This window comes from Palaemon carinicauda, chromosome 15 (genome assembly GCF_036898095.1).
Source record: "Palaemon carinicauda isolate YSFRI2023 chromosome 15, ASM3689809v2, whole genome shotgun sequence".
In the NCBI taxonomy this organism is placed as follows: Eukaryota; Metazoa; Arthropoda; class Malacostraca; order Decapoda; family Palaemonidae; genus Palaemon; species Palaemon carinicauda.
This window is the reverse complement of record NC_090739.1, coordinates 123,758,923-123,822,992: the sequence shown is the minus strand read 5'-3', so window position 1 is coordinate 123,822,992 and position 64,070 is coordinate 123,758,923. Positions and strand designations below refer to the sequence as shown.

Here is a 64,070-nt window from a genome sequence, read left to right as displayed (position 1 = left end):
ACAGACATTCCCTGAATTTCAATCAAGCACAAGCCTATTTTCCTGTTATTTGTATGTTTTAAACATACATTTCCTGAATTTCAATCAAGCACAAGCCTATTTTCCTGTTATTTGTATGTTTTAAACAGACATTCCCTGAATTTCAATCAAGCACAAGCCTATTTTCCTGTTATTTGTATGTTTTAAACAGACATTTCCTGAATTTCAATCAAGCATAAGGTTACCTGTTATTTGTATGTTTTAAACAGACATTTCCTGAATTTCAATCAAGCATAAGCAAATTTTCCTGTTATTTATATGTTTTAAATAAACATTTCCTATACCTGTTTAAGGAGACGTATCCTCTTTTGCTTCTGTTCTTCTTTTGGAGTTTCTGGGTCATGATGTCTGCTCTCATGTTCTTCCCCAAGGTCATCACTCTGATATCCTTCGTTGGTTTTTGTTGCTGTGTCATCGTCCTTTATTGCATCCATTTTTATACCTTTCCTTTCAGAAGATTTAGTCTTTAACTATCCACTTGTCAATTCAAATTAACTTCTTTTCCTCTTTTTTTTTCTTTTTATTTTCTTTTTTTTTCAAATTCAAGGAACAATGACCGTCTTCACTTCCTGATCTCTGTAATTCTGCTTGATGTTAATCTTTTGCTTAAATTATATATCTGTATCCTTACGTACGTACTTCGATGATCTTATTTTTTTTCTAAATACATGAACATTTCAATCGTGAATGTTGAATACACCAGTTCACTAATTACAGTATAATTAGTTCACAATTTTATGCATTTTCTAATATCATATGCTGCTTATTTCTCACAGAGAGGATCATGAATGATCCAATGCTCACAATTCAAGATACTGTATTCATCTTTCACAACGATGTATATGATGTATAATTTTCATTCACTTGGCAACGATTATTCAAGATACTGTATTCATTTTTCACTGCAATGTATGTTATATATGATTTTCATTCACTTGGCAACGATTACCGCAGTAACTTCATCAGAGGAATTATTCAAACCTATGTAGAAGACAGGTTAGATCCAATTATCTGAGTGAAAATAACTACACACGATAATAAATAGATAAGAAAAATTATCTAATAGATTTTATGTGGGTAAATAAATCCTTTGATAACTAGATGAATAACTTATCTCGTGTAGTTATAGGCTGGAAGTATAACCAATTGAATATATTTTAAGGTTTCTTAAACAATAATATTTAAACAGAATTCCAAGCAATAAATATGCCTGATTGATCCATAAATTGATGGCCTTATATTGGATTCAATACCAGTGGAATTATTTATATAAACACATCACTTTGGAGCAATTGAATAAAAAAAGAAATTTACCAAATGTAAACAGATTTCCACGCAATGAATATGCTTGATGAATCCATAGATTGATGGCCATATATTAGATCCAATACCAGTGAAATTATTTGTATAGACACATCACTTTGGAGCAATTAAATAAAAAAAGAAATTTACCAAATGTAAACAGAATTCCACGCAATGAATATGCTTGATGAATCCATAGATTGATGGCCATATATTAGATCCAATACCAGTGAAATTATTTATATAGACACATCACTTTAGAGCAATTAAATAAAAAAAGAAATTTACCAAATGTAAACAGAATTCCACGCAATGAATATGCTTGATGAATCCATAGATTGATGGCCATATATTAGATCCAATACCAGTGAAATTATTTGTATAGACACATCACTTTGGAGCAATTAAATAAAAAAAGAAATTTACCAAATGTAAACAGAATTCCACGCAATGAATATGCTTGATGAATCCATAGATTGATGGCCATATATTAGATCCAATACCAGTGAAATTATTTATATAGACACATCACTTTGGAGCAATTAAATAAAAAAAGAAATTTACCAAATGTAAACAGAATTCCACGCAATGAATATGCTTGATGAATCCATAGATTGATGGCCATATATTAGATCCAATACCAGTGAAATTATTTGTATAGACACATCACTTTGGAGCAATTAAATAAAAAAAGAAATTTACCAAATGTAAACAGAATTCCACGCAATGAATATGCTTGATGAATCCATAGATTGATGGCCATATATTAGATCCAATACCAGTGAAATTATTTATATAGACACATCACTTTGGAGCAATTAAATAAAAAAAGAAATTTACCAAATGTAAACAGAATTCCACGCAATGAATATGCTTGATGAATCCATAGATTGATGGCCATATATTAGATCCAATACCAGTGAAATTATTTGTATAGACACATCACTTTGGAGCAATTAAATAAAAAAAGAAATTTACCAAATGTAAACAGAATTCCACGCAATGAATATGCTTGATGAATCCATAGATTGATGGCCATATATTAGATCCAATACCAGTGAAATTATTTGTATAGACACATCACTTTGGAGCAATTAAATAAAAAAAGAAATTTACCAAATGTAAACAGAATTCCACGCAATGAATATGCTTGATGAATCCATAGATTGATGGCCATATATTAGATCCAATACCAGTGAAATTATTTATATAGACACATCACTTTGGAGCAATTAAATAAAAAAAGAAATTTACCAAATGTAAACAGAATTCCACGCAATGAATATGCTTGATGAATCCATAGATTGATGGCCATATATTAGATCCAATACCAGTGAAATTATTTATATAAACGCACCAATTTTGAGCAATTGAAGATAAAAAGAAATTTACCAAAAATTGCGTTCAGTCTCTCGAAAACTCCATTAGGAACACTAGAAGTGAAATGATTCGAAGCTTCTCTTCTCACTTGTCAAAATTCAACCACTGATTTTGATTAGATATAGATTAGTTAATGAAAAGTATTCTAATTGAAAATATCAGAGCAGGAGAATAATAGATAAGGGTAGAATACTCTGGCCTATTCTTTACAGATTCTCCTCTGTCCTCATATACCTGACAACACTGAGATTTCAAAACAATTCTTCTTCACCCAAGGGGTTAACTGCTGCACTGTAATACTCCAGTGGCTACTTTCCTCTTGGTAAGGGTAGAAGAGACTCTTTAGCTATGGTAAGCAGCTCTTCTTGGAGAAGGACACTCCAAAATCAAACCTTTGTTCTCTAGTCATGAGCAGTGCCATAGCCTCTGTACCATAGTCTTCCACTGTCTGGGGTTAGAGTTCTCTTGCTTGAGGGTACTCTCAGGCACACTATTCTATCTAATTTCTCTTCCTCTTGTTTTGTTAAAGTTTTTTATGGTTTATATATAAAATATTTATTTTAATGTCACTGTTCTTAAAATATTTTATTTTTCCTTGTTTCCTTTCTTCACTGGGCTATTTTCCCTGTTGGGGCTTTTCCAACTAGGGTTGAAGCTTAACAAGTAATAATAATAATAATAATAATAATAATAATAACATTATTGATAATAATAATAATAATAATAATAATAATAATAATAACAACAACAACAAGTAATAATAATAATAATAATAATAATAATAACATTATTGATAATAATAATAATAATAATAATAATAATAATAATAACAACAACAATAATAATAATAATAATAATAATAATAATAATAATAATAATAATAATAATAATAATAATAATAATAATAATAATAATAATAATGACCTTGCTTATAAGGTTACATGAATCTAAAATGATATATACCAATAAGTTATCTCTCGTATATAACAGATAAGAGGCAAAAGATTATGTGGATTGAAGTTTTGTGTGATATAGCGTTATCATGGTACGCCCAGCCTTATCTGGCCATGTCTGTTTTTCCACGTAATTCAAACAGAACGCAATTATTACGCTTGATCGTTCTTCTTCTTCTTCTTTGTCTGCATCTTTTCCCACCTTGATGTGGGGTCGATGTTTCTGGCCAGCTTTCTCCATCTACCTCTGTCCCACACTCCATCACCGGTTAATCCCTTTGATCGAAGGTCATCCTTGATACAGTCCACCCACCTTCGCTTTGGTCTCCCTCTCCTTCTCGTTCCCTGTACCTGCCTTTCCATCACTCTCCTCCAAATCATTGGTTACTATATTTCTATTTTCCTAACCACTTCTCTTATATCTTTGGAGTGAACTATTTTTTTTGTAGGTCCTACATCACCATTGTTATTAGATGTTCAAATTACATTGTAGATATTTGCAATGTATATATTTTTCGATTACATGATCTAAAATTATGATAAATATTAGTTACTGAAATTAATATACTTCAATATATTGCCTCATGATCTTGGCGAAGCTGTTTTTTACCTTGGTCAACAACAGCTGTTTCAAATGAGGTTTGATTTATCTAGACATTGAAACATGATTAGCCTATGTGGGAATAATGACGTCATAGTGCTATAGTTAATTCTTTTTAGTGAGGCAGGTTTGCACCGACTCGCAGCGGTGCCCCTTTTAGCTCAGAATAGTTTCCTGATCGCTGATTGGTTGAACAAGATAATTTTAACCAATCAGCGATCAAGAAACTTTTCCGAGCTAAAATGGCACCGCTGCTAGTCGGTGCCAATATGCCTCGCTAAAAGAAATGGACTATAGTTCATGTAATCGATATTTTGCTAGCGGGCATTCCCAATATATTTTTTTATTATTATTATTATTTACCATAAGGCAATATGGATTTTTTGTACTAATGATAGAATGATTTTCCCTTGAAGATAGACGCATTGAAATATCAATCCTTGAAAAACCAAATTTTAAAAATGTGACCAGTTAAGGGGAATAATCAGGGAACTACATTACGCAGCGCTAAGTGTGCTCTCTCTCTCTCTCTCTCTCTCTCTCTCTCTCTCTCTCTCTCTCTCTCTCTCTCTCTCTCTCTCTCTCTCTCTCTCTGGCACATACTAAAGATATGCACTGTTAAAAATTTGCATTAAAAAGTGGTAAAAGTCTGGCAACATTTATTGCAGGATTTTTACCGTTTTAAAAACGGATATATTGACATAAGGAGTGATACAACAGTCACCAACCCGTAAAAAATAAAAAAAAATAAAAATAAAAAAAACTAAGGTAAAATTACGGTTGCCTGTATTCTACTAAAATACGGTTGAGAACATTATAGTTTTACGGAGAATATCCGATTGAAATTACGTTTTTTTTTTTTTCTTCTAACAGTGTGTGGTGAAAACGAAAAATAGCTAGGTATAAAATAATCATGACAGTGCAAAGATAATCACTTATTATACGACACAAATTGAACTAGAAATATGCGGGTACTTTCATAGCATTTACGTGAGAATGAAAATGATTAGAATTACGTCATAAGTAGGCCAGCCTCCCTAATCTTGGTTCTGGCTCGAGGAATATCAGTCTTCTAAAACAGCTTCGTCACCAGCAGATAGGTTCGACTGTAACATTGATAAGTAGCAAAAGCGTCCTTGGCAGGATGATGTAATGGGAACATTCAAATTGGCTGATTTTTCGATGAATTTTCTTATTCTCTGGCTCTCTCCTTACCTGCCACATTAATTAGGATGTTATGTGAATCCTTGTAATTAAAGGATATGGTCTTGATGGCGTACGTGACGGTCATCTCTCTCTCTCTCTCTCTCTCTCTCTCTCTCTCTCTCTCTCTCTCTCTCTCTCTCTCTCTCTCCAGTACAGACATTAATCAAGCATATTTATTAACTACTTCATAACACACTCTTTTACAATTCCAGCTTCACCGCACGTAAATATATATATATATATATATATATATATATATATATATATATATATATATATATATATATATATATATATATATATGCGTGTGTGTGGTGTGTGCGCGCGTGTGTATGTAGTACTAGCAGTAGACTCTATCAATGTTATATTTGTAAATCATTTTCTCTACCTGTCTCTTAATCTCTCTCAAGGATGATCGAAGTAATTTCAGTGGTGTGTCAATAAGATTAAATAAATCTCTTGTAGATAGAAATAGATTACGTACTGATAACCTTCAAGTACATGAGATCGGTTATTTCCTATAAATAATCATTTTAAAAGAATTACTTCGTCATTATTACTATCGTCAGTCGTGACAGATGTTGTAATGTGTCTCATGATGATAACTCTTTCTCCAGTAAACTTGTCATGATTTAATCTCTACATCAACAACTAGGACGTCATTGGGACTCTGACATTACAAAAAAAAAAAAAAAAAAAAAAAAAATCCGAATATTGAGACTATTTAAATGAAAATTCCTTTTGAAGTGGTTACTGGACCGATAATCACATTCTTATGTATTCGTGAAGAGTGTTAAAAAAAACCGTAATTTTGATAAGAAATTCTCCTTACATACATACTGCTCTAAGCCGCATTTCAGTCAAATACTGGCTCTCTCTCTCTCTCTCTCTCTCTCTCTCTCTCTCTCTCTCTCTCTCTCTCTCCTCTCTCTCTCTCTCTCTCTCTCTCTCTCTCTGAATAAAAAACAAAGAATTGGTCACGCTGACGATGATGTGATGGGGATTATAAGACGAACAGAATGCCATGGTTTTTAGTCGTCTGCGGTCTGTGGCTGATATAGGTATTCGCTCTCTCAGGATGGAAGGTAAGAAGTTATCTTTATATACATGCATGTATGGTATCCTTATTTATAGAATATGTTTATATATATATATATATATATATATATATATATATATATATATATATATATATATATATATATATATATATATATATGTATAGTATCCTTATTCATATTATATATATACACCCATATATATATATATATATATATATATATATATATATATATATATACATATATATATATATATGTGTGTGTGTGTGTGTGTATAATGTATATATGTACTGGATATAGCTTATTTATAAATACATATATATATATATACTGTATATACAGTATATATATATATATATATATATATATATATATATATATATATATATATATATATATATATATATATATATATATATAACATTACATATATACATTATGCATATATAGATGTACATATATATATATATATATATATATATATATATATATATATATATATATATATATATATATATATGTATATATATATATATATATATATATATATATATATATATATATATATATATATATATATATGACGTTCACCAAGCTTAAAGGTTGAAAGGCCGCTCATAAATGGCAGAGGCAAGGGACAGTGACATTATTCTAGCAAGCAGGACAGTGCCCTAGAGACTGACCATATATCATACACCCAAGCTAAGACCAGGGAGGACTAGATAATGGCTACTGATGACTGAACAGATAGACCTACAGGCTCCCCCAAACCCCTCAACCTTAGCTCACAAGGATGGTAAGGTTGCAGACACTAATGGCACTAACGAGTTTGAGTAGGACTCGAACCCCCGTCTAGTGATCACAGGCCAGAGACGTTACCAATCAGGCCAGGTCATAATGCAATTGTCAAGCACTTGGGTCAGGGCTAATCTACTCGCACCTATTATCTAAAACCAAGATAAACTTTTTATTAAAAGGTTGATAAAGTAATGATAAGGCTTTTTTTTTTTTTTTGAGACCAGTGGTTATTAAAGTGTAGTCCCCAGACCCGCATGGGTCCTTGGAGTGTTGCAAGTGGTCCGCAGGATTATTTGGGCATCGGTATCAGAAAAATTATAGGCCAAAACGCGGCTCAAAGGAATCTGTTGTCAAAGACCGTCCCCAGAAAGTCAGGTCTCTCTCTCTCTCTCTCTCTCTCTCTCTCCTCTCTCTCTCTCTCTCAGATAATGAACGAATGAATGAGTACGAAATAAAGACGAATGGGGCCTGTCGGTCTCTGAGGGAAGGAAGAAGGATTATAAAAAATCAGAATTGATATGAAGGAAGAAGGAAAGGAAGAACAAAGGGAGAGTGAACAAACACATATGATAATGATATGGAATAAACAATTAATCAAACATTGTGAATGAAACATTAACTGTACATACAGAGAGAGAGAGAGAGAGAGAGAGAGAGAGAGAGAGAGAGAGAGAGAGAGAGAGAGAGAGAGAGTTTGGGCTACGTGACAGAAAAAATTGATGGTACTAGAAATTGAATAATTTCAACAGTTTGCTTTAAGATATTACGTTTTTCTACAAAGATAAGGAACGAGGCAAATCTTTTGTGCTTTGATAGGTACATTTACTGTTGGAAAGTACATAATGTATTTTTTTGTCTTTCTCTTCCAACAAAACAGCAATAAAGGCTATAAATCTTTATTATAATTGTTGATTTTACTGTCCAAACAAACTAAATTGATCACAAAGTGCTTGCATCTGCAAAAAACGGTGTAATTGCGATAATTGGTAGATTAGCCTAGTAAGCTTAGTGCAACATACTTGTAAATGCAATTCGTTGCATTGATCGCCAGTAAATTGCTGTGAAAAAAATATGCCTACCTGTCTGAAAACATCTCAGCATGAGGCATTGAAAATTACTATTTCTATCATAAGTAAAGGTCTAAATACCTGCTTATTTACAGCTCAATGTAATGAGCTCTATCATACAGAGGCTCGCTGGCTGACACGGAAAAAAAAAAAAAAAAAAAAAAAAAAAAAAAAAAAAAGTTCTTTTCCATTTCTTTGAACTTTGTGACGAAGTGCAAATTTTCTTGCATGAATGTCATGACCTCTATAATCGAACGCATGACACACAGTGGCTCAATAAAACTGTTATCAGCAAGACAAAATAGAAGCAACACGAATAAAGCTGGACTTGATGTATGACCGTCTTGACTGCAAAGATTTTGAGTCTTTTTGTTCCTTAGCAGACTTCCTTTTTACTGCCAAAGAAGAGCTTCACTCAGTGTTGGGATGATATTTTGAAGAACCTAATCATTAAGTGGATCAAAAATCCATTTGTTACAGGCATAGCAGGGATAGAAATGATGACTGTCAGCCTATCATCAGTGGAGGTTGATAATCATATTGAGAATGCTACGAATGGGACACTTTAAGACTATTCAGAGAAAAGAGAAGGAAGTTTGGCCTACTTTTGGCCTCTACAGCAGTCCAGACAGAGTACCCTAGAGCTTTAGCAATTGCTTTAAAATAAAATTGGACACTTTAAGACTATTCAGAGAACAGAGAAGGAAGTTTGGCCTACTTTTGGCCTCTACAGCAGTCCAGACAGAGTACCCTAGAGCTTTAGCAATTGCTTTAAAATAAAATTGGACACTTTAAGACTATTCAGAGAACAGAGAAGGAAGTTTGGCCTACTTTTGGCCTCTACAGCAGTCCAGACAGAGTACCCTAGAGCTTTAGCAATTGCTTTAAAATAAAATTGGACACTTTAAGACTATTCAGAGAACAGAGAAGGAAGTTTGGCCTACTTTTGGCCTCTACAGCAGTCCAGACAGAGTACCCTAGAGCTTTAGCAATTGCTTTAAAATAAAATTGGACACTTTAAGACTATTCAGAGAACAGAGAAGGAAGTTTGGCCTACTTTTGGCCTCTACGGCAGTCCAGACAGAGTACCCTAGAGCTTTAGCAATTGCTTTAAAATAAAATTGGACACTTTAAGACTATTCAGAGAACAGAGAAGGAAGTTTGGCCTACTTTTGGCCTCCACGGCCGTCCAGACAGAGTACCCTAGAGCCGTAACAATTGCTTCAAAACACTTGATACCGTTCTCAACAGCATATAACTTCGAAATAGGATTTTCTACACTGGTTAATTTTAGAACTAAGAAGCGAAACTGAATCAATGTCAAACTCTAAACACGACTGAAGCTCAGCAGATTGGAGACAGATATTCAAAGAGAAATGAATCGGCAAAAAAACAGTGCCATTCATTACATTAAGTACGGCTCGAAATGTGAGGAGGGAGCGTTACTCTTTTCACGAAAGTTTCTGTGCAAAATAGAAAAATTTTTAATGTGAGATTATGTTAATGAAATTATGTTATGTAAAATGTGAACATTTAATAGATAATTCAGTAGGAATTTTAGTGTATTGCAGACTAAAAAATACACTTTTAAACCCTAAAGATAAAATTTTAATAACAGAGTCCCCTGCGCACTAAAGTTTAAGAAACATCTGTTTAGAGACCGGACAAATAAGGACAAGTATCCATGATACGTGATATTTTCAGGCTAATCGGATTATTATTTTTCTCTTTGAGATGCTAATGCTTCAAACTTTCACGCGGTTTACGTGTTTATCTCTCTCTCTCTCTCTCTCTCTCTCTCTCTCTCTCTTGTATATATATACATATATATATATATATATATATACACACACAAACACACACACACACACACACACATATATATATATATATATATATGTATGTATATATATATATATATATGTATGTATATATATATATATATATATGTATATATATATACATTAATGTATATATAAATATATATATATATATGTGTGTGTGTGTGTGTGTGTTTGTGTTTGTGTTTTTGTGTGTATACATATACATATATAGTCTCTCTCTCTCTCTCTCTCTCTCTCTCTCTCTCTCTCTCTATATATATATATATATATATACATTATATAAAGATTTCTGGCTTTTCACGAAATGACTGAAATTTTGTAAATCTTATTATACAGTTCAACTGATAGAACCCAGGCAAACTGTAAATCTGGTATTTGTTCGCAAACAGCACTTTTATGCGGTTTTTCAAGTATATATGAGTGTTATCATGGATTCTTATTCACTGAAAGTTGGTTTTGAATGTTTATATTATAATTTTTCTTTATTCCTGTATATCTGTTAAACAGTTCTATATAATTTCCATACATTTCATTTTCATATAATTTGTAGCCAGAATTGTTCAATCTAAATTTGAATACCATTTTTTTTAAATGGCTTATTTCTTTGATACCTTTTAACTACGTTAGCAGTTGATTCACTAATTATCTTTTTAACTATATGAGCAGGTAATTAACTATAGACAATTCTTTTTAGTGAGGCAGATTTACACCGACTCGCAGGGGTGCCCTTTTAGCTCGGAAAAGTTTCCTGATCGCTGATTGGTTGGACGAAATCATTCTAACCAATCAGTGATCATTAAACTTTTCTGAGGTAAAAGGACACCCCCGCTAGACGGTGCAAATGCGCCTCATTAAAAGAAATTGACTATAGTCACCAGTAATTGGGGATGTGTGTTTTCTGACAGAAATCCAATTGAGTCGTTACGATACTCAACCCTTTCACTACGTTAAGGTATCCCTACGCTGAAAGGGATATATATATATATATATATATATAAAATTTCTACCTGATACTTGGGATCGAACCCTAGCCCCTTTTAATGAAAGGCCAGGTCGCTACCATCCATGCCACTAGAGGCTTGACCTGGCCTTTCATTAGAAGGGGCTAGGGTTCGATCCCAAGTATCAGGTAGAAATTTATTTCTATTTGAGCACGATATTGTGTTGATATCTATCCACACACACACACACACACACATATATATATATATATATATATGTATGTATATATATATATATATATATATATATCAGAATATATATATCAGAATATAAGAATTGCAGTAAATCGTATCAATCAATAAATAGGAGATAAGAAAGCAAGCAATGAAGACAAATTAATATCTGTACCAGAATACGATCTGTTGGTCACATGGCGCTGTGGCTTAAGAGGTTCTATAAGGTTCAGATTAAGTTACATTCGATCCCTTTTATCTGAGTCACGCAGCTAAGGCTTTTGATTCTCATCTCTGGGGTTTTTGTGGTTTGTCTGTAGCTCTTTTTACCATTCAGTTCTCTTGGAATTACGTAGAATTGCGAAAGCATCTAGACAGTTCACGATGTTTTACTGTTGAGTGAATTGTAAAAGAATTAAATTAAAAGAACGGTAAATGCCTGGCAGCATTTATTCTATGATTTTTTTACGGTTTTAAAAACGGATATATTGGCGTAATGGAGTGATATTAAGGTCAAACTGTAAAAAAATTTAATTAAAAGAACAGTAAATGCCTGGCAGCATTTATTCTATGTTTTTTTACGGTTTTAAAAACGGATATATTGGCGTAATGAAGTGATATTAAGGTCAAACTGTAAAAAAAATTTAATTAAAAGAACGGTAAATGCCTGGCAGCATTTATTCTATGATTTTTTACGGTTTTAAAAACGGACATATTGACGTGAAGGAGTGATATTACGGTCACCAACCCGTAAAAGATGAAAACAGAATATGGTACAGTTACGGTCGCCTGTATTTTACTGGAATACGGCTGAGAACAGTAGATTTTTACAAAGAATTTCCGATTAAAATTACTGTTTTTTTTTTTTTTTAACAGTGTAGGTCTTTTTTCTAACAATAATTAATTGCATCTAGCTACTAAATAGAATACTGAAATTATTATCCCAGTCAGTGGTATTTCTGTCTTATCTACATAATTCAAATGTAAACGTCTTGAGAAAATCTCATGAGAAAAAAAAATTCATATTGCCTTATTATTATTATTATTATTATTATTATTATTATTATTATTATTATTATTATTATTATTATTACTTGCTAAGCTACAACCCTAGTTGGGAAAAGCAGGATGCTATAAGCCCAGGGGCTCCAACAGGGAAAATAGCCCAGTGAGGAAAGTAAAAAGTGAAAAACATAACATTTTAAGAAGAGTAACATCATTGAAATAAATATCTCCTATATAAACTATATAAACTTTAACAAAACAAGACGAAGAGAAATTATCGAATGATCTTATGAACTATCAATGATCCTGACACTTGCTGAAAAGAAAAAACTTGTCTGACAAATTTGATTTCTACTAAGCAAATAAAAATAACTAACTTTAAAAAGTATATACATATATATTTAAATACATGCATATATATTTGAAAGTATATTGATATATTTAGTTGTATGCACATCAAAAAAGAAAATAAATATTAAAATACACACCACAACACACAGACCCATACATAAACACACAGACACTCACAGACACATCCACACAGTCTCATATTTATTTATATATATATATATATATATATATATAAATTATATATATATATAAATATATATATATATATATATATGCGTGTGGGTATATGTATATATATTGTATACATACATATATACATATAAGCATATATGTGTATATATATAAATATATACATATATATATATATATATATATACAATATATATATATATATCAATTTATTGTCTTTCAGACTGGGCATTAGAGTATATATATATATATATATATAACATATATATATATATATATACATATACATATATACTTATATATGAATTAATTGTCTTTCAGACTGGGCATTGGATCGCGTAGCGCTGGTAACAGGAGGCGCCCGTAGAGTGGGTAAGGCCATTGCCACCTCTCTCCACAAGACTGGATACAAGGTCATCATTCACTGCAATGCCTCCAGGGATGCTGCCAATGAATTTGCTCAGGAGCTTAATTGGTGAGGCAATCCTTTCTCATTGCTTGATGAATTGGTTCATTGAGTGACCCGATGCAATTTGATTATGAATCATAGGTGTAGATAGATGAAATCAATACGTGTTAAAATCTTAAATTGGATATATAGATGGAGATTAAAAGAGAGAGAGAGAGAGAGAGAGAGAGAGAGAGAGAGATGAGAATCATACTTGTTGGAAAATGAAGTCAGTAAATGTTAAAAACTTTAGTTTGGATATAGAAATGAAGAGAGAGAGAGAGAGAGAGAGAGAGAGAGAGAGAGATCATACTTGTGGGAAAATGAAGTAAGTAAATGTTAAAAACTTAAGTTTGGATATATGAATGGAGAGAGAGAGAGAGAGAGAGAGAGAGAGAGAGAGAGATCATACTTGTGGGAAAATGAAGTAAGTAAATGTTAAAAACTTAAGTTTGGATATATGAATGGAGAGAGAGAGAGAGAGAGAGAGAGAGAGAGAGAGAATCATACTTGTGGGAAAATGAAGTAAGTAAATGTTAAAAACTTAAGTTTGGATATATGAATGGAGAGAGAGAGAGAGAGAGAGAGAGAGAGAGAGAAAGAGAGAGAGAGAGAGAGAGAGAGAGAGAGAGAATCATACTTGGTGAAAAATGAAGTCAGTAAATGTTAAAAACTTAAGTTTGGATATATAAATGAAGAGAGAGAGAGAGAGAGAGAGAGAGAGAGAGAGAGAGTCATACCTGGTGCTAAATCATTTCAGTAAATTTTAAAAACTTAAGTTGGCTATATAAATGAAGAGAGAGAGAGAGAGAGAGAGAGAGAGAGAGAGAGAGAACCTGGTCAAATTAGCAATCAGCATCTTTCCTATTTATCCTTACATCACTATACTCATTTGTTTTTAATGAGGCGCATTTGCACCGACTCGCAGCGGTGCCCTTTTAGCTTGGGAAAGTTTCTTGCTATCTGATTGGTTAGAATGATCTTGTCCAACCAATCAGCGAGCAGGAAACTTCTCCGAGCTAAAAGGGCACCCCTGCGAGTCGGTGCAAATCTGCCTCACTGAAAAGAATTGACTTATAGCCAGCGTCCCGAGACGGCATTCGTGATCAGCGGAGACTTATCCAAGGACGTCGTCGAAACCTGCCGGAGGCTGGTGAAGGAGGCGACGGAGAAGTGGGGACGTCTTGACCTCCTCGTGAACAACGCATCTTTATTCTTCCTGACGCCCCTCGACACGGCGACAGATCATCAGTGGATTCAATTGATGGACACTAACGTCAAAGCGCCTTATTTCTTAGCACAAGTCAGTATTTTTATTTTTTTTTATTTTTTTTTTTCTTTTTTAAATTTTATTCACATGCTAAGTTTTATTGTTGACTAGCATATCATACATTTCTTTTCTTTCAAAATTGTTAAATTTCCTATAATCAGTCATTTTGCTAAGTTTTGTGGCTATGTTATGGTAAATAATATATTCTACTAAAGAATTGAGAATCACAATCGAACAGTTTTAATATTGCTAATTTATATAGTCAAATCAGCGAGAAAAAATTATACGACTTTACCAAAAAGTGAAAACTAAACTATCAATGAATATTTACCATATGGGTATGATGAATTAGTATGAAGACTCAACGCATAGAGCTTCAGAGGTATGATATACAAAATAGAAAAAAAAAAACATCCAAAATCAGAAAGGATGGATTGACAAGCAAAGAAAGTTTCCAACCAATTAAAGAAAACAGAGTATGACAGCCCATTATGCATGGCATTAATAAACTATGAGAAAGCTTTTGATTCTATCAAGACTTCAGCAGTATTGAAATCACTTCACTTACGAGGAATAAGTGAATATTAATAATCCATTCAAAAGTCAAAAGGATGGATTGACGAGCAAAGAAAGTTTCCTGCCAATTAGAAAAAAAAAAACCGAGTATGACAAACCATTATGCATGGCATTAATAAACAATGAGAAAGCTTTTGATTCTATCAAAACTTCAGCAGTATTGAAATCACTTCACTTACGAGGAATAAGTGAATATTAATAATCCATTCAAAAGTCAAAAGGATGGATTGACGAGCAAAGAAAGTTTCCAGCCAATTAGAAAAAAAAACCGAGTATGACAAACCATTATGCATGGCATTAATAAACAATGAGAAAGCTTTTGATTCTATCAAAACTTCAGCAGTAATGAAATCACTTCACTTACGAGGAATAAGTGAATATTAAAAATCCATTCAAAAGTCAAAAGGATGGATTGACGAGCAAAGAAAGTTTCCTGCCAATTAGAAAAAAAAAACCGAGTATGACAAACCATTATGCATGGCATTAATAAACAATGAGAAAGCTTTTGATTCTATCAAAACTTCAGCAGTATTGAAATCACTTCACTTACGAGGAATAAGTGAATATTAAAAATCCATTCAAAAGTCAAAAGGATGGATTGACGAGCAAAGAAAGTTTCCAGCCAATTAAAAAAAAAGAAAACAGAGTATGACAAACCATTATGCATTGCATTAATAAACAATGAGAAAGCTTTTGATTCTATCAAAACTTCAGCAGTAATGAAATCACTTCACATACGAGGAATAAGTGAATCCAATGTTATCTTCTCCCTCAGGCAGCATCTACTCATCTACACCAAACGAAAGGGAGCATCGTTAACATGTGTGACATCATCGGAGAGCAGGCATCACCACCTCTAACTATTTATGGCATTAGTAAAGCTGCTCTGATCATGGCCACTAAGAACTTGGCCATTGAATTGGGGCCAGATGTAAGGATATACGCATACATTTCTTTTCTTTTACAATCATTTTTGTAAGACTAAATACATTATTATTATTATTATTATTATTATTATTATTATTATTATTATTATTAGTATATATATACAGTATATATTATTATTATTATTATTATCATTAGTATAAATATTATTATTATTATCATTATTATTATTTTATTTATCATTATTATTATTATAATTATTATTATTATCATCATTATTATATTTATTATTATTATTATTATTATTATAAATTCATACTAGAATATCCTGGAATAACAGTAATGATAATAATGGCAATGCAAATATTGTTTATTATTATTATCAATGTTACAGTAATGATGATAATAACATCAATATATCATTATTTTATATATGTGACTTAACAGTATTTCAGATAATGATATAAATAGGGAAATGAGTAATTTACAACCTATATAATAACGTTAAAATATATTATCAAATCACTAGGTCATTTCAAATAGTTGTGACTTCAAATTAATATATACCTAAATGTTGAAATTATTGTAATAAATTTCTCAACAACCACATATAAATAGAAATCAATGAATACATAAATGTTGAATTTATTGTAATAAATTTCTTAACAACCACATATAGATAAAAAAAAACAGTAATATCAAGAGTATTAGTTCTAAAAACTATTGTAAATAATCTTGATTATTCATTTTCATTAAGGTTCGGGTGAATTACATCTGCCCAGGAGCTGTGATGTGGCCGGAGGTGGAGAAAGAACATCACGACGTGTCTTTTAGAGAGGTGAGTCATTATGAAATTTTTTTTAAGACATAACGACATGCAGTAGTTCAGACATATATATAGCCAGGCCTTCTCCATCATAAGACTCAATACTAAGCAGTACTCTAGAAGTTTTATTCCAGCTGTGACCAAGTTGTGGAATGATCTTCCTAATCGGGTTGTTGAATCGGTAGAACTTCAAAAGTTCAAAGTTGGAGCAAATGCTTTTTTGTTGACCAGGCGGACATGAGTCTTTTTATAGTTTATATATGACATATTTGTTTTTGACGTTGTTAATAGTTTATATATGACATATCTCTTTAGACATAACTTTTTTTAGAATGATTTATTGTTAATTTGTTCTCTTCAGTTATTTATTTCCTTATTTCCTTTCCTCACTGGGCTATTTTTCCCTATTGGAGCCCCTGGGCTTATAGCATCTTGCTTTTCCAATTAGGGTTGTAGCTTGGATAGTAATAATATATATACATATATATATATATATATATATATTTATATATATATATATGTATATATATATACTGTATATGTTTGTGTGTATGTATGTATGAACGTATGTATATGTACAATGTCTTTGAGTGATTTTGCCTCGAGACTCTGATCCCGAGGTCGGTAAGAGAATCCAGACATTCATGTATTATACTATATGGCTTATTTGAAATATGAAAAAACAGGTTTAAATGTGCAAAATTTATCATCTCTCTCTCTCTCTCTCTCTCTCTCTCTCTCTCTATATATATATATATATATATATATTTATATATATGTATATATATATATATATATATATATAACCTATCTTAGATATAGGAATTTCCAATTGATCTACCCAGTAATTCTAAAATCAAATAAACGTTTTTGCTTTCTCTTTCCAAAGGAATGGCTCTCGAGAACGCCTCTGAATGCCATCGGAACGGGAGAGAACGTAGCGGACGCCGTTCTGTTCCTGGCTTCGCCTTCATCATCCTACATGACAGGATCCTGCATCAGGATATGTGGAGGACGTTCGCTGAAGCTCTGATGGGATCTAATGGATCATCTGCATTTACCTACTGGCGTCAACGTTGTTAATAATTATTCTTTGCGGACAGAGAGTTATTTAACCTTTTCCTGATGATCAACGCCTTTATATATATATATATATACATATGTATATATATAATATATATATGCATATATATATATATATATATATGTATGTATATATGCATATATATACACACACACACACACATATATATATATATATATATAAATATATACATTTATACATATATATATATACCAATATATAGATATACATATAAAACACACACACACACACACACACACATATATATATATATATATATATTTACATATACCAATATATTGATATATATAAAACACGCATACATATAAACATATATATAACAGTAATAACAAATATACATGATAAAATGAAATAGAAACCGAAGTAAATAAATCAAATCTATATATTACCTTACATAAATAAAAGGATTTTAAATCGTACCTGTTTTTTTTTTTTTTTTCTTTTTTTTTTTTTTGTCATAATCATCCTACACTTTTTGACTAATATAGCTATACTTCTGGAAATTGAAATATATAATTCTGAACTGATAAATAACCTCTATTCCAATACATATAGTACAATTCTTTTTAGTGAGGCAGATTTGCACCGACTCGCAGGGGTGCCCTTTTAGCTCGGAAAAGTTTCCTGATCGCTGATTGGTTGGACAAAGATAATTCTAACCAATCAGATAGCAGGAAACTTTTTCGAGCAAAAAGGGCACCGCTGCGAGCCGGTGCAAATGCGTCTCATCAAAAAAAAAAAAAAAAAAAAAAATTCATAGTCCAAATATTAGTCTTACAATATAGCATTGGGGGGGATGAATATTATATTATGACATACGCTTTGTTATCAAAGAGTTAATAAGAATAGTCATATCTTTATCGAGGTTATCGACTTCTCTATTACAGATTGATTACGAATAAAAAATTCCGGGTCTTCCCTTATCATCTTTTATATTTTTTTTTCGGATCCATTAACAGCATAACCTTATCAAAATCCAATTACATTTGACTTCTTATCAAAGAGATTAAAACGAATAGCAAGTCATCAGTAGGAAGAAACAGTTTACTTCTTTATTTGTGTGAAATCATCATATATATCATAAATTTCTTATATATTCCTCCGCCCTTAAAAGGACAAAAACTTAATTCATGTAAGTAGAATGTACTTAGAAAAGATTTATTATATAAAAAAAAAAAAATGTAGTTATTTCTAATAAATAATGCATGATGTTTAAGATTCTGATAGATAAGATCCAAGAAAGTAGACTGAGGTGGTATGGTCATGTCATGAGAAGAGATGAACAGTATATTGGGAGGAGAGTGATGGAAATGGAGGTACAGGGAACGAGAAGGAGAGGGAGACCAAAGCGAAGGTGGATGGACTGTATCAAGGATGACCTTCGATCAAAGGGATTAACCGGTGATGAAGTGTGGGACAGAGGTAGATGGAGAACGCTGGCCAGAAACATCGACCCCACATACAAGTGGGAAAAGATGTAGACAAAGAAGAAGAAGAAGAAGAAGTTTAAGATTCTCATAATCGTAATTATCCTGTCAACATTTGTTTAAACCCTTTTGCCGTATGTGTTATGCAGCAATGAGAGAAATGTTATATATATATATATATATATATATTTATATATATATATATATATATATTTATATATATATATATATATATATGTATATATATATATATATATATACAGTATATATATATATATATATACATATACATATATATACATATATATATATGTATATATATATACATACATATATAGGCCTATATATATATATATATATATCGCTTTCTGAGCGAAGATTCCTTAACGTTGTGAAAGAGTTAGTGTATCGCCTTGACCCGCAAAACTGTATTATAAAACATATTGATATTGATACACATTTTAAATTCCTTCTCTCAAAATTACAGAAGTTATTACAGAGAGGGATTACAGCCATTGACTGACTGTATGGAAGGTTCAGAATATGTATTGGAAGAACCAACCACCTCGTTGGCTTGTTTACCAAGGTCTTTCAATTTTTTTTTCTTTTTTTTCTTTTGACGTTTCATTATAAATCTAAATTCTGCTTTTTAACAAATTTCTAGTTTGGTATATTAGTTCATATATTTATTATTAGTCAAAGATATTGTTTGATATGACACTCTTCGCAAGATAATTCGTTGTGGTAATACCGTAAGTCTTTCATTTGCACATGCGCAGAAGCGTTAAATGCGCAGTAGCCAATTGCAAGTAGGGCAAAACTGCGCATTTCCACTTATGTAAAAGTTGGAAATGTTTGGAATGCCAAGTTTGTGTTTTGTTAATAAGATTGACAAGTAACTTTTTTCATTTGCGTCAATAATAATAATAATAATAATAATAATAATAATAATAATAATAATAATATATCAGTTCCTTCTCCCACGCCTATTGACACAAAGGGCCTCGGTTAGATTTCCCCAGTCGTCTCTATCTTGCGCTTTTAATTCAATACTTCTCCATTCTTCATCTCCAACTTCGGGCTTCATAATCCTCAGCCATGTAGGCCTGAGTCTTCCAACTCTAGTGTCATTAATAGTAATTGAACTCTAAAAGTATGATTTTTCTATATTAAGAGTTTGAATATTTATTCATCAATAATATATAAACGATAAGAATATTATAAATGAATTAATTTAGTTTAAAACTTCCATTAAAGGTTTAAAGGTTTTTAAAGACTGCCCATGAATGGCAAAAGCAAGGGGCAGTGACATTGCCCTATCAAGCAGGACAATGCCCTAGAGGCTGACCATATTACATATGATTAGCACCCAAACCTCCTCTCCACCCAAACAAGGACCAAGGAGGGCTAGGCAATGGCTGCTGATGACTCAGAAGATAGACCTATAGGCTTCCCAAACCTTCCATCCCTAGCTCACAAGGATGGTGAGGTTACAGCGAACAAAGGAACTAACAATTATGAGCAGGACTCGAACCCCAGTCTGACGATCACCAGGCAAGGATGCTACCACCAGGCCATCACAATATACTATTTTTTAGATATTCTAAAACCAAATTTAGAACTGGCCACATTCGCCTAATACGGTCAGCGCGAATTTTAGAATTTCCGAGAAATGAATCAAAATTTGAGAGATGACCCATTAATCTCCTCCGCTCATCTCCCGAGACCAGGACTTGTCGGAGATGAAAGAGCATCTGGCTGGGCAAGGATTCGAACCTACGCCCTTAGCAAAACCAATGCCCACTTGATTGGTAAAGTCGTCCCTTAGGCAATGTTTCGGCTCATTGCATAGGTTCGAATTCTTGCCCCAGTCAGAAGCATTTATCATGAATGAATTTCCTGTGGTTATACATTCCCAAAGGTAGAATTCGGTATTAAATGCCATTGTGGGCGATATTTACATTGATTAAAATCACGAGTGTTAGTGTTAGCAGGCAGTGGATGATGATGTAGGTGCAGAAAACTTCCACAATATTAACTTTCACACGATCTTCAGCAACTTGTCAACCCATCTACATACAGCGCACAATCCATTCTCTCTCTCTCTCTCTCTCTCTCTCTCTCTCTCTCTCTCTCTCTCTCATTAAGGTTTTTTAAATAGTAATTCTATAGAAATATTTGGTCTTTTTCAGTATTTTCTTTAAAGGTGACATCAAAAGATCTCAAAAAGTTACAAATTTCATGAAAATGCCGGTTCATTCCTGAAAATTTTTATAAGTATGTGAATCATAAGTCCAATCTACATAATAAATATAATTGCCTATAACTGCAGTTCTTTTCATCACAAATGAGAGGAAATATTAACTGTTTATTCGGTTAACTGAAAGATAACCTCGTAAATTATCAAGGAGACCAGTAGTTCGGAAACTAAGCAGTAGATGGCGACACTTTCAAATCAAGGACACTAAAGTGGAAGTAACAGTTCTAGATATCTGTTTCGGATTTTGTTATCCTTGTTCTGTCAGTGTTGAAGCGAAGACTAAGGAATTTTTCCGTGAAATTCAGTGTTCTTTATCAGTGGTGGTGTAGTGACTTCAAAATTTTATGTTGGTGAGTAAATAGGTTTTATTTTATGTGGTGGTGTCATATTTTGGGTTATATAAAAAAAGTCGATTAATCCTTTACGTTATTAAATTTGATATTAATACCACTGTGGTTATGGACACTGGATTCCATTATTGGAAGGTTTTGAAAAGGAGTTGCAACTTTGTACGGTGCAAATCTTAAACAGCTTCGCTTAAAACTCCCAAGTTAGTACATTCTCCCTTTAATTTTGGTTTTAATTATGGGAGGCAAGTTAGCCTTTGTGTATGTAAACAGTGATTCGAACAGTGCAATGAAATCCAAGTATATTTTACTGTATCTCCTAGTGTTGATTATGCTAACAGTGTTATTGGATTATCAGTGCTATACCAAGTTATTCAGATATGTCAAGATTATTAAGTGCTTTATCCTTATTTATTTGCCAGTGTGAATGGCTTTAATGCATAGTATAAAGGATTAGTGGAGTCATTTTTTTTAATAAGTTACTTTTGCTCTGACCAACCAATCAGCGAACAGGAAACTTTTTAGAGCTTATAGGGCACCCCTGCTAGTCCGTGCAAATCTGCCTCGCTACAAATAATTGACTATAGTCATGCAACCTTACATTGTTTTAATAAGTCAGTGTGTGATCATTCTATATTTCAAAATTTCCCGTAAAGACTAAAAACGCTGGAATAAATATTGCCTGCCATTTGGTTTTATAAATGGATATATTTACATTAAGGAGTTGTATTACTGTCACCAACTCGAAGATACCTAAGTAAAGTTACGGTCGCCTGTATTTTACTGATATACGGTTGAGAACAGTAATTTTACGGATAATTTGATTAAAAATTCCGTAATTTTGTGTATAGTTTTATAACTTTGAAATAATTTCCTAAATTTCTAATTTCCTAAATTTCACTACTGGAATATACTGTGAACCTCTATTTAAAACTGTTTAAAAAGTTTATAAAAAGTCTTGTGTTCATTAAAGATTCTTTTAAAAACAATTTTTACTTATGATTAGTTTAATCTTCATAATCTCCCATTGACGTAAATGGCCTCTGTTAGATTTCGCCACCAATCTTAATATCTTGATATAATTAGATACTTCTCCAGTCTTACTTCACACTTCAGTCCTCAGCCATGTAGGCCTGGGTCTTCCAACTCTTCTGTGGCGTTATGGAGCCTAGTTGAAAGCTTATATCTCATATATTATCTAAATAAATATCTCATATAGAATGCAGTTGCTAAGTTAAGAGATGTGGGAAATCAATTTGCCTCGGTGTAATCTAAATCAATTTGTATGTAGAATTTACTCTTGGTCATTTTAAACCTTCAATTCCTTTAAAGCTCCGAATTAGCAAATAGAAATGGCAATGAGTTTTGGTGCGTTTAATGAGATTAAGAGTCGAGTGAAAATTTAACTTAAATTTTAGAGCAACAAACATATGTTAATTATCATAATTTCAGTTGGTTACATGAAGGCAATGAGGACTCAGATTGTTTTCCCACAGGTGTAATTGAATTACTCTTAAGTGTTAAACATTAAAGTACACAAAATTAAGATAGATTTAAAGGTGAATAGTTCGGTATTAATCAGAGCTGAAGTGTGGTTTGGGCCACTTAACTTATAGATTAATATCTGTAGAATTTAGGAGAAAATTTATCCTCGATGGAGTCTGTTACAGAGGCTGTAGTGTATAGTTCTTCTATTAGCCGATAACTTTGAGCACTAGTGTGGATTATAGTATCATATCAAACAGTGATTATGAAAATCATAACAGGTTGATCGTTCGTATCATGAGTTCGAGAATTTGAAATTTTAAGATGTCAGCGTCAACAAAAACAAGAAACTATGCCAGGAAGAAAGTGCCTGTGTGTCTGTCATGCTATGTCATGCCTTCTTTGTCATATTTTGTCATGCTTTGTCATGCTTAGTCATGCATTCTACTCTTTCTCTAGTGATTTAGTTTCAAATTTATCCTAATGCTAAGCACACATAAAATTAAAGTTAGCAAGTTGCTAAAGACTAAGAGTTCCCAGAAATTTGTTTACTGTAGTTTGTGTATCACTGGTTTAAGAATTTTTTGTAACTCTTTTTAACTTTCTTTTTTAAATTCATAGATCTGACACACCTTAACCACTGCATTCTCTCAGGTGCTGGTGGTCCTCAGTTTGGTGTTGATTTGGACATTTATTTGAAACTCTTTGATAACTTATCTTGGACAGCTTTCTCCATAATCATTGTAAGTATTTAAAAATTCTCGCTTTTGCTCACCTGTCTCTATTTTGGATTTGTATTCCTTATATTATACTGAATTTTATGCTTTGCCGACTTATTTCATTGAAGTTCAGTAATAATTATTAAATTTTTAATCGTATGACCTTTTAGTTCTTTTGATAAAAAAGTTCATTGAAGTTAAGTAACTTTTGAAATGCCATTATTTTTACATTTTAGTTTTTAATATAAATCACTGAAGTTCAGGCTAACTATTGAATTTTTTTTTAATTTGTACGACCTTTTAGTTTGTTACATTGTAATTCAAACTTATATAATTTTTATTCGTTTACCCTTTAAGTGCCTATAAAAGTTAGTTAAAGTAAGTTCTAAAAGTTTCTTAGCAGAGATATTAAAACTTCAAGTTTCTTCCAGGTGGTGTCTGGTGTGGAGCAGAGCTACCAACCTGGAATTATTGTTTAGCCTCTGGATAAATGGAAGTTTTCCAGAGTCAAACTCCTGTGAAGACCTTTAACAACAAACATCAAATATAGCAACTTCAAGTAGACATCTGTGAAATCTTTCGTTAGGAGGCACTGGGCCTACCAAGCACTGTAGAGTGTTGACTTGCCAAGCTGGTTATTGAAGCTTTTAACTCTGCAAATGTTAAAGGTTTCTAGTTTGTTTCAGGTTAATCTGGCAAATGTTAAAAATGCCTAGTTTCAGTTTACTATGGCAAATGTTAAGTGCCTAGTTTGAGTTGCAGTTGCAGTTTAATCTGGCAAATGTTAAAAGGTGGCTAGTTAAAGAGTTCCAGTTGCAGTTTAATCTAGCAAATGTTAAAAGGTGGCTAGTGGAGTTCCAGTTGCAGTTTAATCTAGCAAATGTTAAAAGGTGGCTAGTTAGAGTTCAAGTTGCAGTTTAATCTGGCAAATGTTAAAAGGTGGCTAGTTAAGAGTTCCAGTTGCAGTTTAATCTGGCAAATGTTAAAAGTGCCAATTTGAGTTCCAGTTGCAGTTTAATCTGGCAAATGTTAAAAGTGCCTAGTTAGAGTTCCAGTTGCAGTTTAATCTGGCAAATGTTAAATGGTGGCTAGTTTAAGAGTTCCAGTTGCAGTTTAATCTAGCAAATGTTAAAAGGTGGCTAGTTAAAGAGTTCCAGTTGCAGTTTAATCTGGCAAATGTTAAAAGGTGTCTAGTTTAAGAGTTCCAGTCGCAGTTTAATCTAGCAAACGTTAAAAGGTGGCTAGTTTAAGAGTTCCAGTTGCAGTTTAATCTGGAAAATGTTAAAAGGTGCCTAGTTCCAGTTCCAGACTAATCTGTAGGTGCCCTCAGTCAGCCGTAACCTTAACAGTAAACAGTGTAAGCTCACTGTCCAAGGCTTGCTTAATCTGCTGCTATACAAATGAAAAGATAACTCTGTACCATTGAATTAACCAGAAATCTGAATAGTACAAATAGACTTGTTGTATATCGCCAAAATTACTCTAAAAGACCCGAAAGTTTTGTATATTTTAAAGTAGCTTTTTTTAACTGATAATGATCAAATTGATTTAATAAATAAATTTCAAGCTTGCTTCAGATACTGTAGAATGTATCAAAAGACTCTGTAGTTCAGGCCTTAGACCTGAAAGTTTTGTATATTTTAATTCAGCTTTTTTAACTGATAATAATCAAATTAATTTAAGTAAATTTTAAATTCACTCTACTGTAGAACATGTATTGAAGTCTTTGTAGATCAAGACTTTAATTTTGGCTTTTCGGTCCATATTAAGATCTGTAGAATTGTATCTTTAAATGCAATTTTAATGGAACTATTTATAGTTCAAAAATATCTTTCTATCACAAATTGTCTAAATTATAAAACTTGGTTTTAATTTAGAGCTTGTTATATTTTTCTTCTAATAAAATTTCAAAATTTTATATTTTAAGATTCCTAATACTTTAATATATATTAAGGTTTTCTTGTTCTAAGACTTTTTTATTGGTATTTTTCCTTTGAAATGTCTCATTATTGGTAATATTCCTTTAATAAAATGTCAAAATTTGATATCTTGAAGTCGTAATACATAATTATTGAACTTTTTCTTGTTCTAAGACTTTTTTGTCCTTATTTTAATTCCATTGAATATTTTTGAAAATTTACCTTTTGGTATAATGGTTTTAAATAAAGGTTTTCCTAACTTCAGCTAAATAAATAGTTTAATGTGCTTAAGCTAAATTGTGGTAAATTTATAGTATTGTTAATGTTTAAAAGGCTTAAGATTTTGTATAGTCCAATGGTTATCTATATTTCTTTTTGTATGTGTGAACAAAAGTTTGTTGCAAGATTTAATTTAATTTTATTACGCTGATTTATAGAAACTGGTTACTTTTGCTATATAAAAAGCACTGGTCTTGCCCGTTCGTGTACAAATTAAACCCATTTTGAAAGCTTGTCGGGTTCCTTATAAAATATGTTTTGAAGTTGTGGTAGCTATTACCAAAAGTTAATATTTCATAACTATATCCAAAGGGAAAGTTCTAAAATGCATCTCAAACTGAAGGTAAGTTATTGTAAGGAAAGGATACAGAGTTTACAGAGATGGTTATCCAAAGTTAGTTCCGAAAGGAAAGCCCTCGAAAGTTATTCAGTATTGGTTTCCTGTGAGTAAAGATTTATCATTGTACTTTAAAGTGATCTTATTTTTAACGGGCTATGGGGCACAATAAACGAAGCACTAGTCTAGTTTTTCCCTGGAGAAAAAAAAAATTAACAAATAAATTTCTGGAAGTTTCAGCCAAACCCATTATCCTTATTACTATTACTAGCAAAGCTACAACCCTAGTTGGAAAAGAGATGCTAGAAGCCCAAGGGCTCCACCAGGGAAAATAGCCCAGTGAGGAAAGGAAAACGAAATGAACAGAAATTTAACATTCTAAAAACAGTAACGTCAAAACAGAAATGTGATAAATAAACTATAAAAAGACTTGTCAGCCTCTGAACAAAAAAAAAAAAAAAATTGTAAAAGTGAACTTGGGAATTTCTTCAGATTAAACTACCCTATTAGGAAAATCATTCCACAACTTGGTCACAGCTGGAATAAAAATTCACTCCTAGTAACTCTTAGAGTCCACTTGACCGGAAAATGTCTTCTTTAGAAGAACTGTCAATCTGACGAACGAGAGTAAGCTTGAGTTTTTTTTCTCGACGCTACCTGATTTAAAACTGGCTATGATGCCAGTGCAATGATCTTTTATTTTCGTAAAATATATTCCTCTGAAGGTACGGCAATGCTAAAAGTTAGACATTGGAGAATCTTTGCCCATCCCAAAGCATTTTATCATAAATGAATTAACAGTGCATATACATCAGATGTTAAATGCCATTGTAGGTGATATTTGCATTAATTAAAATCACGTGGATTAGCGATGTTTATGTAAATCTTATTCAACCAAGAATGATGCCAAACTTTGTTTTAAAACCGTAGCTTAGACAGTGTTCCATGCTACGATAAGCTGTGTATTTATTTAAAAACACAGAGCAGAGAGAAAAGTCTATTAGTGTCATATTAGATGTATGGATCTGAATTAATGTATAATGTAGATCCTTATAAGAAACTTAAAAAAATAAATTGCATGAAGAATTAGTTTACATTAATCTAAGAAAAACAAATCTCCTTTTTTTTTCTCTAGCATGTTTACTGTGGTCTGTCTTTTAAAATATTTCAGGCATAATGTAGCCTAGTCTGGGTTTTGATGACACTTAGATAAAGAATGGTTCAAATTATCTACAAAACATACATCGTTACAATACTTGTGTACCATTATTTATATGAATGAAATTTTATAAAGAATTCAGGCTTTTAATTCCTACCATTGACTATGACTTTAATATACATTGCATTAGGAACAGAATTATTGATAACTTTAATAATCTAATTAAATTAATGATCATAGGTTCTATAAAGAATGCAATATATAAACAATTATTCCTGGTATATAAAATAAACTTAATTCGTAACACACTAGGCAAGGGCTGATAAGAATACAAGTAGAGCTAGAACATATTACTCTCCTTACGGAGCTATTGCCAATGGTACACCTCTGATGGCATGCAGTATGTATTCAAATGACACCCTTGGTTGCATCTTGACTCTGAATGGCCTCCCAGCGCTGTGTTATATGACCCAAATCCGAAAAAGGAAAAAAATCAATCCAAGTAGGCTATATGAAATCGTTTGTCGATATTTTCCTTTTATTCTGAGTTAATTCTAGTTAAAATCATATCTTAAAGCTTTATAAATATATCAAAATAATATTTCTAAAGAAATAGATTAAAAATACTTGCTAAGATAATCGTAAAATTGAATTGTCTTGCGATAATCATTGTATTAAGTATATATCTATGTCTCCCATTTAAAATGTATCGTTTTCTTTTAACATACATAATAACGTTTTCTTCTTTTTAGAGTATAAACTAATGTAAGCATAACTTTGTCAGTTGTGTTCATGAAGTGACGTTTGGCAACGTAAAAACATTTGTTTCTATCCTATACCTATACTTTTGAGAATGCTTTATTAAATACCTTGAGTCCAACCAACCAATGGGAGATCTTTTTACAAAGCTGGTAGCTGAAAACGCCAATGAAAAGAGGTGATACAATTGTTAGGTGTGGTGGAGGTCTCTGGTTGGTTGAAGGACTTCTTTGCTTGAGCTACCGAAGAGTCATTGAGGCTAAAGACACCATTTCGAGAAGACGTGTTTTGTAGCTAGTACCTATTTGAAGAAGAAACATTTAAGGTAATTACCGGTTATTTGAAGTTTGGTATTCTTACAATCTCGGGGATACAATTTTAATTCAAAAGTCAAGTTTGATATCTTAAAAGCATTTAATTGTGTTGTTTCGAAAAGCTTACGTATCGAGCTATATATTCCAAGATACTTTACGTTTACTTTAATGGCTGCTTTTCTGGTCCTATACAGCAGGGGAAGCCTACACTTTGAAGGTTTTCTGGGTGTGTCTTTATTCATTATAATTTACGAAGACGTTGTTCAGTGTGATTTGAATTTTGAATAGAATCTCAATACATTATAATGCCCGTTATTACTATAGTCATTTATATCTCAAAATTTTATAGGTTTTTCAGTTGGTATATTGCCTTTAATCACCCGTTTTAACCTAAATATAAAAAAGGTAAATCCTATATTGATGAAAATGTTAGCTAGCTAAATTTTAATCCGAAGTTATACCGTTATATGTCGTTTACTTGACTTACTTTAAGGGCTGCTTCTCTGGTCCTATACAGTAGAGGAACCTTACTCTCTACCTAACCTTCATAGTCATTTTATCATATGCATACCAAGGCATTCAGCATTTCACACCGTATATCACTCGTTTATTGTCAAATCTAAACCATCGAAGCACTTAGAGAACAAGAAAGTCTTCAGTTTCCTCTTGAAAGCCTTAATATATTCCGTCTGTCAGATGACTAGTGGAAGCTTATTGTATAGTCTTCGGGGCCTACAGTAGACATATATCCATGTTCTAATAATTGGAACCAATTGTAACTATTCTCGTGTTAACAAGATTTGTTGGCTGCACAATATGTAGTAATTCTCTTAGATATGTTGGTTGTCCGGTTTTGATAACTTGATGGATTATTGTACATATTTTAAACTCGATTCTTACTTAAATAGGCAGTCAGTGTAAATAAATGAGTGTATGGGTGATCCTTTCTTTAGGTGGGGCACCTTTTATCAGTCTTGCTCCACTGTCTATGTTTTGTAACTTCTTAGTTGAACTTCTGGTAAATTGTGGTGTCTACATCATGAAGGGTCTTCCATCAAAGATTCGATTACGTGAATGTGGTTTTATTTCTGTGCCCATGTAGCATATTACTTTACTTTAAAGGCTGCTTTCCTGGTCCTATCACACAGGGGAACCCTACTCACTACAGGACCTACTACATCAGTTTGTCGTATATATTCTTAGGTATTTTACGTATCACACTGCCTAGTTTGTGTTTATTGTTAAATCAATATTATTTTATTGAGGATATTGGCTGTATTTTTAATTCCTGGAAGATTTATCGACGTCATTTTATCATATAATGTTTCGAATTAGTTTTTTTTTTTACATTTTGCATTTTACAACATCTCCAGTGGTTTATACAGGTAAAATATATCAAAAGACTTGATCCCACAATGTGAAAAGTAGACAGAATCCCACGTTGCATTATATCATGTAATATAGTTGGTTAGATATATTCTATCTTGACATAGAAATTTTTTAATAAGAAGTCACACTGGACCAGATATACGCCACTCTACCCATTACTAGGAGAGGTGACTTCAGCGTGGTATGGAATAGAAGTCAGAGGAAATTGTTCAACTTCAACCGTCGCCATGGAGGTCACTGCCAGTGACGAGGGTGGCCAGAAGATTTATACCAAGAAGAATACCATTTGTATTCGCAATGACCATTGCAAGGGTAGTCTGGAAACTTCCATTAGTATAGACAATCTTGAAGTTGGAACAATACACAATCGTGATCCCAATCCAGCCTCTATAAAAGTTGTCAAAGACAATGTGAACATAGAGCACATCAAGGAAGCAACACTCAACGCCCAGGATTTGATTGGACAGACACCCTCAGAAACGCATTCTTTGGGAATACAGAGAACTTTAGACTTGCTTCCACACACTCTTCCCAAGGACTTCCTGTCTAAGGTTGTGCAAAGCATCGTTGGCAGCCCATGAACTGGCAGGAAGAATAGTTCGACTTTTTGTAGTGCAAGATCATGAAAAGAGTGAACAAAAGCAATAATAATAATAATAATAACAATAATAATAATAATAATAATAATAATAATAATAATAATAATAATAATAATAATAATAATAATAATAATAATAATAATAATAATAATGTTCTAGTCATCAAATAAGGATAAAATAACTGGAATAAATTATGTAAAGGGCAGACAGGTTGAGCATATCATGTCAACATGAAGTGACTCATTAATAGGAACTGTTAAATTATAAATGAATAAGATACTAAAAACATTACCTTGCCCTACCGTATGATATTTTCTTCTTTTCCCATTGTGGGATTGTGCCCTGTGGTATTGTATCTTGTGGGAATTTGTCCGTGGGAATTATGTCCTGTAGGATTTTGTCCAGATACTGGTGTGTGGGCATTGTTGATGGTGGGGAGGGAGTGAGGAGGGCTTGGGAGGAGTCTGTTATGGGGAGAAGATCAAGAGGGAGGAGAGGATTAGATGGGGTGATAAGGTGAAGAATGATATGGAGAGAAAAGGTTTCGTAGAGTAGGATGCCTTTGATGGAAGGCATTGGAGAAGGCGCATCTGACAACCGACCTTTCAATGTATGGATAATGGTGGAAAAAAAGAATAGGTATCATTATTCTTTAAATTTTTATTCTAAGATATCCTTTCTTACCATTTTAGTCATTAAAAGTGACAGAGTATCGAAATTAAAAGAAATGAGAAACAAAAACAAAAAGCAAACTCGGATATACAAGTATACTCTAGCACACTATTCTATCCGTTTCCTAATTTCCTTTCCTCATAGGACTATTTTCCCTGTTGGATCCCTTGGGGTTATAGCATCCTTCTTTTCCAATTAAGGATGTAGTTTAGCCAGTAATGATGATAATAATAGTAAATCAGTAATTTTGCAGTTGGCATTTGAAATAGTGTCTTCTCCATTAGAAAGGCCGTTCCTCTTATATTTTCAGTTGTAGTTTATGGCTTTCTCGAATAAATAACTATATTTCCTAGCTTTCATTGATTGAAATAATAGAAATATAGCCCTTTTTTTTAATAAATTTCTTTTATTTATTCTGTCTGCATTCCACAGCTTCGAAAATCTTTATATTTGTATTGTCCGCCCTTTTGTTTTACCAATAATATTTACCCCAAACCCTATCAAAAGTCATTATTTTCTAGTTAAATCGAGTATTAAATTCAATAAAATTTTGTTTATTTTGTTAGATATATAAGTTATTTCGACTTTGCAGAAGTTTATTGATTTTTAAAGTTTTAATTGAAATTATAACAATAGTTTTATTTTAAAATAAACTTCCTAACTACGTTGCTAGTAAAGGTTTTTAACTAGATTATTTTTATCAGTTTTAGCTGATATTGGCAACTACTCTTATGTGGAAATTATATATAGATTTATCTTCTTTCTTTTGATACATTCAAACTATAAAAATATCCACAATTTGGTTAGATTTTTCGATTTCCTTCATTGTTTACATTTAAAGTTTTCAGTTAATACTTTTCTAATGATAATTTAGTTATTTTATCAGCCAGTAGGAGGCGATACTATTATTCCCTATTTTCCTACATTTAATACATTTTAAGTATATAGAAGAACAAATTAATATATATGAATAGTTTGATGCATAAATGTAGACGAATGAAGGTTTAAAAGCAAAAAAACCATTGAATATTATGTTTACGTATGTGGCACCAGTAGGAGGCGATACTATTATTCCCTATTTTCCTACATTTAATACATTTTAAGTATATAGAAGAACAAATTAATATATATGAATAGTTTGATGCATAAATGTAGACGAATGAAGGTTTAAAAGCAAAAAAACCATTGAATATTATGTTTACGTATGTGGCACCAGTAGGAGGCGATACTATTATTCCCTATTTTCCTACATTTAATACATTTTAAGTATATAGAAGAACAAATTAATATATATGAATAGTTTGATGCATAAATGTAGACAAATGAATGTGTAAAAGCAAAAAAACCATTGAATATTATGTTTACGTATGTGGCACCAGTAGGAGGCGATACTATTATTCCCTATTTTCCTACATTTAATACATTTTAAGTATATAGAAGAACAAATTAATATATATGAATAGTTTGATGCATAAATGTAGACGAATGAAGGTTTAAAAGCAAAAAAACCATTGAATATTATGTTTACGTATGTGGCACCAGTAGGAGGCGATACTATTATTCCCTATTTTCCTACATTTAATACATTTTAAGTATATAGAAGAACAAATTAATATATATGAATAGTTTGATGCATAAATGTAGACGAATGAAGGTTTAAAAGCAAAAAAACCATTGAATATTATGTTTACGTATGTGGCACCAGTAGGAGGCGATACTATTATTCCCTATTTTCCTACATTTAATACATTTTAAGTATATAGAAGAACAAATTAATATATATGAATAGTTTGATGCATAAATGTAGACAAATGAATGTGTAAAAGCAAAAAAACCATTGAATATTATGTTTACGTATGTGGCACCAGTAGGAGGCGATACTATTATTCCCTATTTTCCTACATTTAATACATTTTAAGTATATAGAAGAACAAATTAATATATATGAATAGTTTGATGCATAAATGTAGACGAATGAAGGTTTAAAAGCAAAGAAACAATTGAATGTATTGTTTATATATGTGTCAGCTTCTCTATGGCTGTCAGTCACTGGATGGGGCACGCCCCCCTTTCTGTCATCTACGATTTAAGGCCTTTTCCGAATAGCTATCTGCTTATTATAATGAACAATAAACATTTTATTCATAAAATAAAGTTATTGTATAATCCAAAAGCCTTTATTTCAATATCTTGTTTCGTGGTTTTAAAATATTCCATTTTAAATGGCACACCTTTTTGTATTACCAGATCTTGTTTACAAAAATCCCTTCAAGATTTCTTAATTTTGTGTAATATGTCAAGTTATATCTTATATTGTTTAATAGAAAAAAGAGTTTTGTTTACATTTACTTTATATCTACCAATAATATTATTTGTTAATAGTAAATATAATCTTAAGACAATATATTCTTTATTGAAAAATATGTCGACGTATAATTTTGCTAAAAGATATTTTAAATCGATTTTTATATGTCTAATTTAGGCGCTGTTACTCTTAATATTCTGTGAAAATTATGTCTAATTATTCATTTATCCAAATTACATATAAAAATTAAAATTAATTCCGTAGTTTCTTTGAAAATATGAATAGAACTTTATTATTCACCGGAAAAATCAACTTTGAAAAAGCTGCCACAAGTTCCTAGTACTCTTGACCACTTTTACTTAATTATCATTATTTAAACCTAATGCAGAGAGAAATGTTTATGCTTGTTATAATCTAAAATATATTGATAACAAAATTAAATGAAGTATTTATATTCAAAGTTGTGCATATTAAGATAATGAATAAAACAACAATGCTATTCTTGTACATCTGGCAGACATCATTCCTTCAGTAATATCGCTTCAGCTTGTGTCAATGTGTCAGTCGTCATTGGTTTCTTTCCATTCTTTGGTGAACGATCGTTGAATTGCGCCATTTTCCATATTTCATACGTATTTCCACGTAAGTTCCGTCGTTTCCACAGTTCTGTTAATGAATATCATTGCTTTTGTTCATGCATTGCACTCAAAATGTGACATATTTGCTGTTGATTACTTATAAATCGCAAAATTATTGTTTGTCAGACCGGTGTTTTGTCCTGGCCAATGGCGGCCATCATGGTAGACAATTTTCATATATATTTTCTGATGATGATTAAGGTTCATTGCTATTTATTCAAGACCGAATACAATGGTATGTGTACATAGAATTTCTGTATTATTATAATTCATATTTTGCACTAAACGTTTTCGCGTATAGAAGAAATGAGAAGATTCTTTGTTGATTCATACCTCGAAGGTTGTCCTTTTTCCCTTGTATTTATGGTTGTGGAGAATAATTTATATATAATGTTAGCTATTTTCCTGTCGTGCCTAAAGACTCATTCTACAGTGTACTTCAGGCTTAAAGGTACAGTAATAAATCCTTTAGTAGGGACAGATATATTGTGCCCCTGAAATTGTAGTGTTAAAAAATATGGTATTATTGTAGTGTATTACAGGGCAATGTAACCTAGTATAAAAACTACTTTTTTCTTATAGGAAAAATTACGCTCTTTACTGATATATTTTCCGTGCCCCATAAATTGTATTGTCAAAAATATATGGAGGTTAATTTTGTGATGCTGCTGTCTGTGGTTAAAAACTTCTTTTTTTTTTTTTTTTTTGTGTGTGTGGGGGGGGGATTCTTGAAATCGTAACTTGCGGATCAACATTGCTTTGACTGGGCTAAGCAAGTAATTTTGTCCAACTCATGCTCCTCTCAACGATTTACTTCTACTGCTCAATTGCGGGAAAAAAATTACTTTTAAATAAATACAGGTATGAATATGTATTTGCTGACTAGTCTGTTAGTGGCAAGGTAAAGCCGAGTTTCAATACTTTTGTAGCCTATATGGTTTTTTGGCGACTGGTTGTTCGTAGCTGTTGGACATGACTTGTAAGGAAATTGAAGGGATATGAGCTACGCTAAGGTACTTCAACCTAACCTGACTCAGATTGCAGCATCCATATTTGCCACTCTCCGTATTAGCGATGCCCACCACTTTATTTTTCCATGCGTCCTATCATATGTCTGCGGTTTGGCTGCGCTATTATTTTGGTAACATTTCAGTGGACTACACCCAGCTTTTTTTTTGCATGAAAAATCCCATTTTTTCTGTTAGTGTTATTATATTATTGGAAATTGTTTTCTGTGGTCCGCCTTCAATCAGGTTCCCCAGGTGGGAATCCGGGTTTTTGGTGGATTCAAATAAAAACCAATGTTTTAAAGATGATAATAGCGAAACTCAACAAAATAACAAAAAAAAAAAAAATAACAGAAAAATAAAAATTTAATGCCAAAATTAGTGAAACGCCCACAGACTAATGACGGCAGAAGTACAGTACCTCTCTCGTACACCGTTTTCTCTCGAGCAGCGTTGTGTTAAGTATCTTTTTTCCCTGAGCACTCATTTCTAAAATGGTTTATGCTCCTCCATTGCTCACTGAGCATAGACCGTTTTTGATAAAATCAATGACCAGAGTAGGTGAATTTACATTAAATTTATAAATTGATTGAACTCCACTATGCTATATCTTCTGACTACTGTATAGTAAATTTTTTTTAATGAGGCGGATTTGCACCAACATTTGGCCCGGAAAATTTTCTTAATAGCTGATTGGTCAGAACTATTTTTGTCCGAATACTTCCGACCAATCGGCTATCAGGAAACTTTTCAGAGCTAAAAGGGCACCCCTGCGAGTCGGTGTAAATATGCCTCGTTAAAATAAATTGACTATTGTCATAATAGGGTCTGAAGCAGAAGGGGATAAAAGGCTCTTGTAAAATTACCTCTGGTAACTTGAGCATAAATATTTTGTAGTTCTTGAGTGGTTCATAAAGGCAAAAAAATATATATAAAAAACAAGCTGTCAAAAGCAAATACAAGGACAATCCAAAATCAAACCATTGTTCTCTAGTCTTGGGTAGTGCCATAGCCTCTGTACCATGTTCTTCCACTGTCTTGGGTTAGAGTTATCTTGCTTGGGGGTAAACTCGGGCACACTATTCTATCTTATTTCTCTTCCTCTTGTTCTATTAAACTTTTTAAAGTTTGTATATGAAAGATTTATTTTAATGTTACTATATTTAGAATATTTTATTTTTCTTTATTTCCGTTCCTCACTGAGCTGTTTTCCCTGTTGGAGCCTCTGGTCTTATAGCATCCTGCTTTTCCAACTAGGGTTGTAACTTAGCATTTAATAATAATAATAATAATAACGCGTGCAAAGTAACCCACAATCGGTCTTCCAGACGAAAGCAATTGACTTAGACTCCAAAATAGCGTTCACATTTCAATCGATCGACAAGCAAGTTATGTCTCAGCTCTCGTTAATCATAATGGACTAAGACTCCAAAATAGCGTTCACATTTCAATCGATCGACAAGCAAGTTATGTCTCAGCTCTCGTTAATCATAATGGACTAAGACTCCAAAATAGCGTTCACATTTCAATCGATCGACAAGCAAGTTATGTCTCAGCTCTCGTTAATCATAATGGACTAAGACTCCAAAATAGCGTTCACATTTCAATCGATCGACAAGCAAGTTGTCTCAGCTCTCGTTAATCATAATGGACTAAGACCCCAAATTAGCGTTCACATTTCAATCGATCGACAAGCAAGTTATGTCTCGGCTCTCGTTAATCATAATGGACTAAGACCCCAAAATAGCGTTCACATTTCAATCGATCGACAAGCAAGTTATGTCTCGGCTCTCGTTAATCATAATGGACTAAGACTCCAAAATAGCGTTCACATCACATTTCAATCGATCAACAAGCAAGTTATGTCTCAGCTCTCGTTAATCATAATGTACTAAGAAAAAATGTCAAACTAGCCAGCACACATCCATTTCTTATAGCTAATTCCAGTTTTGCTAGAAGTTAATATACTGTATTGAATACTAACCAAGAAAATATTAGCGACCCACAAAGTTGGTGTGCGCAGCACATCCATATCATCTTGCCAGATTGGTACGTTCCCGTTAGGATGTATATTTGCAAGTAAAGCGAGCTACATGGCAGTAAAGCCCTTTTGACTGACTTGTAGATTATTGATAATTATGGTACATTAATTTCACACCAATCACATAAACCGTATGTATTTTTGTTTTTCCAATTCGTTAGGTTTTGTTATTAATGCATTTCTGACCATTGTTTTAGTATTTTCCCTAAAATAAAATTTAAGTAAAACTTGTTTATATTTGGCAATGAATTGATAATTGTTTAATTTTTTACTTGAATTTTGCGTAAAGAGGGTACATATATAGTTTTCCAATGTGATCCAAATAAAATTTCTCATGTTATGGAAAAGGTTGCCAAAGAAGAAGTTTTGTGTGAAAACAGTGGTCGATTCATTATTCCAGAATCGTAAGGATAAAGTTCAACTAAGGTTTCGTCACCAGCGTAGTTATTTTTCGATTAGGTGAGAAATTAGAGTTTTAGTGAATATTTGAAGAAAAAAAAAATTGATTAGAGGACATATGTTCGAAGGTTGTCAGTTAAAATTTATTTATACTAGAAATTTGGACAATTATATGCATATCATAAGATTATGATTAATCAGGCAAGGATAGGTCCCATTTCATTGTTTATTTACTTAACCCTCTCATTTATTTCTTTGCTTGTTAGTCTTTGCCGTAGTTCATTCCTACACAAATACAAAGTATAGTCCTTCAATAATTCCACTAACGTAAGTGAACCAGGAACAGCCACTTGAACTTTTAATTAGGTAAGCATAGTTGCCGGTTAGATGAAGAAACACTTGCTTTGTCTTCAGCCGCCAAAGAGTACAGAAGTATTTCTCGGCATCCACGTCCGGCTGTTTTAATCCTCTTCTTTGAGTACAGTACTGGGTACGTTTTCTCGGGGAGAGGATCCCAGTACATTCTCGACTCATTCACGGGGCGAGATGGTACGTACAAGGAACATTCATATCTTCAAGTGTACACTTCTGCTTGTGGTACAGCCGCTCTTGTTCTTCAAGAGAATGAGCATATGCACTGCAGGCAGAAATGAAGGGCTCTGCCCGTTTAAGGTCTCGTGCAAGAGTACGACCAAGTACGTGTACTGTGTGTCAGGAAGCAGGCAGCTGCCTTTGTCCTTACATGCCTTGGGTCGTTCCCAAGACGCTTTGGTGACATAATCACCACGCTCACAATGAATAAAATCTGCTAGAGACAAACATGAGTCCAGATATTGTCTTGCTTGGCTGAGTTGACAGGTTCCTCCCCAATCCAATCTCACCCTGCTTAGCCTTGAGTCTTGCAGGTAAGCCCTCAATGTCTTTTTGAAGGAGTGGGTAGCTAAGGCTACTTCACCCAAGTAAGCTCAGTGTTGACACTAGTAATTTTAGTTTTGTGACCCTGATACCAATGACCCCTGTGGTAATCTCCCTGTGCAGTGCTTCCTAAGTGTGACCGGTTTCATGGTTCCTTCCTGCTGTAAACCCAGCATCTTTGTTGTAATCCCCAGTGAGTGTCTAAACTTCCACTGTAATATTGTTCCCTAGTTTTGTAGTTCCTGTTGGAGTAACCAGTGTGGTTTCTAGGTCCCTCAAGAGACAAGAAGCATGTTCTCTGTGGTATTGCATAGTTGTGAATCGGAGATCTAAAGTAGAATGACCATCTGGTCTTAATCTCTCCTTCCTCTATCTTGGTCATGAAACAGTCAAACCGTTACTAGCTAGATCTGGCAATGCTGGTGTGCTATGCTTCCTTCCGAGCTCTACTCTTTAGAATCTATCTATCTCCCCCGTCCCTCCTTGACGAGGAGGAGGATGGCTGATTGTATACCAACCTATTGAACATCATATGCCACTGCTATCCCCTTTTGGGGAAGGGATTCCTTGTGATTTACTGATAGCGAGTTGGAGTCCTCTCCTTTTCTCCCGTACGAGACCAGGCAGACTGACACTCCCAGGGAAGAAAAAGAACCTGTCAGTTCAGTTCTAGGAGGAACTTCCTGTCCACCAATTACCAAAATGTCTTGTTTAAAAGACAAATGGTTTGTATATGCATAGGAGCAAAGAAATTTTGAAAGCAAGTATTATTTTTCCTAGCTATAAAAAGCTGAGTCTTTAAGTTTAACTTTTTATCTCAACCACCCCTCACAGTCCTGAGTTGAAGGTCAGAAGTTGTCTGACTGGCACGTGGGTAGAACTATTCACCCGCAAACGTCACATGTTAACAAGGTCCACCTGTCATCAATTACCTCCTTAATGAATTCAAGAGTTGTTCAAGTACCATGAAGACATTCCTTATTTTAAAGACTCGTGTTTGCATAGCCAGGAAAAGTATAAGTTACTTTTGAAATTATATTTATTTTGTCATTTATGGAGACTAACTATTGATATCTAAAGTACACTTGGGGAGGCCACTTAGTATAAATTCTTTGAGAGACACTAACGGAGAGAACGGATATTAAAAAACTGCCTAAACTTAATCAGTTGAAGATGAACGTGTTTCAGGATGGTGTGCTTGATAGGGTTCAAATGTCAATTTTGTAGAGAATTTATAATTTGCTGTGCAAGAGATTCTTGGATCAAAGAAAAAGGGTTGATTTCCATTCTATATATTTGTATTTATATGGCCTTAAGTAGGTATATCTGTGGGTACAGTTTTAAGAAAGGAATTTAGATAATGTAGCTATTGCATTACCTGTATATACTTATGGAATATCTTTTTGCAGATAATGGCATACATTGTCACTTCGAAAGGAAAAATGTCTAAAGAATTTGAGCACCATTCGACCTACCCTAGGGTTTCTCCAATAAGAGAGAGACACATTTTGAGCAGAAGAGACACCTGATGAGAGAAGAGAAAATAGCTTTCTACATGCATCCAATATGTTAAAGGCAAGTATCACAGAGACCTTTAATGGTAATCTTTTATCGTACATTTGATTTTCCCTTCATGGGGTTCTCTGCAGACCTATGTCAAGTTTATATTTTGATTTTTTTTAATGCCCTTACGCTAAATAAGGCCTTGGTGTGTATAGGGTATGTAATCCATGGTAACAAACAATAATGAAGTGACTACTTTTGATAGGACACATGACCAACTTTATATCAATTTAGCATTATTTAATACTATTCAGGACACTTTTAATGTAAAATTCACAAAATTGTTTTACCCAGCTAAGAAAATGTCTGTCAAATTTCTAACTGATCCGCTCTGCGGTTCTAAATGCATAAAACATTCTAGCACGTAGAAATTAAAACTCCAAAAATAGCCGACACCAATGAAGGTTCATACTAGTATTAAATTCATCCTGTGTACTATAACACCCAGCAGAATTATTGGGCCATCACTTATGAATGTCTAGATATGTTTTAAAATAATTGACATCTGATTACGTTATCATTGCTGTAATTTAGTACATCTAAATTCATTCCAATGCAATTTTCAGGTGACAGGGCCAAGCCAGCAAATCAGGGGAAAAGTTTTGAGCCCTGAAAATGTTCTTTCAAGTTCGTCGACGAATTATGTGACAAGAATTTTGTCAGAAAGTCTGCTCAAGAGTCAACCAGTTTTGTTGCAAGACAATAGAATACAAGATCTGCTTCTTGAAGTTTAAGTTCTTCCAAGATTTTCTGAAGCACCAAAAGCGTCTTCATTTATAAGTCACACATGTCTGACCCTTGGTGGTGGTTAGGGAAGAAATGCAAAGTGCCACCTTGTGACTAATGATATTTAATTTTAATTGTTTGGGTACAATTATTTCATGATTTTTCAATTTATGTATTTCTGTAGGATTGTAATCATGCCACATAGATTATAAGATTTCTTTTATACTCTTTTTATCATGGGTAGTGACATAGGCTCTGTACCAGTGTCTTCCGCTGTCTTAGATTAGAGATCTCATGCTTAAGGGTACACTCAGCTACACTATTCTATCTTGTTTCGGTTCCTCTTGTTATTTTGAAATTTTTATCCTCTTTATTTCCAAGTTTTATAGTTTATATATGAAACATTTATTTTTGTTATTCTTAAACGTCTCTTGTAGTTTTCCTTATTTCCTTTCCTCACTGGGCTATTTTCCCTGTTAGACCCCTTGGGCTTATATCATCTTGCTTTTCCAACTAGGGTAGCAAGTAATAATAGGAATAATAGGACTACATTATATACATTTTAAAATGCAAAATAGACTAATTTTAAGGCATTCAAGAATCTATAAAAGAGATTTGTTCCGTAACTGAAATACAAACCACGCTATTTAATATGGGTTATTACTTTCGGCGTAGCTGAAATGACGAGCCATTAGAATTTTAACGAGGGTTTACTACCCCACCGCTAGTTAGCGGGGGGTAGGGAGGGTAGCTTGCTACCCCCCTCACACACATCCTGTGCTTGAGCTCACTTTGCTCTCGGCTCGGGTGGTAGTCAGATGTGTCCGCTTTCACCCTCGCCTTCTTTGACAGCCATTTAATGCTTTTTGCTTTTCCTTTGACAGGTGTGCGTGAAGTTGGCCTCTGCTATGCGAAAGTGTCCTGGATTACTAGACCACCCTTGTGGCACGTTTATGTCGGCGGTCGATGCTGACCCTCACACCCTTTGTCCGTATTGTAAGGGCCAGCGGTGTGATATAAATAAAGTGTGTAGGGAGTGGTCTACCTCCCAGTGGGAGAGGTTTCCTCGGCGTTGGAAGAAGTAGTCCAGGCGGGATATTTCTCCTTCGAAGGTTTCTTTGAAAGGAGGAAATCCCAAGGGCTCTTCTTCCGTGGCCCAAACCTCCTCCGAAGCTCCCACTCGATCATTTTTTTCCGAGATACTTAAGTGGTAGCGTAGGCCATAGTTCTGTTGCCCGATCTCGGGTTTTGGGAGGGGGAGTTGCCTCCTATAGCGAGGCAGCTCCTCCTCCTCCCCCGGGGGAGGATTTAAATATTCCTGTAACTAATGATGATTTGTTTCAGCTTTGGGCTTCCTTGGGGCTTGAGGGTTCGCCCTCCAAGGAAGCATTGTTTGACATGATTTGGTTGGGGGCCGCTGTCAAACAATCGCCGACTTTAGCAGAGGTTGATCCTCTGTCTATCGTCGACGTTGTCGTGGCAGAGGCTTCCGGTGAGTTATCTCAAACCTCTGCCCGTGGTGATCCTGCTGTAGCTGAAAGCTTAGTTCCTCCCTCTGTACATCCTTCGAGGGTGGAACTAAGTCCAACGGTCTCTCCTGCCGGTGATTCTCCCCCTCGGGGGAGTTCACCGACAGAGACTCTTCTTCGGAGGACTGCTGATGGTCAGCCCGCTGACCCCACGGCCCCCAGAGGGCGTATAAGTCGTAAAGCCCGCCTTCTTCTTCGCCGTAGAGGCCTTCCTTCACCTCACAAGGGTGTTGGGAGGCGCCTCTTTGGTTCATCGTCACCGCAGTCCGCCGCAGAGGAACCTCGCCATCGTTCTCCGACTCTCCCAGCTACAACCCTGGACCTCTCTGCAGATTGTTCGCGATCTCCTTCGGTGGAAGGTCGTCCTTACAAAGGACACGCCGACCTTCCACCCGTCAGACCTGCTGACCTGCCGTCGCCGTTCCTGGCTGCTGACGAACTGTGGGCGCCAATGCATCCCGTTGTAAAACAGGCAACGGTCTCTTCGGGGTATCAAGGGCGTATGCACAAGTTAGTGCATACGTCCCTTACGCGCCAGGTCTCTCCTGCGTGCCAACGCTCACCTGCGCACAAGCATTCATCAGCAGAAGCAGCTCCTGTTAAAGTGCGCCATGCGCGCCAACGATCTCCTGCACGCCCACGATCTTCTGATCTGGGCGCAGTGGGGAAGATTCCGGATAGGTCCAGGGACTTTACTTCTCCTTCATCTTTTCAGGCGAACCCCCCTTTGGTAACTCCTCCTAGGGATCGGTCGATCCCCTTCCCTCCAGAGGGAGTTTCTGACAGCACAGCTGTCAATCAGCAGCCTTGGTTTGGGTCCCTGGTCAGAGCGGTCATGCAGGCTTTCAAGCCTGTTCTCTCTGAGCTGGGCCACAAATCAGTGGCAGCTTCTACTCCCCTGAAGAGGAAGAGAGGAGTGTCGAACGTGGTAACTTCTCTAAGGGCGAAGCCGACTCCTCGTAAGTCCTTGAAGGCCTCCTCACCCCCCCCCCCCCAGACTTTCACTCCTTCCCCTTTGGACGAAGATTTTCCGTCCTCAGGGGAGTTACGCGAGGTGAGGCGTTCCCCCTTCTCACCAATGAGGGAAATCCCACCTCGCGCTGGAAAGTCTTCTCGGGTATGGGTGGAGAAGAGCCTCCCACCATCGTTGTTGGAGTCCTGTATCCTTCCCAGGAGGGAGTCGAAGGACTCCAAGACTGTGCCAAAGTCATCTTCAAGGCTTAGACCGGACCCAGCCAAGCACTTGGAGAACGTCCACGAGTCCCCCCAAGAAGAGCCTTTGGGGACAGGAGACTTCGCTGCTAGCCCTTCAGGAGGAGAGCTGCAGGAGTCAGAGCATGCGTTCTGGCAGGTTCTGACCCTTATGAGGAATCTCAATGGGTTTGCGGATCCAGAGATCCCCCTCGTGAGGGCAAAGACACGGTCTTGGACCGAGTCTTTGGGACTCAAAACCCCAAAGGGTAGTGCGGCTTTGCCCTGGTCTCAAGGGGTTAAGAGTGCCAGAGACAAGGTCAAAAGCCCAGCTCTCCAAGCTTGCCTCCTCCAGCCGATCCAGCGCTGGCAACAAACTCCTCCCACCTCCTCGTGTCCAGAGGAGGTACTTTGATATCGTTGAGGAGACTTATTAAGCTCTTCCCCTACACCACTCTTTGGAAGAGCGTACCAGGGGAGTCCCTCTTGAGTCACTCTCCAACCGGCAGGTCTCGTTCTCGGCGACGGAGATCTTTAGCCAGGAGAAGGGAGCGAAGTGTGTCATGCAGGCAACATCTGGCTAGGGTCCCTAGGCATCCTTTTATGTTCAGAGGACTTGTCCAAAGAGAGTACCAGGAAGGCCATGGAGACCTTTTTAATCTCGGGCACTCGTACGATCGAGTTTCTAGCCCACCAAGTCTCAATTTTGTGGGCTAATACCATCTTGAAATGTCGAGATGCGGTGTCTGAGAGATTCCATCAAAAGGTCCCCAGTACCGAGATCAGCAGGGTCAGACATTCTTCCGTTATGGGGAAGAACTTTTTCGAGCCTAAGGACGTGGAACAGGCGGCTGAGAGGTGGAGAAAGTCCAACCAGGACACTCCTACATAGGACTCTAACATCGAGGCCCTATAAACCTCCAGCAACCCAGCAACCACGTCCTACCAAGACGACGAAACCGGCAGCTGCAGCGAAGATGGCGGTGTCTAAGCCCTTTCCTGTCAAGGACAAGAAATGCAAAAAGTCCTCCAGGGGAGGAAAGAATCCTAGAGGGAGCGGCCGAGGCTGCAAACGCTAGGATTGGCAGTCCCCCTGCATGTCCACCAGTGGGGGGATGCCTACAAAGTTGCGCTAGAAGGTTGCAGCAACTCGGGGCCGATTCCTGAACGATTTCCGTAATCAGTCAAGGATATCGCGTCCCGTTCACAACATCTCTACCTCCCCTGACAGCGGATCCAGTGTCGTTGAGCTCCCTTGGCATGGGATTGGCAAGGGGGCAAGCCCTTCGAGCAGAAGTCCAGACCATGTTGAAGAAGGACGGCCCTCCAGGAGGTTGTAGACGGGTCCCCAGGCTTCTACAGTCGACTCTTTCTTGTAAAGAAGACGTCTGGAGGCTGGAGACCAGTCATCGACCTCTCAGCTCTAAACAGGTTCGTCAAGCAAACTCCGTTCAGCATGGAAACCACAGACACGGTCAGACTTGCAGTGAGACCGCAAGACTTCATGTGTACACTGGACCTGAAGGACACGTACTTCCAGATCCCAGTCCATCCGTCTTCAAGGAAGTACTTAAGATTCAGCCCAGACAACAAGGTGTACCAGTTCAAGGTGCTGTGTTTCGGTCTTTCCACAGCACCACAGGTTTACACCAGAGTGTTCACCCTAATATCGTCGTAGGCACACAGGATCGGCATCCGTCTCCTCCATTATCTGGACAACTGGCTGATCCTAGCAGACTCGGGAGTCAACCCTTCTTTGACACCGAGACAAACTTCTGGGACTTTGCCAAGATCTGGGGATCATGGTAAATCTCGAGAAGTCTTCTCTGCTTCCCACTCATAGACTGGTATATCTAGGCATGGTCATAGGCACCAATCTCCACAAAGCCTTCCCATCAGACGACAGTATAGCAAGGCCGAGGAGGGTCGCAAGTCCTTTCCTCAGACGAGAAGAACTTCCAGCTCAATCGTGGTTACGTCTCCTCGGTCACCTCTCATCCTTGGCTCGTCTAGTTCCAAATGGTCGCCTCAGGATGAGATCCCTCCAATGGCGACTCAAGTCTTGGTGGAATCAGGGTTAAGATTCCCCTGACGTCATGATCCCTATGGGTCCTGCGGAACAGATGGACCTTCAGTGGTGGGTGACGACGAGAACCTACGAAGAGGAGTGGATCTTCTCGTCCTCCCCCCGGATTTGATGCTGTTTTCGGACGCCTCAAAGAGAGAGAGAGAGGGGGGGGGGGCACGTTCTGCAACATAGGACCTCAGGCCTGTGGTCAGAATCAGAAAAGTGCCTCCATATAAATCTGCTAGAAATGAAGGCCGTATTTCTGGCCCTTCAACAGTTCCAACAATACCTGGCGGGTCACTCTGTGGTGGTGATGAGCGACAACACCACAGTAGTGGCTTACATCAACAAGCAAGGAGGTACCTTTTCAAAGCAGCTATCTCATCTCACAGTAGAGATACTGAGATGGACCGAAGCCCACTCGATTCCACTATGGGCTCGCTTCATTCCAGGCAAGAGGAATGTGCTCGCCGACAGTTTGAGCAGAGCGTCTCAGATAGTGAGTACCGAGTGGTCTTTGGATCATCTAGTAGCCAACAAAGTCCTGACTTTGTGGGGGTCCCCGACTGTGGATCTGTTCGCTACAGTGCTGAACTTGAGCTTCCGCTGTATTGCTCCCCAGTCCCGGATCCCAAGGCTATCTGGCAAGATGCCTTCCAACAACAGTGGGACAACATCGACGTATACGCCTTTCCCCCGTTCTGTCTGATGAGGAGGGTGCTCAACAAGACCAGAATATCGATCAATCTTTCGATGACCCTTCTAGCTCCGCTATGGCATCACGCGGAATGGTTTCTGGACCTTCTGCAACTCCTAACGGAACTTCCGAGAGAACTCCCTCCACGGCACGAGCTACTCAAACAACCACATGCCAACATCTTCCACAAAGCCGTAGCTTCGCTACGAATTCACACCTGGAGACTATCCAGCATCTCCTCGCTGAGAGAGGATTTTCGCAACAAGTTGCGGTCAGGATGTCTGGACACCTGCGAAGGTCATCCGCATCTGTCTACCAGGAAAAGTGGGGAGTCTTCTGTGATTGGTGTCGTGGAAGGGGTATCTCTCCACTCGATGCCACTATTCCAGCAATAGCGGAGTTCTTCATGTATTTGCGGTAAGAAATGCGCCATTCAGTCTCGGCGGTGAAAGGCTATCGCTCAGCCTTAAGTCTAGCCTTCAGGCTCAAAGAAGTGGACATTTCTTCCTCGCTGGAACTTTCCCTACTCATACGGAGTTATGAACTTACCTGCCCTCAGTTGGAAGTGAGACCACCTCCATGGAACGTGGTTTGAGTTCTCAGTTCTCTTAAAAGACCTCCCTACGAACCATTACGCCAGGCTTCAGATTGCCACCTAACTTGGAAGACGGGTTCCTACTAGCTTTGGCCTCGGCCAAGCGAGTCAGTGAACTTCATGGTCTCTCTTATGACATCGCTCATTCAAGGGGATGGGGGAAAGTAACGTTCAGATTCGTCCCTGAGTTTATTGCTAAGACTCAGAATCCGGGAGTGCCAGACCCTCGGTTCGACTCCTTCCAGATTTCGAGTCTTGGTTCTGTAACAGATGACCCAGACCATCTCCTACTGTGTCCAGTAAGGAGTCAGGCTATATCTCAAAAGAACGGCTGCAGTTCGTCCCCAGATGCAGGCATTGCTTGTGAGCACTGGGAGGACTAAGAGGATGGTTACCAAGAGTACCATCTCTGCATGGATTCATAGGGTGATCCATCTGTCCCTGAATCCAGACCCTCCTCCATCACATCGCCCTAGAGCACATTACGTCAGGGATCTGTCCCTGAATCCAGACCCTCCTCAGTCACGTCGCCCTAGAGCACATGATGTCAGGGGCGTAGCTACGTCTCTGGCCTTCAAGAAAAATTTTCAGTGACGCAGGTGCTACAAGCTGGGGTGTGGAAGCGTCAGATGACCTTCACAGCCCACTACCTGCAAGACGTGACCCACAGGAGGCTTGATACGTTCTCTATCGGCCCTGTGGTGGCTGCACAACAGCTGGTCTAACCTCAGGCTCCTTAATGGACAAGTAGCAGAAGGTTGAGGGCATTGTTACCCGGTTTTAGTCTGCGTGAATGAAAAGATTTGTCTGGCCCTTATTCTTTTCTTCATCCTCCCCTCTCTTGGGGAAAGCAGCATCCTGGGTTCTCTGCACAGCTGACCTCGAACCACTGCAGGTAATCCATGTTTCATTGTGTTCCTAGTATTAAGCTAATACTGTCACGTTCCCATACCCTTACGAGGTGGTATTGGGAGAGTCCTAGCCTAAAGTTTCCATCTAAAGGACTACAGGTCAACTTCCTAGAAAGAGTCACACTTCATACCTTTACACACAGCTTATGTAGGCTGCAGCCCTTGTGTAGCAAGGTTCTAGCAAGGTGCAGGGACTCCTTATTGTTGAGTGCTGACACACTCAGATACTGAGTCCCTGGGCAAACCAAAAGCCAGTACTGGTTGGGACTTTCCACCCTTCCTAACGGGTGAGTCACCCATATTAAATAGTTTGTTTTGTATGTCAGTTACGAAACAAATGACAAATTCGTAGGTAATTTGTATTTTTCCTAACTATACAAACCTTAGCTATTTAATCAAACTTGCCTGCCAGCCCTATCCCCCTTCAAGTCCTACCTCTAAGCAAAGTGAGCTCAAGCACAGGTGTGTGTGAGGGGGGGAGGGGTAGCAAGCTACCCTCCCTACCCCCTGCTAACTAGCAGTGGGGTAGTAAACCCTTGTTAAAATTCTAATGGCTCGTCATTTCAGCTATGCTGAAAGTAATAACCCATTTTTCAATATTAAACTTAGCCGGTGATTATATAGCTGCAACTCTGTTGCTCGACAGACAACTCTACGGTAAAAACTCGCCAGCGATCGCTACACAGGTTGCGGGTGTGCCCAACAGCGCCATCTGTCGACCAGATACCCAGTTCTCAATGTAAACAAAGACTCAATTTTCTCTCTGTCGAGGTGTCGACAAGACGTACTTTACTCGCTGTTGCTAAACTGGAGTTTTTCACATCTAATTGGTGAAGTACTATATTCTAGTTTTGAGCTTTCGCTGTGCAGGGTTTCTCTTCACACAAATCCTTGAACTCTTTTTGATAACGGATTCTTTGTTGATGACTTTTTGATAGTTTTTTGGAATTTCCCTTGACCAATTCAAAATGGCTGACCCTTCACAAGTCCCCAAATTTAGGAAGTGCAATGCTAGGGACTGTTCAAGGCGTCTTCCGAAGGCTTCTATCGACCCTCACACTGTTTGTTCCAATTGTCGGGATAAAACCTGTCGATTGGAAGATCGGTGTGAGGAGTGCGTTGGCCTTTCGGAAATTCGATTTTATCGAATTTCAAAAGTATACACGTAGGCTAGAGAGAGATAGAGTTAGGAGAAGTTATTCTCGTTCTATTGATATATCCTCTCCTCATGCCCCACAACCTATTCCTTCCCCTATAGTGGTTGCTCCTAACCCCCCTCCTGGCACTCAGGAACCATCGATGGCTGATATGTTGCATGCCATCCAGGCTCTGGGTGAGAGAGTTGAGTCCCTTGCTAGTGACCGTAATCAGCTCATGGCGGATGTGAAGGAGCTTAAGTGCCAAAGTGCAGTGGGAAGTGCTAAAGTGCCGAGTGATAGTGTTGTGGATAGTGTTGCGCTTGAGGGTTCGTCTGTTCGTGCCTGTCGTCCTCCTAGTCCGGGACCTCTTGCAAGCTCCCAAGTCCAGGGGAGAAGCAATGTCGTACGACGCATGGGTTCGTGGTATCGGGCGTATCTACCCAAGATCGCTCCTACCTAACTAAGACGAGAGAGCCCATTTATACCTCGTCTTCTGAAGGTGTTTCTCGCAAGAAACTTTGGACCAAGGTCTCGCAACCGTTAAAACGTAAGTTGGTCCCTTCAGCACAAGTCCAACGGCCCGGTTGTAGCCACTGGGTCAGTTCGGACTCGCTGCCGTCATCCGATGACTGCTCACCGCCTAAGAGAGGCAAAGCGGTACCGCTTCAGACAGTAACACCGTCTGTCGCCGCACCTGCTCCCGTAGACCCTAAGTGGTCTCTACTGCAAGACATGCAGTCTAAACTTACGTCTCTGATGCAGGACTTTCGTGAGGAGAAGGTTGCTGCCGCACCAGCTAGTGCAGTACCTAGCCTACAACCCTCCACACGATCGGTTGTGCGTCCTGTGGACGCTGAGGTAACCTTCTCACGCACACCAGTTGAGAGAGTTCCTCCACCCATGCGTTCCAGTGTGATCTGCCAGCCGCATGTTGACGTTAAGCGACGCACGGAGGTTGCCGTTGACGTTCTGGAGGTTCAACAACCGTCAGAGTTGCTTTGTTTTGACGCGGTGCGTCAACCTCTGCAACCCAGTGTGGTTTCCACTGCGCACCCACATCAGTCCAGACAGTCTGGAGTAGACGCTGTGCGTCCCCGCGCTGCCATGGTTGTTGCCAGCTCACAGACTGGGCAGCAGTTCCATGACGTTGCGTCCGGCTCAGTCACGCATGCACCAGTGCGACCGGACTCAGCGAACCAGCCGTTACCCACTCCGTTGCCGTTTCCTCATCAGTTGTCGGATGAGGAACTTTCTGATGATGATGTTGCTGCACACATAGATGAACCACAATCAGATTTGGACGAGCCTGAGTCTACTCAACCCTCTTTGGACTTTAGAAAAGTTTTGGCCATTTTCAAAGAGCTGTTTCCGGACCAGTTTGTTTCTGTGGCTCCTCGTTCTCCGCCTTCAGAGTTTGTGTTAGGCATGCCGTCTACCACTCCTGCCTTTACTAGACTCGTCCTCGCACGCTCGTCCAAGAGAGCTTTGCGGGTGATAGGAGAATGGTTGCAGTCCAAAAAGAGTTTAGGGAAGACAGCCTTTGCGTTTCCCCCTGCTAGACTCTCTTCTAGATCGAGCGTCTGGTATGCCACGGGAGAAGTTCTCGGCTTGGGAGTTCCTGCCTCTGCCCAGGGCGACTTCTCAAGTCTTGTAGACTCTCCCCGCCGCCTTGCCATGAGACGCTCAAAGATATGTTGGTCATCTTTGGACCTGGACCACCTTTTAAAAGGTATCTTTAGGGCCTTCGAAGTTTTTAACTTCTTAGACTGGTGTCTAGGAGCCCTAAGCAGAAAGATCTCTCCGACAGAGAAAGAGACTTCCTTGCTCATTATGTCCTGCATGGACAAGGCCGTACGTGATGGGTCTAATGAGCTTGCTGCATCATTTGTGTCCGGAGTCCTTAAAAAGCGTGAAAATCTCTGCTCATTCCTTTCAGCTGGAGTTCCACCGTGCCAGAGATCTGAGCTTCTCTTTGCTCCTCTTTCCAAGTGCCTTTTTCCAGAAGCCCTGATTAAGGAAATAGCCGCTTCGTTGGTGCAGAAGGACACTCACGATCTTGTTGCGTCCTCCGCTCGCAAAGCTCCCCCTTTGCCTACCTTGTCAGCTAGACCAAGGATGGACACTCCAGCGTCCCGTTTTATTCCGCCCTTTCGTGGCAGAGCCTCCAGCAGAGGAGGTGCTCGTGCCGAAGGGAAACGAGGAAAGAAGAAAGGATCCAAGTCCTATAAGGGCAGAGTCTGACTGCCCGCATCTTCAGACAGCAGTGGGAGCCAGACTCAAGAACTTCTGGCAGACCTGGGAGAAGAGAGGCGCAGATGCACAATCTGTGAAGTTGCTCAGAGAGGGGTACAAGATCCCTTTTGTACGGAAACCCCCTCTAGCAACGTCTCCCATCGATCTCTCTCCCAGGTACAGAGAGGAAGACAAGAGACGAGCCTTGAAACGGGAAGTGTCTCTTTTACTAGAGAAGGGAGCGGTGGTCAAAGTCTCGGACCTTCAATCTCCGGGATTCTACAACCGCCTCTTCTTGGTGTCAAAGAAGACAGGAGGGTGGAGGCCGGTGCTAGACGTCAGTGCTCTGAATGTCTTTGTCACAAAGCAGACGTTTTCCATGGAGACCACAAAGTCAGTCTTAGCAGCGGTCAGAAGGGAAGACTGGATGGTCTCATTAGACCTAAGGGACGCCTACTTCCACGTCCCCATCCACCCGGACTCCCAACCTTTTCTGAGATTCGTTTTCGAAAAGGTTGTCTACCAGTTTCAAGCCCTGTGCTTTGGCCTAAGCACAGCTCCTCTTGTGTTTACGAGGCTGATGAGGAATGTAGCCAAATTCCTCCATTTATCGGACATCCGAGCCTCCCTCTACAGTATTTGGACGACTGGCTTCTCAGAGCCTCTTCCAGTCGTCGCTGTCTGAAGGATCTAAAGTGGACTCTAGATCTGACCAAGGAATTGGGTCTCCTTGTCAATATGGAAAAGTCACAACTGGTCCCATCCCAAACTATTGTGTATTTAGGGATGGAGATTCACAGTCTAGCTTTTCGGGCTTTTCCGTCGGCCCTCAGAATAAGCCAAGCCCAGTTATGCATCCAGAACATGCTGAAGAAGGAACACTGCTCAGTCAGGCAGTGGATGAGTCTGGTAGGGACGCTATCATCCCTGGAACAATTTGTGTCATTAGGAAGACTACACCTCCGTCCTCTTCAATACCATCTAGCTTTTCACTGGAAAAAGGACAAGACGCTAGAAGCGGTCTCGATCCCCATTTCCGAAAAGATGAAGTCTTGCCTGACTTGGTGGAAGGACAGTATCAACCTAAGAGAGGGTCTTCCCCTGGCTGTTCAGACTCCCAACCACGTTCTCTTCTCGGACGCATCGGACGTAGGCTGGGGCGCGACATTAGACGGTCGGGAATGTTCAGGACTGTGGAACTCGAGTCAAAGAATCATGCATATCAACTGCAAGGAGCTGCTGGCAGTACATCTGGCCTTGAAAAGCTTCAGGTCTCTCCTTCGAGGCAAAGTGGTGGAAGTGAACTCGGACAACACCACTGCCTTGGCATACATCTCCAAGCAAGGAGGGACCCACTCACTGACGTTGTACGAGATCGCAAGGGACCTGCTCATCTGGTCAAAAGGTCAAAACATATCACTAGTAACGAGGTTCATCCAAGGCAACTTGAATGTCATGGCAGATTGTCTCAGTCGGAAAGGGCAAGTAATTCCAACGGAATGGACCCTCCACAAGGATGTATGCAAGAGACTTGGGGCCAACCAACCATAGATCTCTTTGCAACCTCGATGACCAAGAGGCTCCCAATATATTGCTCACCAGTCCCGGACCCAGCAGCAATACATATAGATGCCTTTCTCCTAGACTGGTCGCATCTAGATCTATACTCATTCCCACCGTTCAAGATTGTCAACAAGGTACTGCAGAAGTTCGCCTCTCACGAAGGGACAAGGTTGACGCTAGTTGCTCCCCTCTGGCCCGCGAGAGAATGGTTCACCGAGGTACTTCGATGGCTAGTAGACGTTCCCAGAAGTCTTCCTCTAAGGGTGGACCTTCTACGTCAGCCACACGTAAAGAAGGTACACCAAAGCCTCCACGCTCTTCGTCTGACTGCCTTCAGACTATCGAAAGACTCTCGAGAGCTAGAGGCTTTTCGAAGGAGGCAGCCAGTGCGATTGCTAGAGCAAGGAGAGCATCCACCCTTAGAGTTTACCAATCGAAGTGGGAAGTCTTCCGAAACTGGTGCAAGTCAGTATCCGTATCCTCGACCAGTACCTCTGTAGCTCAAATAGCTGACTTTCTCTTATACCTGAGAAAAGGACGATCCCTTTCAGCTTCCACTATCAAGGGCTACAGAAGCATGTTGGCATCGGTCTTCCGGCATAGAGGCTTAGATCTTTCCAACAATAAAGATCTTCAGGACCTCCTTAAGTCTTTTGAGACCTCGAAGGAGCGTCGTTTGGTTACACCTGGTTGGAATTTAGACGTGGTACTAAGATTCCTCATGTCAGACAGGTTTGAGCCGCTACAATCAGCCTCCCTGAAAGATCTCACTTTAAAGACACTTTTCCTGGTATGCTTAGCCACAGCTAAAAGAGTCAGTGAGATTCATGCCTTCAGCAAGAACATCGGATTTTCGTCAGAAAAAGCTACATGTTCGCTACAACTTGGTTTTCTAGCCAAAAATGAGCTGCCTTCTCGACCTTGGCCGAAATCGTTCGATATTCCCAGCTTATCGAATATGGTAGGCAATGAACTAGAAAGAGTCTTATGCCCTGTGAGAGCTCTTAAGTTCTATTTAAAGCGAACTAAACCTTTACGAGGCCAATCTGAAGCTTTATGGTGTTCAGTTAAGAAACCATCTTTGCCTATGTCAAAGAATGCTTTATCCTACTTTATTAGACTGTTAATACGAGAAGCTCATTCACATCTGAGTGAGGAAGACCAAGCATTGCTTAAGGTGAGGACACACGAAGTTAGAGCTGTCGCAACTTCCGTGGCCTTTAAGCAAAATAGATCTCTGCGAAGTATAATGGACGCAACCTATTGGAGAAGCAAGTCAGTGTTTGCGTCTTTTTATCTAAAGGATGTCCAGTCTCTTTACGAGGACTGCTACACACTGGGACCATTCGTAGCAGCGAGTGAAGTAGTGGGTGAGGGCTCAACCACTACAATTCCCTAATTCCATACCCTTTTAATCTTTCTCTTGAAATGTTTTTATTGTTGTGTTTTAGGTTGTCCGGAAGGCTAAGAAGCCTTTCGCATCCTGGTTGATTTGGCGGGTGGTCAAAGTCATTTCTTGAGAGCGCCTAGATTAGGGGTTTTGATGAGGTCCTGTTGTATGGGTTGCAACCCTTGATACTTCAGATCCTAGGGGTCGATCAGCATCCTAAGAGGATCGCGAGGCTCCGTAAGGAAGACGTACTTAAAAGGCAGAGTAATTATTCAAGTCGACTTCCTTACCAGGTACCTATTTATTTTGTTTTTGTTATTTTGATAACTTCTAAAATTAAATAAAAAAACTCTTAGCTCATAAAAGTGTAAACATATATTACTGGTCTCTACCCACCATCCTGGGTGTGAATCAGCTATATAATCACCGGCTAAGTTTAATATTGAAAAATGTTATTTTGATTATAAAATAAATTTTTGAATATACTTACCCGGTGATTATAAATTAAATGACCCTCCCTTCCTCCCCAATAGAGACGCAGTGGGACGAGGAGAAAATTGAGTCTTTGTTTACATTGAGAACTGGGTATCTGGTCGACAGATGGCGCTGTTGGGCACACCCGCAACCTGTGTAGCGATCGCTGGCGAGTTTTTACCTTAGAGTTGTCTGTCGAGCAACAGAGTTGCAGCTATATAATCACCGGGTAAGTATATTAAAAAATTTATTTTATAATCAAAATAACATATTAAATATCTAAGGTTTGTATAGTTAGGAAAAATACAAATTCTCTACGAATTTGTCATGTTAGAACCCTTGGGCTTATATCATCCTGCTTTTCCAACTAGGGTAGCAAGTAATAAAAATAATAGGACTACATTATACACACTTTGAAATGCAAAGTAGACTAATTTTAAGCCCTTCAAGAATCTATAAAAGAGACATCTTTCAAGATATTTATATTGAATAATAATGTTTCAAGTTAGTGACCACCAGCTTCGTAGTTTTCAGTCCTTTCGACAGAAGTTGAGAGCTGATAGTTTCCAGTTATTGTTTGTCATTTTTACCGCCGACTCTCCCCCCCCCCCCCCTCAAGCTCTTTATGTAGAAATAAACTTTGAAAATTGCTATCCAAAAAAGTAAATTCATAACTCAATATTGTTAATAGACAAAATTGAACAAAAACTGCCAATTAGTGTGATCACTAGCTAGCAATATTTATGTGACTTAATAAATCCATTTCAAGATATCAGTTTTTTTTCCAGTACGTCTTTACTAAATTTTCATATTAGGATTTTCAGGTTTATTTTAACATTCGGTTTACATATCATTAGTTGACTTTGCATTTCATCCTTCCAAAAAGTACTCTTACCCATTTCTACAGGATTAAAAAAAGAATCAAAACACGGTGTAGGAAATACAGTTTATTCCAAATCTTGCAAACAGTTATGATTGAAATGGACTTTTTTGTTCCATGTTTACTAGTTAAATGATTTAGCTGGAAAGTTGTCATAAACTACATTTGATTATGTATGCTGTTTTTACCTTGTATTTTTTTTTTAATTTAATGCCTATAGTTTAGATGAGCAAATCTTAAGCTAGACATACCAGTTATGACAGTTTAAGTAATGTAATTTTATACTTATGTTTAATCCAATAATGATAAAGTGAAACTATGATACTTTTGATAATAATAATATTAATAGTAATGTTACTGATACTGTGTTACATTCTAAAGGTCTCACATGAGCACATACACACTAATGGTAGACTGAAAATTTGATATATTTTTTTTTTTTATATAGTACAGATAGCTATACATTTATGCAATAGCCATGACTTGCAATTGTGCGGGTAAATAATTGAACAAAATTAACAACATTTTATGTCAAATAGGTGTTGGCTTTCCTCTTAAGAAATTCGTTCTTTCCCCCATCATCTCTGTTCTGTAATGTCATCTTAAACTCATGCCTGATTTCTTTGTTTGTCTTATATTCTATGAATTTTATGGACCTTCCTTCTGGTTTTATTTCTTTATTTGTATATAACAATTTATATATCTACTGCCTCGATGACAAGTTCTCTCTCACCCTTTTCCTTCCAAGCCTAGACCATCTCACTTTTGTGTTCTCTCTCACCCTTTTCATTCCAAGCCTAGACCATCTCACTTTTGTGTTCTCTGCCGTGTTTTCCCCCAGTTTATTGTTTGTAATGTGATAATCTTACCATATGCCACTCATGAATCTTTGCATTATGAACCATTTTTTAAAGGTCTTAACATTTTTCTGTACCATCGGCCATATTTCTGATCTCTGTGCTTCGTAATATAAATTTGATTAAGAAATATTTATTTGAGCAAAGTAGTCTTTGTCAGTGGGAAGTCATTTCCAAATGGAGTTGTGAATAAATATGTGGAAAAGTCAATGGAAAATAAGTTTAAAAGGTTCAAGAAAAAGAATGTAAATTTTTATTATAGAATACAGTAGTGAAATTTGAGATGGAATTTAGTTCTTGTGTAGTATGAAATGGAAAGGGACCGTTATAGTAGTTAAAGGCTAATGAATTCTAGAAGTATACTTAAGTATTTTGGGGAGAATATTGTTTTGGAAAGAAATTTAACAAGAAATATCATTTTTCAAATTGGGGATACATTGAATTCTATAGGTAATTTCCTGGAGGAAGTGATTGCTAGACAATGACAGACATAATATCAGTGTATTAAACCAATCTTTGAATTTAAGGAAACTTTTTATTTTGTTTTGTTCACCAAAGTTTTAAGTCTTAGATGTTCAACTTATGATTTAAACTAGTCGTTAACCTTTCGGGCCAGGTTTGAGAGTCAATATGATTTAAACTAGTCTTTAACCTTTCGGGCCAGGCTTGAGAGTCAATATGATTTAAACTAGTCGTTAACCTTTCGGGCCAGGCTTGAGAGTCAATATGATTTAAACTAGTCGTTAACCTTTCGGGCCAGGCTTGAGAGTCAAGATTTAGACCTAAGGAATGATTTATTTAACAATAGAATTTTGTGTCGATGAAAGTAGAACTTAGTGTTGCTCAACGTATTTGCAAATGTTTAGTATCCAACACATTGTTGGTTGGAGAATTGAGGAAACCGAGGAATAATTTTGGGTAGGAGGAAGGAAAGGCATTATCATCTATTGTAGAAGATTGTTTTGAACAAATATTTGTAGGCTATAGATAGTTTTTTTGGAAGTAAATACAAATTATTTTTTGAGGCTCCCGAGTGATGTGGTACTTGAAATGACTGACTTTTCAAATATTAGATCCAGGGAAGAGAGTATCGTCTCACCACTGTGGTACAAGTTATAGAAGCATTTGTTTTTCCAAAAGATATTTTGAGTTCTTTTATATATACAGTATATATCCTTAGGTTTTATATGGTAAACTACCACCACTATTAATACATTATTTCAAATACCAACTCTACATCTCATCACTGTAATTATATTTATACTTATAGATAAGCAGTTACTCTACAGTATATTGTCACTATAATTGTAGATATTCAGTTAATATTTAGTCCTTTGATAGCTTTTTGTATTTTGAAACAAAAAGGTAATCTCTAATTAGCATGTTACATTTAATATTTAGTCATTTGAAAGGTTTCATTTCATTTGAAAAAAACGTAATCTCTTGGCATGTTACACTCAATATTTAGGCCATTGAAAACTTTCTTAGCATATTGAAACAGAAAGGTAATCTCTTCACATGGTACTGTTAAACAAAATTTATTTAAATATTGGTCATTGGTTTAGAATGTTAAGATGAAATAATGTTTACTCTTGTGGTTTCTTCGACCTTATTTTTTAGCAAAAGGGTTATTGGTAAATTCAATATTTTTTATATTTCGTAATGTAGTCTGTAAACCTCACTTGTATATGTATTGAAATTTTGCCCACACTAATGTTTTCATCAATGAGAAAGTAGGAGTTATTTTTTTATGTTTTAGGGTAAACTTTACAAATGAACCTATGTATTTGGAATTTTGTTGCAGTATGTATTCAAACTTGATCATAATAGTAAAAAAAATTTTATGTATTTCTAAGTAATGATATTTTGCTCCACTTTCTTGTAATTAACAAATGTTTTGTCTTGTTGCTGTTTGGAAAGAAATTGCTCATAAAGATATTCTGAATAGAACTTCACGATAAGGTTAATATTGCTGTACTTGTCTTTTGTGTTAAACAATGAAAAAATTATTTTATATATAAATTGAAAGTTGAAAACTATTGTACTACCAAAAGGTTGTTTACTAGGTCATGATTTCTCTCTCTCTCTCTCTCTCTCTCTCTCTCTCTCTCTCTCTCTCTCTCTCTCTCTCTCTCTCTCTCTCTCTCTCTCTCTCTCTCTCTCTGAGTAAAATTTTGCCCATTCAGCTTTTGTTTATTGCAGAGTAAAGCATGTGTTAGAATAGGAAATGAAGTGAGTGATTGGTTTCTGGTGAGAGTGGGGCTGAGACAGGGATGTGTGATGTCGCCGTGGTTGTTTAACTTGTATGTTGATGGAGTGGTGAGAGAGGTGAATGCTCTAGTGCTTGGACAAGGATTAAAACTGGTAGACGAGAATGACCATGAATGGGAGGTAAATCAGTTGTTGTTTGTGGATGATACTGTACTGGTTGCAGACACAGAAGAGAAGCTTGACCAACTAGGCCTAGTGACAGAATTTGGAAGGGTGTGTGAGAGAGGAAGTTGAGAGTTTATGTGGGTAAGAGTAAGGTTATGAGATGTACGAGAAGGGAAGGTGGTGCAAGGTTGAATGTCATGTTGAATGGAGAGTTACTTGAGGAGGTGGATCAGTTTAAGTACTTGGGGTCTGTTGTTGCAGCAAATGGTGGAGTGGAAGCAGATGTACGTCAGAGAGTGAATGAAGGTTGCAAAGTGTTGGGGGCAGTTAAGGGAGTAGTAAATAATAGAGGGTTGGGCATGAATGTAAAGAGAGTTCTATATGAGAAAGTGATTGTAGCAACTGTGATGTATGGATCGGAATTGTGGGGAATGAAAGTGATGGAGAGACAGAAATTGAATGTGTTTGAGATGAAGTGTCTAAGGTGTATGGCGGGTGTATCTCGAGTAGATAGGGTTAGGAACGAAGTGGTGAGGGTGAGAACGGGTGTAAGAAATTGAGTTAGCGGCTAGAGTGGATATAAATGTGTTGAGGTGGTTTGGCCATGTTGAGAGAATGGAAAATGGCTGTCTGCTAAAGAAGATGATGAATGCAAGAGTTGATGGGAGAAGTACAAGAGGAAGGCCAAGGTTTGGATGGATGGATGGAGTGAAGAAAGCTCTGGGTGATAGGAGGTTAGATGTGAGAGAGGTAAGAGAGCGTGCTAGAAATAGGAATGAATGGCGAGCGATTGTGACGCAGTTCCGGTAGGCCCTGCTGCTTCCTCCGATGCCTTGGATGACCGCGGAGGTAGCAGCAGTAGGGGATTCAGCATTATGAAGCTTCATCTGTGGTGGATAATGGGGGAGGGTGGGCTGTGGCACCCTAGCAGTACCAGCTGAACTCGGTTGAGTCCCTTGTCAGGCTGGGAGGAACGTAGAGAGTAAAGGTCCCCTTTTTATGTTTTGTTTCATTTGTTGATGTCGGCTACCTCCCAAAGTTGGGGGAAGTGCCTTGGTTATGTATTTATGTAAGTTTTCATACAAGCAGTAAATCTTTCAGTATACCTATGCATTTGTTCCTACACAAATACTAGAGTCCTTTGATAGGAGTATGCTATCAGCAAAGCTGGAATGATCATTTTAACCTTTATTGAAGTAAAAATAGTTGCTGGCAGTTGGAGGGTAGGTGCCATCCACTCCCCAGGTAGAGCAATTTTCAATTTGTCCTAGGCTGCAGTTCAGTACTAGATGTGCTACTCTGCTCTCTTAATGTGGCTTTTTTAATCTTCTACTTTTGGATTGGATATATCTGCTTGCAGATTCTCATATTCAAGGGATTTTCAATGGAAGAAGCTGAGGATATACAGTTTTTCCTGTTAATTATAATTGAGTGAGTGAGTTTTTGGTGGTACCTGTCATTATCCAGGGTACTTGCTCCAGTCAGGTAGCAATTCTGTTGCGGTTCTATCCTTCAATGTGACCCTAAGGAAATTGGTTTTCCTTAAATATCGCTGGTGGGCCGTTGAAGGAAAAGTTTTGCTGACGACTGAATGTGAAAGGGAGGGCACCAATATTCTTCTTTCCTCCAATGTCAATCTGATCATAGCACCTGGAAAGATGCCAAGGACTTGTCATGTAGTCGTGCTGTTTACGTAACATTCCTGGTGAGAGTACTGTATAGTCATCGACTGGCATAACTCTTCCTTCTCACCTGCCTCATCATCATCGGAGTCTGCTGCAATTTCTATGCGGAGAAAAGTAAATATGTCATCAAAGAGGGGCATCAAGTACCAAGAGTTGTTCCTTGCAAGAAACCTCGGCACGCATCTCTTGAGGTGTCAGGGTACTCGCACTTACACTTGCCAGTGCTTGTTCTTGCATCGGTAGGAGCAGGTGCCGAAAGTTGTCCCATTGAGAGAAGAAACATGGCACGAGCAACTCTTACAAAAATGCACACATGCACAGCTGGTCGTCTTATCCCCTTTCTGAACGATTCTCTCTTTTTCTTTGTTTGTAAGGGGGGGAGAGAGAGAGAGAGAAATTGGTGATTGCTACCTATATGCCATCTTCTAAGACGTGATTGTGCCGAGAACTATCCCTCCGGGAAGTTGTATCGAAACTTCATGCTCCTACTGTTACAGACAACAAGGAAGACAATCCCAGGACTCTTTAGCTTCTTACATAAGGCAAAATTTTATTTACAGAAACTCTTACTTCCTTGAAACTGAGTTTCAGTAGGCAGTACAGGTGTTCACATGAATGCTACCAGTGCTCCATCTTGTACTGGAGCGAAGATGATCTCTGCCGATCTCTCTTCTCTCAGTTGAGCAAGCAGCGTCTACTTCTTCACTCGCCTTCATGTAATCAGTTCCATCGTGGTCAGTCACTCTCCATAATCACGTTCACTACAGCTCAAAGGTTCCATGCCCTTCCGTCCATAACACCACCAGTTTCCACGGTCTCCCTCACTGCTCAAGCGCTCTTTGTCCGACTTGTCACTACATGATCAATCTGACATGCCCTTGATTGACACCTAACAATTAGACTTTTCGCACCTGTTCTGTGACTTTGGTCACAGACCTTTGGGCTCCTGTTTCATTATAACTTTTCGAGTCCAAGATACTGGTAGATTACAAAACTTTCATCATTCCCATAACTCGTATGGGCTACGATATCTTTCACGAGCTCCAAATTTTCTTAGTGGTCTTTCTCTTTGTGTTTTCTTAACTTTTCAATTGTGTTCGTTCCTTGTAATACTAGTCTTCCTGTGTTCGCTCCTCGCCATAGTCAGGTTCCACCTGATTGGAACTTGCATTGGTTCTTCAGATGATTGCAACATTCAAGTCACCTGGGAAATTTATCTGTTCCTTCCCATTACCACCAGCCTGAAGCTCTTTCAATGCGCGAGAGCTGTAACTTGCGGAGACTGTCCTACGACGTAGATCTTCCCATTCTCGAGGACCAGTCTAAGCCTTGATGTTTCCACACTCGTTCGTGCAAGATCTGTTGGAGCAGGTGACACCTCGGGTCCAATCTGAACTCTCATACCAGCATCAAGATGCTTCATTATGCTTGCGTGGCTATTGGCAGGAATCTTCTCCAACCAAGGATGGCCAGTGTTGTGAAGCTAGTACAATCTATCGTCTGCTTTACAAAGGCTGACATATTTAGTGCTCCATTAGCCTTGGAGAGCCAGAGACAATTTAGTCATTGAAGGACACCACTGATCACTTGTTCGTCTATGCTTTCTCTACATGGGATCTCCCCATTCCGTTCACTGACCAAGTAATGTTTCCCATAGCCTTTCAGCCTATTTACCTGGTTTACCGATTGCTCAATAGTCTGTCGATGATATGACTCGGAATAACCCTGGCAGCTGTCTAATGCCACACTAATTGGTATCTGGTTTAGCTATTGATCTTCAAAGTACAGGAAGATCTACCCATCTCAATTTAGTCAGAAGATTCCAATTTTGAGCGTTTAATAATTAAAAATTCACAAAATTATTTGAAATATCTTGATATTGGGAATTTACTTTGATGAGTAGTGAGCAGGCGAAGATTAAGTCAACTTTGTGTCCTGAGAAGGTCCCCGATCATAATCCTATTTGTGGTGTAAGCCTTTATTATTCTGGGCATCAAAGGAGGCATACTTTTCCAGTCAAAGCCTCTCTACAGTGGATTACGGTTCTCCCCATCTTCCTCCCTCAAGGGACAGTGGTAAAAGGCTGTCACTTGCCCTTTAACCAGACTTCAGTCTAGAGTTTGGACCCTTTCCCTTCAGAGGTTCAGCCTTTGCTCAAGAGTAGCTCCAAACAGTCTTCCCTCTTCAAGAATTCAAATTCCCTTTTGGGGTGTCACTTGAGTCTTGGGTTTCTCACCAGGAAGAACCTGTCATTGGTGCTAGTCCTGAAGATATGAGTCTGGTATGGCAATATTACCTTCATTGCCCACTAGCCTGGATAATCTTATCGTTGTTCCTGTGGTAGCCACTGAACATAGCTCCCACACGGAACAAAAAGCATCTCGTCTAAGATACCAGTTGCAGTGTAAGTTGTGGAGGAGAGGTTTAAATGTGGCCATTTTTTCCTTCGCATTTATTGGAATGAAGTAGTAGTTCCATTTTGTATTAAGGTATCTTGCTATCTTCCCAGACAAGGGTAGGATGGAAATCCATTTCTCAAAATGATAATGCATTCAAACAAATCCTTTAGGATATCGGCTCTTCAATGACCACCTACCAATCTTGTAAGGTCCCTAGCATAACTACTGCAACATCTTTGACCTGAGGTTGACAGGAATCTCCATTTTTCCTTCTCCATAGGATCAAATTGCTTTGGCATATTTCCTGGATATGTAAACCATTCAGTTTGGTTATAGGGACTTCCTCCCTCTGTAGGATAAGTGTCCTATTAAAGGATGAGGGTGTGTATTTGTGTAGGAACAAATTGCATATTTCTAAAGTAATTTGTAATTTTCCTAACTACAAACCCTAGTCTTGTAATTTACATTGTCCATCTTGGCCACCCAGAAAGACCTAGGTTAAAAGTCCAAGTGAAGGTCACCAGATGGCAAGTGGGGAAAGGCCTATTCTCCACCTGCCAGCAATGATATCTGCCTTGTTAAAAGTTTAAACGACCATTCCAGCATCGTCAAAGTCATACTCATACTGAAGTACTGGGGTTTTTATAGTTAGGTAAAATAAACGTTAATTTAAAAAATGTCTGTTTTGAAATAGTCATTGAGGTTATCTTGGTTAATATGGTTAGAGATTTGCCATCTTGTCAG

At 37.2% G+C, this 64,070-nt stretch overlaps 3 protein-coding genes and 1 long non-coding RNA gene across 9 annotated transcripts in view; 3 read left to right on the top strand and 1 right to left on the bottom strand.

The window, feature by feature from the left end:
* LOC137654713 (facilitated trehalose transporter Tret1-like) overlaps positions 1-573 on the bottom strand; it is a 12,321-nt gene extending 11,748 nt beyond the window's left edge. Inside the window, exon 1 of the mRNA XM_068388608.1 lies at positions 324-573. Coding sequence (XP_068244709.1) covers positions 324-473 — 150 coding nt within the window. The 5' untranslated portion in view covers positions 474-573. The remainder of the gene's footprint in view (positions 1-323) is intronic.
* A 5,875-nt stretch (positions 574-6,448) lies between these two features.
* On the top strand, positions 6,449-18,112 carry LOC137654376 (3-oxoacyl-[acyl-carrier-protein] reductase FabG-like). Its single transcript, XM_068387977.1, has 6 exons — positions 6,449-6,566; positions 13,293-13,446; positions 14,500-14,722; positions 16,041-16,196; positions 16,908-16,988; positions 17,866-18,112. The coding sequence occupies exons 1-6, from the start codon at positions 6,506-6,508 to the stop codon at positions 18,007-18,009; spliced, it is 819 nt and encodes a 272-aa protein (XP_068244078.1). The 5' UTR covers positions 6,449-6,505; the 3' UTR covers positions 18,010-18,112.
* A 3,941-nt stretch (positions 18,113-22,053) lies between these two features.
* LOC137654712 (uncharacterized) lies at positions 22,054-26,237 on the top strand. 4 transcript variants are annotated; one of them, XR_011046694.1, is made up of 5 exons: positions 22,054-22,118; positions 24,255-24,343; positions 24,751-25,161; positions 25,210-25,258; positions 25,455-26,237. It is a non-coding gene; the product is annotated as an uncharacterized lncRNA (long non-coding RNA). The 4 variants fall into 4 exon arrangements; XR_011046695.1 differs by lacking the exon at positions 25,210-25,258 and having other exon boundaries at positions 25,557-26,237; XR_011046692.1 differs by having other exon boundaries at positions 25,210-26,237.
* Positions 26,238-28,771: 2,534 nt separating this feature from the next.
* On the top strand, positions 28,772-44,658 carry LOC137654375 (proline-rich protein 36-like). 3 transcript variants are annotated; one of them, XM_068387975.1, is made up of 3 exons: positions 28,772-29,097; positions 40,461-40,626; positions 41,181-44,658. In XM_068387975.1, exon 3 carries the CDS (start codon positions 42,739-42,741, stop codon positions 44,473-44,475), a length of 1,737 nt encoding a protein of 578 aa, XP_068244076.1. In that variant the 5' UTR covers positions 28,772-29,097; positions 40,461-40,626; positions 41,181-42,738; the 3' UTR covers positions 44,476-44,658. The 3 variants fall into 3 exon arrangements, with proteins under 3 accessions (XP_068244076.1, XP_068244074.1, XP_068244077.1); XM_068387973.1 differs by lacking the exon at positions 28,772-29,097 and adding an exon at positions 34,611-34,693; XM_068387976.1 differs by lacking the exon at positions 28,772-29,097 and adding an exon at positions 34,712-34,924.
* The last annotated feature ends 19,412 nt before the right edge of the window (positions 44,659-64,070 follow it).

Coding starts and splice junctions, on each gene's coding strand:
- LOC137654376 (XM_068387977.1), top strand. CDS start 6,506: ATGGTTTTTAGTCGTCTGCGGTCTGTGGCTGATATAGGTATTCGCTCT. Junction 13,447..14,499: donor TTTGCTCAGGAGCTTAATTG/GTGAGGCAATCC, acceptor ATTGACTTATAG/CCAGCGTCCCGAGACGGCAT. Junction 16,197..16,907: donor CCATTGAATTGGGGCCAGAT/GTAAGGATATAC, acceptor ATTTTCATTAAG/GTTCGGGTGAATTACATCTG.
- LOC137654375 (XM_068387975.1), top strand. CDS start 42,739: ATGATTTGGTTGGGGGCCGCTGTCAAACAATCGCCGACTTTAGCAGAG.